At 45.3% G+C, this 64804-nt stretch overlaps 3 protein-coding genes across 5 annotated transcripts; 2 read left to right on the plus strand and 1 right to left on the minus strand.

The window, feature by feature from the left end:
• Positions 1 to 8234: 8234 nt before the first annotated feature.
• Positions 8235 to 23560, plus strand: LOC111858999 (steroidogenic factor 1-like). Its single transcript, XM_023841276.1, has 7 exons — positions 8235 to 8491; positions 9120 to 9238; positions 9353 to 9494; positions 10928 to 11550; positions 19544 to 19663; positions 19752 to 19899; positions 22030 to 23560. The coding sequence occupies exons 1-7, from the start codon at positions 8398 to 8400 to the stop codon at positions 22281 to 22283; spliced, it is 1500 nt and encodes a 499-aa protein (XP_023697044.1). The 5' UTR covers positions 8235 to 8397; the 3' UTR covers positions 22284 to 23560.
• Positions 23561 to 33938: 10378 nt separating this feature from the next.
• On the plus strand, positions 33939 to 39764 carry psmb7 (proteasome 20S subunit beta 7). The gene is made up of 8 exons (XM_023841311.2): positions 33939 to 34081; positions 34694 to 34787; positions 35125 to 35222; positions 35463 to 35603; positions 36417 to 36532; positions 37026 to 37084; positions 38359 to 38510; positions 39558 to 39764. Exons 1-8 carry the CDS (start codon positions 34020 to 34022, stop codon positions 39667 to 39669), a joined length of 834 nt encoding a protein of 277 aa, XP_023697079.1. The 5' UTR covers positions 33939 to 34019; the 3' UTR covers positions 39670 to 39764.
• A 177-nt stretch (positions 39765 to 39941) lies between these two features.
• On the minus strand, positions 39942 to 52440 carry nek6 (NIMA-related kinase 6). Of its 3 annotated transcripts, XM_023841310.2 has the most exons (11): positions 51129 to 51603; positions 47661 to 47806; positions 46423 to 46560; positions 45421 to 45561; positions 45074 to 45136; positions 43965 to 44075; positions 43642 to 43750; positions 43048 to 43155; positions 42258 to 42352; positions 41666 to 41779; positions 39942 to 41234 (listed from the first exon to the last, which is right to left on the minus strand). In XM_023841310.2, exons 3-11 carry the CDS (start codon positions 46501 to 46503, stop codon positions 41124 to 41126), a joined length of 933 nt encoding a protein of 310 aa, XP_023697078.1. In that variant the 5' UTR covers positions 46504 to 46560; positions 47661 to 47806; positions 51129 to 51603; the 3' UTR covers positions 39942 to 41123. The 3 variants fall into 3 exon arrangements, with proteins under 3 accessions (XP_023697078.1, XP_072569979.1, XP_023697077.1); XM_072713878.1 differs by lacking the exons at positions 47661 to 47806; positions 51129 to 51603 and adding an exon at positions 52418 to 52440; XM_023841309.2 differs by lacking the exon at positions 47661 to 47806 and having other exon boundaries at positions 51129 to 51600.
• Positions 52441 to 64804: the final 12364 nt, after the last annotated feature.

Here is a 64804-nt window from a genome sequence, read left to right on the forward strand (position 1 = left end):
ACCTAGCCAATGGCATATTCTGGAGCTAATGCCTGGCCAGCAGTGTGCTCTGGGGCCATTTAGGGCTCTAAAGACCCAGTTTTCACCAGTGAATATTTAGCAGGACCGGGTTTCACAACACGAAAGGCCCTATGCTGCTTGTGTCAAGCTGAATGAACAGAACAGACATTTTCTGTGCTATTGCTCCACCTACTGTTCAATGTGAGAAACACTCAAATGGGAAGCAGATTAGCAGCACCCAGAACGTGGCCCCTGATCAGCACTGCCTTCCAGCTTGAATGGGCTCTAAAATCACAGGCTTGTTTTTTATTAAGCATTTAACTGTATATTGGTATGTTTATCTGTAAAACCCTGCCCTGCTTGCTCAGCTTTCAATGAGTTCATATTTTTAAAACCCACAAAGCCTATGTGCATTACCAATACCGCTATATGACCACTTGGGGGCACTATTGCTATAGCCATTGTGCAGGGCTTTTTAATACCCACACAACCTCTAGATAGTACAATATGCTCAGTTAAAAGGAAAAAAAACCTATTCTGTGGATATAGTGACAATAGTGAAGTGCTATATATCACCAATACTGAATTTTACCACTTGGGGCTGCCATTACTACAGTCACGGTTGTACCATCTCATACAGACAGGTATCCATCCTCACCTAATAGTTAGGGTTGGGGCTCCCATCATCAGAAGGTCGTTAGTTCAAATTCCATGGTCAGCACAGTGATTTCATTGTTGTGCCCTTAACCCCAATTACTCCAGGGATGCTGCACACTGACCGACCTGGAGCTCTGACCTTAAATACATGTATGTACATGTGTGTCTATGTCTCTGATGGAGTTTCCACACAGCAATGAATAAAGTACGTCTATTAAGGCAGACGGGAAGTAGTAACAGAACATAGGCAGCTTAGGCTGATGGGCTCCTCTGTATGTAGACATTAAGCAGGATGGCTTGTCATTGATGGTCCCCTGTCCTTCAAGGGCAGTGATGGTGTGATTAATCCCCCCCTTCAGACCCCCCCCGGTCCACTTCCTTTTTCGGAGTCCTCCTGCTCCTTGTTTCTGAAAGGTTGGAGCGGCATCTGCCTAATAGCTTCTAAAATGCCCTCTAAGCCTCAGATGCCCCCACCCCCCGACAGCCTGCACTCCCAATACCAGTAGCCATTTGGTACTCTCCAATCGCTCCCCCTTTCTGGGGGGAGGAGGGGTATGACTGCTTCTCCCAGCACTGACAGAGTAACGCAGAGGAACTTCACACCACGTCCTGGTCCGCCCCTGTGGACGAGGAGATCCAGCGGATTACGACTGACCAGGAGTTCATGGAAGTTCCACTTTCAGACCCTGCCAGGGAGGCCCATAGTGACAACAAGCTGTCGCCTGGATCCATCTGGTCCTCCTAATAGGTACAGTACTGCTTGGTCTGCTTGGCTAGTGCCAGGAGACTGGCATTCTAGGGATGTGCAAAAGCACAACCGCGTACAGTAGCACTGTGTGACTGTAACACCACTGACAGCAGCTTGGTAACAATGACAGGCATCAGTGTGCAGGTGACTCCACCTCACTGCCCGGTTGTCTCTTGACATGCTGTTAATCAAACCATTTTCTTGCTGTCTGTTGATTTTCTGTCACTTCTTGGATTCCATGGTTCATACAACATGCTTCCAAAGATGCAAAGATGGACAATCTATCCAAACTGTTCAGCTGGATCACCTGGAACAGGAGGTAGAGCCATGTGTGAGCGTACCCAGACCATTGCGGTGCGCTACGCTGTGATGCTGTGGCGCTGTGACTCTGTGACGCTGTGATGTTGTAACTCTGTGACGCTGTGACTCTGTGACGCTGTGACTCTGTGACGCTGCGACTCTGTGACGTTGTAACTCTGTGACGTTGTGACTCTGTGACGTTGTAACTCTGTGATATTGTAACTCTGTGACGCTGTGACGCTGCACTGTGCAGGTCGGCACTTGGAAGAGTAAGTGGCTCCTCAGGCTATACGGGGCTGCTGTTTGATTACATCATAAAGCTGTTCCTGTATATTCAGGTAAGATAATGAATGTTCTACTGGAGTAGCTCCCCCTGCTGTATTGGCACTGCTACTGCTGACATAGTATTAGTATCTGAATGCTAACGGCGGCACTCAGGACCTGCGGTGAAAATAGCTCGCCGTGTCCTTGTTCTTTCTCCTCTTTATCAGATGAATCTGAATTTAGATTCAGTGTCCGGACGTCAGGTCCTCTTGGGCTGGCTTCAGTTTGCCAAGTGCCCCCCCATGGCGATTTTTTGTGGCCGTGACCCTACAATGCCCCCCCCCCCCCCCACAGGCTGCCTGCACATGCTGACACATATGTGCCCATATTTCAGGACAGTTTCTGGGAAAGAAGCAAAGGAAGGCTGTCCCTGCGGACCATTCTATGTGGTGCTCTGAGGTAATTCACCCCCCCACCCCCCAACCTTGAGAGTGCGGGGGGGGGGGGGGGGTTCTCCCCTTGTCAGTGTAAACAATCTATTTAGTGACACAATGCCAGTAACTGTAGCTATATGGCATCCCCCAAATCTAACTCCTAAAATCCTAAAATAATAGGGGGGGCCGGGGGGACACTGTGAGTGATGTTGTTAAAAAGGGGGGTCATGCCCGTGCTTCCTCTACAAAGGAGAGAAGAAGAAGAAAATACAAGACTAACTTTATCTTCTGTGTCTTTGATAGACTTGTAGACAAATTATGAACAGCCGCTGAGAGAATACTATTAAATGAATGTAAATCGAAAGATACTATTAAATGAATGTAAATCGTTAGCCTCAAGGGTAGAGTAAGGTGTTGGCTATCCTACACTACAGCCTAGGGCCGTGGGAAAGGGGGGAAAGGAGAGGAAAAACTTGGCCAATACCCCCGCCCCCCGAATTTTACCGACAACATTCCTGCCCCCACCCTGAGTTTTACCAATGGCACTCTGCACTTTGATTAGCATATTATTAGTTATTAATAGTTTTAATTTCCTCTTGTTTCTCCTTTGGCTCCAAAAAATAGATGAAATTGCCCCTGAAGAGGGTCCCCTACCCATGTCAGCCTAGAGTCCCCAGAGATGTTAGTCAGCTTAGAGGTTTGAGGCTGAGGAGGAGGAAGGACTGTTTGTTCGCCTCCCTCACAAAGGCCATGTTTCCTCTTCCTCTCCCTCGTCAAGTGGCCGAAAGATAGCGGGTATTTCTGTGTGCTCCAATGCCTTCCTGCCTGCACTCTGACTCCTTCCTGGCACCCAATCAAGGTCCTTGGGGGCTGGGGGGTGGGAAACTGAGGCCTGAAGGAAACCCCCCCCCCCCCCCCCAATGGAAGGCAGGGGTCGGGGGGAGAGCAAAAAATGGCAGCCAGACCTTGACTATAGGAGCCCACTAATGCTGCTAACCCATAATGCTGCTAACCCATAATGCCGCTAACCCATAATGCCGCTAACCCATAATACCGCTAACCCATAATGCCGCTAACCCATAATGCCGCTAACCCATAATGCTGCTAACCCATAATGCTGCTAACTCCAACCCTTCAGCAAATCCATGTCATAGGGTTTTTCTGCAGGATGTTGACAAATCAAATATCAAGAAAGAGAAATCTGAGGCCTGTATTATAAAACTTCTTCAACAGCTCCACGCATAGAACAGTCTAGAATGTTTTAGGATTTGGATATTTTTTTTCAATCTAGCTTTTACAACGAGTCCAGAAGCTTTGCTGAATTTGCTCTCTAATTGACAGATAAATTGAACAAACCATCAACAAAAAAGTTGTTACGTAAAGATGTTTGTTTCAGGCACACAAATGGACAGTGAAGCTGGTCGAGTTAATGTGTGCATTTTGACACATTTTTGGTTCTGTGCAATGCATACAGTGCTCCGAAACACTCGCCTGAAACCACCTGTGAGTATGAAGGTCATAGCATTGGTGTCACCCAGTCCCTGTCACTTTCTCAATGGGACCAGCACTTGCTGTTTGAATTGTTTTCTCCTTAATAAGTGAGGTACTAAATGTGACACCCTGACAGTTAAGGGAAAATCATAAACTTTTGGTCGACCTTGGGCTCACCCTTGTGCAGAATCCCGCAGCGATGGTGATGATGAGCGAAGCTTCTTATCACAACGGCAGCACTGTGAAATGTCAGAAATGCACGTATCGCAGTGACCTTAGCAGTGACCTTAGCGCGTTCCTGCCATCACGTAGGTCCCTGCTTTTTTGTCGTCTTACATCTGCTCTCTGAGCAGCAGCTTCTCGCCGCCCACATACAATCATCTCTGATGGGCATTTTCAGGATGACCAGTGATTCATCTTAAACCCAACAGCTTGAACTTACATCATTAAACATTTTGGAAGTGGGGGTTCCCCATACAAGTGGGGGCAATTTGCTGATCCGGATGTGGGGTTCACACCTGGAAACTGACCCATGGAGGGCCGGTGTGGGTGCAGGTTTTTTGGCATGCCCTCTCAAACAGCCAATAATAAAACAGAGGTTCCGAACTCCAGTCCTGGGGACCCACATATTGGCTGATTGATAGGCCATCCCAAAAACGCACACCTACACCGGCCCTCCATAGGTCAAGTTTCCTACCCCTGTTTAAGACCTTCCTTAATTATGGGGGTTTGCGTTGCTGTTAACAACAATATAATTATAGGATGGTAAATAAAAGTGCTAATGAGGCGATTTTGGCATATTCAGTGCATGTGACGGCCTGTGTCTTACCGCTCCCGTCTTCAGCGCGGCGATTACTGCCAGAAGCTTCCAGAATCTCTACAGACGTAACGAGCGAGCAAACGGCAACATACTTCACAAAGAAGCGGCTTTAGGGGAGTGGTGGAGTGAAGATACTGTCGATTTCCATGCGAGAGGCTTCCTTTCACATCCCTACACCCATGCATTTTGGTGGTGGGGGGGTGAGCCAGGGGGGCCGTGGGTGAAGGGACCTCACACAGGCGGGTGGGAACGGCTCCATCTGGGGTCGCTTCTGTGGCTTTGTGTGACACGTGGCCCCCGTGTCCATCAGCCAATCAGGCTTTAATTAGCACTGTGCACCTGACAGTAGGCCAGAGAGTACTTCACACGAAAAGCAAACACAAGGTAATTACTGAACACAAAAAACTTAACGAGAGATTTCGACTGTCCCTCACAAAAACTGTAAAGTTTTAGTGGCTAAATTGCATTTTCTACGCCTTTTCAGACAGGAGGAGATTTGTTTGGCTATGCCTAGAAAACAACGTTGTTACCGGTGTGGAGACCGTCAGAGTTTTACAGTCGTCAGCGGACGTGGAGGTTAGGCAGCCTTTAGATCATACCCATCATGCATTGCAGTTTTTTGCAAATTCCTCAAACGGAAAACCATTAAATACAAAGGGAACAGCTTAGTTTGACTTCAAAACATTACTATGTATTATATTTTAAGTTTGCTTTTGGGATTTTACTGATTTTTTTTTTATTAAAAATTACACCATACACCCACCATAATAAGAATGTACACAAGAAATAACAGATATATAAAATCGCAAGTCACAACTAAAATGCTAGCAATATTGAAAGCCTCAAAAATATTACATCTGTGTAATTTTGTGTGTATTTAGTATATGAGAGGGTCCTCTTTTGGCTGGGGGGAGGACCCTCTGCGATCCAGGGGAGGGCCTGGGCCCAGGGGCGGTGGCCCCGCCTATAGCTCCGCTACTGGCCAGAACCTACAAACGTCCAGCGTCCTTCCTGAATACCAGTGGCCTGTGGTAGATTTAAGGTACCACAGTTTAAATAGACTTCATATTCTTTCACTTACATTTTGCCCAGACTACCTTAAATCTGACAAGTTACCCCGATAAGCCAGTAACCCCGCTTCGTAGTACAAGCCACTGGACACACTGAGGGACCTTTATGGGTTTTATTTAGATCTTCATACTTAACAGATTTTTAATTGTAAAATTAGAATCCATGAGTCAAATGCTCCTGCACAGACTGAGTGGAGTTGAAATCAGCCTGTCAGAGGGACTAAGAAACATGGGGAAAGGCCAGCTTCCAGCTTACAGGGTGTTCCATCGTAGCTGAGCACACATACTGGCCACTGACCTGCACCAATGCAGAGGGCGTGGCCACAGGCTTAAGGCCACACCTGAGCATACTAACAAGAGGAAAAGCGGTGAGGGACTTTTATTCTGAAGGCTGCAGGTTATACCAGGAGTGCCTATAACGTTGTGGCCTCGAGTGAGCTATTTTGCTTGAATTGCTCTAGCAGAAATATATCAGTTCTTCCGAGTGGGAAAACGAAATACCTGCAGTATTATGTGATACCGCTGCCGCAAGGCTGTGATCTTCAGCAAACGCCAACCCAACTGCGGTCGCTGTGGATGCGCATTCGGCTTTGTGATCTAGCGATCCTGCCTTTCGTAGGTTGCGAATATCGCTAAAGCGTAACCTGCTTCACTAAATATGCAGCATTAGTCTGCATAAGGATTCATTAGCAACAACCAACAAGGCCCTTACAGTCACCACTAGCAGAGCTGTCGAAAAGAGCAGTGATAATTTGTACTGGATCTACTAAGTTACCTAATTGTTTTATTCTACTTGCCCATTGCTGAAGGGACTGTTAGTCGCATTCATTTTAGAAAGCCTGTCTGCTTTGAGTCACTAAAGCTGTTTGTGCCCTTTATAAAATTATACAGTATATGGAATTTTTCACCACACTTTAATTTAAATGTTTAGATTTAAAACGCCTCCTTTAAAAAAATAATCCACTTAACATCCCCATTGCGTTTGAATATAGTTGCTATTAAATTACGGTAGAATAAATAGGTTAATTGGAAATTATGGAAATATTAATAGGAATATTGATAATGACATTTTTAATTTCTTATGTTCTTATGTCTTTGTGTATGTTTTGTCCTTTTACTTTAATTTCTGCCTGCATTAAAGCATTTCCTCGTCTTTTGACGATATATTTATTTAATAGCCTCCATTGAAGATTGCTAGTCTGGAAAAAATGTGTTCGTCAAATCAATCGGTGAAATTTTTGTGGAGTAACGACGCTGATGTCAGTATAATTCATGCTTTGACTTGCGTTGTTGTAGATGTCTCGTGTTCAATAACTGATAACAGTTCCGGTCCTTGAAAATGTGCCTTGGGTTGCACGGAATGAAAAACATTTGAATGCACAGCTATGTGTATTTACAAAGGGAATGCCTTTCAGGGAAACAAGAAAACAAACAAACAAGCAATTGGAGAAAGAAATAATTCTTTGATTTTTCATGTAATAACTATAGCCTAGGTCAGTGTGCCCCTTTCAACGCAGATTCACGAGAAAGCGAGTAAAATGCCTACAAAATAAACCAATAAAGTACCATTTGCAAAGAAAAAAATACATAAATACGGGTGAATGCATCACCTCTCGTACACCTAATAATATATTGTTCTACATTGCCCAAGTCTTGGCACCTTTTTAATAAAAACCTGCCGATGCTTCCTGTATAGCTCGTATTTAACAGGAACCCTGAGTAGCCCGCAGTCCCGCTGGGCTTCATGCGTGCATGGTCTAACAGCGAAAATTCCATTAAATAAAGATATTGTAATTCAAGCAAATCATGGATCGATAGGCGTTTAAAATATTAAAACAATTATTGCAATAAGTATAAACAGCCTGTCAAGTGAATAAAATGTATGACATTTAAAAACCATTGATTTTATAATGTCTTAATGTTGATTTCATTTAGAAGTAATTTGATTATTTTTATAACCTTTTATGTGTTTTTTACTGCTTATATTCGTGGTGGTCTTTTAAAAACCTAATACGTCTTAGAGAATTTAATTTTTCCATTTTGTGGCACGTAAATATGACCTATATCCAACGAGCAAGTGAAGTTTCTTTTTGTTATTAAAAACAAAAAGAAAAAAAACTGTAGCCGTATAAATGTAGATTCTGTGCGACACATTTACAGATCGCCTTCATATAAAAGAAAGGCGACGTTCATTCATAGCAAGATATACTGAATATGAACGTGCTGATGTAATTTAGCCATTCAAATCGTTTTTTGAGCTAGATGGATAATAGAAGTTACTTTTGTTTTGCTTGTTTTCAACAGGTACCTAGCACGGTGGGCCATTATGAAAATATAAATCTTTTAGCCAAGTAACAATATTATTATTATTATTATTATTATTATTATTATTATTATTATTATATAGGGGAATTCCGTTTAATTAGGGGTGGTCCCCCGTTGCTCTTGTCCGGCCCCCTTTCGCGGATTTTATATGACACGTGATGAATACCTGGACGCAGATGGGTATCCACCGAATGGCAGGCCTCCACCGTGCAGACAGGAGCGTGCACACGTGCGCTTTGCGGGGTGAAGCGCGCGCCATGCGGGTGTGACAGTAACTGTAACCGTGAGATGCGTCCGTGCTCGCTGCCTACTTCAATGCACGACAGAAGAGTGGAGATCTATCCGCGCTGTGACCGAGAAGCAAGTCTGGCGACAGACACAGGTAACGACTCCGCTGAACATCAGGGCAACGGCTTTGGGACCTTTGCAAATAAACACAAGATTCCCGAAATGTTAAATATATACAGATATCACATGCCTTAGTTCTCATGCATGACAATTAAGATAAAAAATGTATGGATATATGGATTTAAATAATTAATTCATAATTGATGCAGTTTGCTGAAAACCTTGTTTCTATATGCGTATTTTATTATAGGCCTATGTTATTCATGATACAGAAATAAGGTTATATTTGTATAATGATATATCGTTTCTATATAGGCTTATGGATTATTCTATGTATATTCTATGTATGTTCGATTTTTAAGAATTTCTATTATGTCAGTTTCTTTGTTTAATATAATGATTTTTTTTACAGAATCCAATGCCTGACTGTAGACCTGCAGTATTTACTTTGAATGTGTTCATTTCGTTTTTTATCGCTCAGTAATATTTTCTCAAGATATTTTACTGTGGTTTACAGTTTTTACAAATATTTTTATCATCAATTGGATTAATAATGATTTATGTTTTAATGAATAATTTGATAATTATGCAAAAAATTAAATTATTGTTAACAAAAAATAAAAGAGCGAACAAATGTTCAGTGTGAGAGACTTGTGTCCCAGGTGCCACACTGAGGCTGATGGAGTATGTTTACGGCGCCGACCTGGAAGAGCTCTGTCCCGTCTGTGGGGACAAGGTGTCCGGTTATCACTACGGACTGCTCACGTGCGAGAGCTGTAAGGTACTGCGCGATTCCTCACTTAGGCTATTCCTCACCTATATTATTATTATTATTATTATTATTATTATTATTATTATTATTAGGCTGTTTTCTTACTGGTTCCCTCTTATTCAGGGCTTTTTTAAGAGGACTGTTCAAAATAATAAAAGATACACTTGCGCTGAAAACCAGGACTGTAAAATCGACAAGAGCCAACGAAAGAGATGCCCGTTCTGTCGCTTTCAGAAATGCCTCGGCGTCGGCATGAGGCTCGAAGGTAAGATGCCGCCGTGTTTTTCTTGAGTGTCGAAAAATCATACATAAATAGCCTACGTTCAGAGCATGGGCGTAAATTATGGGGGGATGGGGGGGTTGTAGCCCCCCCCCCCCCCAATAAATCAAAACCAGCTAATACAACCCCCCCCAATAATCATGTTTCCCCCGTAATGGGTGGAGACCTCAACCCCCCCAATGTTCCAGCCAAAGTTACGCCCTTGGTTCAGAGGAAAGTTTTAGAGACTGTCAACCGAAAACTAAAACGTTTCTGTAATAGTTGTACATTTATATTTAATAATATGTAAGTGGTTCGGTATTTTATTGTATTATAAATACAAGTATGTTGCATGATAGGTAAAGCCATAGAGGTAGGCCTATATCATGACTAAGTAGGTCTATTTGGTTATTTTGTAACTGGAGAGTCAGTGGAGATTTATGAAGGGGGGTAAGCCTAAGGGGGTGGGGGGGGGTTGATGGAAGTGATCTACATTATTTAACCTACTTAGTGTACTTCGCTACTTAATTTCGGGGGCGAGGGCTAATAAACAGTTAAAAGAGCCGCAGCAGAGCCCTCTCTGTCCATATTTAGATATCAGTATGGCTTACATATAGGCATACGTAATCATTTTGTTTGTTGATCTTTATTTTTGCACATTTTATATCGTTAGACATATATAGCATAGAAACCATTTTGAAGAAATCATCAGGTAACGTTTATTGAAATATTCCTTTGCCGTTTTGTGCTAAACAGAGATATGACTCTAGGCTTGTGTGCACTAGCAGTATTGTGTTTGCTGAAAATCTGAGAGCATCTGACATTTGCCATGTTAACATGATCTACAGTTATTGGCACTACAGGTTCACAGCTGTTTTTTAAATCTCCCTCTTATGTCTAAAGTACTTTGTTATTATGCCGTAAACATCCCCCTACTCACCTACATCTCATAATAAAGCATTATTTCCCTATAAGTATTGAATCTTTTGACAATTAGGATTTGGATAGCTACAGCAAATAACCCCGTTTAAAGATTGTAATTACAATTTTCTCTTCATTTGACTTCATTCATTAAGGAGATTCTTTCAGATTCATTAGGCCTAATTTATTATTTTATTTTCAAGACATCCTGCTTGAATATTTTTCATTAAGGGAGGTGGTCCCTATTATGTTTAATTTTAATTAATTAAATTAAATTAAATTAAATTAAATTAAATTGATAGATAGATAGATAGATAGATATACATAGCGTCAGTACAGTGACTGAGATCTTTTTTTCACTTAAAAGCTTTAAAGTTGTACAAAATATCCAGCTTTTGTTCTGATTGTTAATCGTAAAACCCTCTTAATTAAAATGGCCTTGCCAAAAATAATCTTGAAGGTTTTAAGCTTGCCGATCCTGCTTGCCTCCTGAAGCCTTTATCCTGGTGTGTCACCAGCGGTGCGCGCCGACCGCATGCGGGGCGGCAGGAACAAGTTTGGCCCAATGTACAAGCGTGACCGTGCGCTAAAACAGCAGAAGAAGGCTCTCATCCGAGCCAGCGGGATCAAGCTGGAGCCGGCACTGCCGCTGCTGCGCCCCCTGCAGGCCGACTGCAGCTTCACAGCTAGCCTGCGAGGCCCTCAGACGCCACCCGAAGGGCTCCTGCATGCCGGCTCCTATGGACCACCTGCACCGGGCATGGCCAATCAGGGTTCCCGAGCCGGACCTGTTACTGGCCAGTACCAGCGCACCCCCTTCCCCAGTCGGACCATCAAGTCCGAGTACCCAGACCAGTATGGCGGCGTGTCCGACTCCCAGGTGGGGTACCTGTACCCGGATGTCTGCCCCTCGGGGTCCCCCCAGCCCCGGGTGCCCCCGCTGGTCCTGGAGCTGCTGCGCTGTGAGCCGGATGAGCTGCAGATGCAGCACAAAATCGTGGCATCACTGCAGACAGAGCAGGGGGATGGTGGCAGGCAGGAGAAGCCCGCCACCTTCAGCCTGGTGTGCCGCATGGCTGACCAGACGCTCTTCTCCATTGTGGAGTGGGCACGGAGCTGTGTCTTCTTCAAGGAGCTCAAGGTGGGATCACATGATCGCATACGCACAAAGTCACACTTGCTGAGCAGTACACACTGAGGACAGGGCTGTGGTGTCAGAGTACAGGGTACAGGAGCAAGCTGGAACACTGAATCCTGGGCTACCACTTAGACTGGGTTGGACCTTCAGCCTGTGGCGTCGTTAGGCCTATTTTAGGGTGGCTGAAGCCTCCCTAAAATATTGTTAAGCCCCCCTAATAATTTGGTGTTTTTTTTCAAGTTTTTTTTTTTACTTATTCTATTTTTATTTTATTTTTTTACAAAAATTGCAGACAAATTCAATATAAAGACGCAGGAATATGAGTTTAAATAAATAATAATATAAACCTGTCACACTATTCACTTGAATATGATCATAAACCTGTTGGTTCCTTTCACTTTACAGTGTTAAGGTAGTGTCAGTGCTTCGTTATCCAATCCGTTCCAGTTGTTCACAGGGAACGCCCACATTACTGAAAATCCAGTCCACGTTTTCACTGCTACTTTACACTCCGCTGCATCTACACCTGCGGACACACTAGCGTACATGCTGTACACAGCAAGACAACATGCCTATACGCAAGTTTTTCAAGAAAGTAAGTCTTCATCACTGCAGGTAATGACAATTAGTTAACTCCAGCTAACAGCAGAGAGTCCCATGAAATTAACCCCCTGGGGTCGGCGGTCCCGCCGAACAGAAATTTAGCCAAACCGTTTAAATAACTCTGTAAGTTTTACAAATCTATTGGTGGCCTAAGATGTTTAATCTGTCCAAAAAAGTTGAAAAGCAATTTCTCAGCCTTTGTTTTCTGTTTGTGAAATTTTGTGCTCATGCGCTACGTTTGTTCATATCGTGTGCATTTCTTGGGGGCTAAGCCCCCCCTGTCCTTAAAACCTAGTGACGCCCCTGCCTTCAGCCTGTGTTTAGGACCATACCACAAACTTCAGCCTATGTTCAGGTTCATACGACAAACTTCAGCTTTTGTTCAGGCTCATGCAGTGAGGACCCTATGCGTTTTGTGCTCTAGCTCTTTGAAGAGAGACCTATTAGCTTGCGTGCAGAGCCCTGTTATGCATTAATCTCTGTCGTCCCCTTCTTGCGGGAGTCATGATGCCCTGCTTGTGGTTTCCAGCTGCAGCTTAACATATGAGTGTTTTTTTTAAACTTTGGATTAACAGGGGGCTGATAACTAACTTGGTGTCATTCACTCACTTAAAGTTGTATGGTGAATTGGTGAAGGATCCAGTTAGGGACGATGGTAGCAGCACTGATGTCTGCACATAACTGGCTTGATCCAGATTGACTATTTTCTAAAATGTGACAGTGTGTGTATGACTATTTGTGTGGAAAATGGTGGCCTGCCAGACTGCAAAATGGGTTAGTTTTATCTCTGCAGTATGTTGATCATCTTCATATATACAGTGAAGTTTTGCATCAGTTCATTTTCTCAGCTGATTGACCTGAGGTCACATAGTCATGTGACACCAAAGATGGCCACTTCCACCGAATCTTGAATCAGGTGTAAAAAACTAGGCCTTTCTGCCATATCATGTGGACTTCATAGGGCAGCCATTGATAATGATGTAAGATGGAGGCTAAAGGGAAGAGGGTTAGGTGGGTGGATTAGAGGGCACAGTATGATATCGAGTGAAAAGTACGAACCACTGGCCCAGGAACATGACCACGAGCTGCCTGTGGGAAAGATCGATTTGGGCAACACAGGGATGTAAAACCTCAGAGATGAGCGGTGAGGTTTGGGGGGGGGGGGGGGTGAAATGTTTTTACAATCTGTAGTCCAGCTTCTTAAACATGAGAAGCTAAGCAAGATCAAAACATCTCATATCATCTGTTACATTTGTATCAGTGCTTCCACTGGTCCCAGCAGGATCTGCTTAGTTGTATTTTGCTGACTTCTTCATATCTGCTGTTGTACTTGTATTAAAAAACACTTCACATATCAGGAAGTGTCCCCTTGGGGTCAATGATCCGTCCATCCATGGAAATTTGTTCAGATTCATTAGATAACATTAAACAACATGTAATTACAATGTACAATGTTATTATATCCCATGGAGCAGAAACGGCTGGAATTCCAAGCTGTAAATTCCCAAACATTTAATTGTTTTATTAATATTGGAATATGGTGGGAAGTATGATTGTTTGTCTGAAAACAGCCAGAGATGGCAGGCTGCTCATGAACACAGCCCAAAGTTGCAAAGGATCAAGTCAGAAGAACACAAGTTAGTGGTAGGTCAGGCCAGAATAAACAATTCAGCGGTATGTCAGGCCAGAATAAATGATTCAGCAGTAGATCAGGCCAGAATAAACGTTTCAATGGTAGGTTAAGACAGAATAAACGATTCAGCGGTGGGTCAGGCCTCAATAAACGATTCAGCGGTGGGTCAGGCCAGAATAAAACGATTCAGCAGTAGGTCAGGCCAGAATAAATGATTCAGTGGTGGGTCAGGCCAGAATAAACGATTCAGTGATGGGTCAGGCCAGAATAAACGATTCAGCGGTAGGTAAGACCAGAATAAACGATTCAGCGGTGGGTCAGGCCTCAATAAACGATTCAGTGGTGGGTCAGGCCAGAATAAACGATTCAGTGGTGGGTCAGACCTCAATAAACGATTCAGTGGTGGGTCAGATCAGAATAAACAGTCTGTTGTGTGAATGGAAATGTTTGCCAAACCCTGTGGCTACTAAACAGAAACCTTTACTGAATACACCAGGGGTCACCAACTCCGGTCCTGGAGAGCTACTATCCAGTAAGTTTTCTATCCTACCTGGCTTCTGGTGAGCCACACCTGCTCCTGGTATTTACCTGAGAACTAGTGTGGCTCATCAGAAGCCAGGTAGGATAGAAAACCTACTGGATAGTAGCTCTCCAGGACTGGAGTTGGTGATCCCTGGAATACACGATAATTATAAAATAACATTGTGTCATTCTGGTTAATTAGCTTCAAGAGCATAACACTTAATGCCGTCCTTCAGCTGCTGTTCTTCTGTGTGTGGCCTAAATTAAATTCCATCTGACCTTTGGAGTCGGTTAGGCTCCAGTATGATTTCAGGATTCAGATCAGTGTAGTTAGACATGGTGGGGTGCTGACAGGACCCCCCCCATCCCACCGAGTGCTGTGGGACATGATGGCAAACGCAGACATTGTGTCCTGTAGTTCACCACATGGCTCACCTGACCTGGTGAGTGATCTGTTGTGAGCTGTGGGCTAGGAAGCCACAGACACAGTAGGAATCCATAATGCTGAAGGAGCCTCTCTTAAGCTCCCTAGTTGATTGTCCTGCTGACAGTGACACCCCATCGGAGAGGTTGATGCTTCCTAGCTGAGTCAGTCATCAATCGTCCCACTGACAGTGACAGCCCATCGGAGAGGTCGATGCTTCCTAGCTGCGTCAGTCATCCCGCTGACAGTGACACCCCATCGGAGAGGTCGATGCTTCTTAAGTGCGTCAGTCATCCCGCTGACAGTGACACGCCATCGGAGAGGTCGATGCTTCTTAGGTGCGTCAGTCATCCCGCTGACAGTGACACGCCAGTGGAGAGGTCGATGCTTCTTAGGTGCGTCAGTCATCCCGCTGACAGTGACACCCCATCGGAGAGGTCGATGCTTCTTAAGTGCGTCAGTCATCCCGCTGACAGTGACACGCCATCGGAGAGGTCGATGCTTCTTAGGTGCGTCAGTCATCCCGCTGACAGTGACACCCCATCGGAGAGGTCGATGCTTCTTAGGTGCGTCAGTCATCCCGCTGACAGTGACACGCCATCGGAGAGGTTGATGCTTCTTAGGTGCGTCAGTCATCAATCGTCCCACTGACAGTGACACCCCATCGGAGAGGTCGATGCTTCTTAAGTGCGTCAGTCATCCCACTGACAGTGACACCCCATCGGAGAGGTCGATGCTTCTTAAGTGCGTCAGTCATCCCGCTGACAGTGACACGCCATCGGAGAGGTCGATGCTTCCTAGCTGCGTCAGTCATCCCACTGACAGTGACATGCCATCGGAGAGGTCGATGCTTCCTAGCTGCGTCAGTCATCCCGCTGACAGTGACACCCCATCGGAGAGGTCGATGCTTCTTAGATGCGTCAGTCATCCCGCTGACAGTGACACGCCAGCGGAGAGGTCGATGCTTCTTAGGTGCGTCAGTCATCCCGCTGACAGTGACACGCCATCGGAGAGGTCGATGCTTCTTAGGTGCGTCAGTCATCCCGCTGACAGTGACACGCCATCGGAGAGGTCGATGCTTCTTAGGTGCGTCAGTCATCCCGCTGACAGTGACACGCCATCGGAGAGGTCGATGCTTCTTAGGTGCGTCAGTCATCCCGCTGACAGTGACACGCCATCGGAGAGGTCGATGCTTCCTAGCTGCGTCAGTCATCCCGCTGACAGTGACACGCCATCGGAGAGGTCGATGCTTCCTAGCTGCGTCAGTCATCCCGCTGACAGTGACACGCCATCGGAGAGGTCGATGCTTCTTAAGTGCGTCAGTCATCCCGCTGACAGTGACACGCCATCGGAGAGGTCGATGCTTCTTAGATGCGTCAGTCATCCCGCTGACAGTGACACGCCATCGGAGAGGTTGATGCTTCTTAGGTGCGTCAGTCATCCCGCTGACAGTGACACGCCATCGGAGAGGTCGATGCTTCTTAGGTGCGTCAGTCATCCCGCTGACAGTGACACGCCATCGGAGAGGTCGATGCTTCTTAGGTGCGTCAGTCATCCCGCTGACAGTGACACGCCATCGGAGAGGTCGATGCTTCCTAGCCGTGTCGGTCACCCTACTGACGTTAAAATGCCGTCAGAGAAGTTGGTGCTTCCTAGCCATGTCGGTACGCCCCACTGGTGATGACACACTGTTAACAAAAGCCCTCCTCACCCCTTGTCTTCACACTGCACAGCTGTGTTGATCCCTTGCACCATAGCAGAATAGGATGGTAATCCCAGCTGAGGAAATACACTTCCGGCTTATTAACTCATGGCAGACATATGGAGACTGACTGAAGAACGCCATGATAGGAGCCTGGAGGACACACTCAGGTGTACAGAGATGAAGGGCTTTGTTCAAGCTGGCACACAGGATGGAGGACTCTTACATGATAAAACATGATTTGAAAAACAAGTTCTTTCTGTAAAACATCCAGGTAGTTTATAGAGGGTTTTGCTGTCGAGGCAGCAGGGGCTGTGGTATGGAGATGAAGTGGTCTTGGGATCCGTGTTCTGGTCTACACTGTAGATTAAGGAGCCATCACGTGTGTTCATCACACCAAAGCACCAGCCTGCTGGTTAATGCATTTAAGGAAATACTTAAACAGCTGTAATGAGTTAATGATAAGATCTCAATTCATTGTGCGACAATCTCATAATATTGTAGGTTAATATGTCTGCTGAAGTGACCTAATATTATTATTTATATGAAGTATATCATGTACATAAACCCACAGAGGTTAGGTGTCACGTATCTGGTTATTTCTGAGGTTTCTTTCTTCTGTTCACTGCTGCTGGGACCTTAAACTATTACATTTCATAGATATTGACTGTTCACAATAAAATCTGCAGGTCTGCAGGTTTGAGAAAAGATGCTTCGGTTGCTAGGCAACATTGCAGTAGAGATCGCGTCTGTTTGTACATCAAGACTTTAAATGTGTTCCTTTATCCGTTCGAGTCGTTTGGTTGTTCCGTAATGTGCTTGACGAATGTGCGCATTCTTCAGGGTGAGTGCTTAGCCGATCAAGACGTTTAAGAAGGCTTTCCGATTTTTCACCATACCTTAAATACCCTGGAAAATTGGGAAATATCTGCGGAATAAGAAAGTTTGAAAGTATGAATTGGGGTTACGTCACCTGAGAAAGGTGGCAGCTCTGCCTTAGATATGAGGAGGGACGGGTTCAGATTCGCAGGGTAGCCTACCTGTCACAGAACACCATACCTGTCAAGTTTTGGATTCGAAAATAAGGGAAATTTTCCGGCACCCACCGAGAGCCACCCCACCACCCCAACCAAGCTCCAGTATCCCTTACGTTTTAAGACAGGTGTACAAGAAATCTAAAATAACCACTTGTCATTTACATTTTTTTTCATTACACATTTTCTTTTAATTTCTCATGTTCATTCACTAATGACTTATTATACAGATTTGTTGCCGACAAATTAGCGTTGTTTTTCGCACACAGCATTGCCATTTTAACCTCCGCATTTATGACCTAGTTAATGTTGTAAATGACCTGCAGATTACTGCAGGTGGCAGTTTTCGCGAGGCTACTGACAGTTCAGTTTGGAGAGGCAGAGGATTTAAAAAAAAATTATATTATACGGGAGATTTACGGGAAAATACTAATACGGGAGGACGGCGGGAAAGAGGGGTAAAATACGGTAGTTTCCCGGCCAAAACGGGAGACTTGACAGCTATGCAGAACACGGAGTAACAGAGGGATAGGGTTTGGGCTAGAGCTGTGAAATTAATCGATTTGAATCACTATTACAATTGTGGCTTCCCACGGTTATGAAAAAATGATAATCTAGAAAAACGATATTTGTTTGTATCTCATATTGAAATGATGCCCTACTTTATCTTGCGCAAAAAATTCAGATCGTCGCACTAATGTTTTAGCGGTGCGCTTTGCTCCTCCCTAAATGTCCCTTAGTTAATTCCCTACATCACAGCAGTCAAAACGCGTTCACGGTTGAAATGGCGGGACGGGTACCTTTGGTCGACAAAAGAGGTAAACGCACATCAGTTATTTGGAATCATTTTGGTTTTGGACCAAGAATATGTTTCAAAGTGTCTGCACCACAAGGCAACACGTACAATTTATTTAACCACTTAAAGCTTAATCATAAAGTGGCCTATGATCAAACAATACGTGAACAAAAAACTCAGCAATGTGAGGCAAGCTTGATCAACTCGTACTGCAACGCAGTTATCCGTTAAGGACACCATCTATAATGCATCTATAATGCAGCCGCGTATCCGTCAAGTTCTCAAAAACACCGAGATATAACAGATGCCATCACGTATTATTTAGCAAGAGATAAGGTCTTCAACACAGCTGGAAATATCGTCTCCTGCCATCGTGCATTACTGAAGCCAGATCATGTAAACAGACTAGTTTTTCTTACTAAAAATCTTTAAGTTGCACTTTTTATATCAGTTGACTGAGCAGTTGGGGTAAAAAAAGTTTAGTATTTTTGAACCTCAGAAAACATCTCAGTATATTTTGTCTGTTCATTTAACAAATATATTTGTACAAGTTCAACGTACAGTATGTCATCTTATGTAATTTTATTTTAGTTTCAGTTCAAGTGTATACGTTTCATTATTATGATTCAATAAATACAATGGTACTGCAGTCAAGAGTTATTGTGGTAAATAATCGTGGTAAATAATCATGATCTCAATATTGGTAAAAAAGATAATCGTGATCATGATTTTTGCCATAATCGAGCAGCTCTTGTTTGGGCTGTATAAGGCAGTGAGAGCTGACCTAGCGAGTGTGTATACAGCGTGATCCTCTGAATACTGTGCTTAAGGGACATGAATAAACTGCTGGGTAACTGCATGGTACTTAATCCACAGTAAAAGTATCTTATTTATTTATTTTATATTTTGTTATTCTGTTTTAGTCTACTATACCCCCATCAATTTATTAAAATTAATGTAACCTTTATTGACCTACACTCTCGACATTTTAGTCTCTCTACAGTCACAGGAGCCAGATTTTCATTTCACTGCATGTTGTATCAGTATAACTGAGCATGTGATAAATAAAATCTTGAATCTTGATTGTTGAACACATTCACTGCACCAGGGACACTGGCAGAGATTTTGGGCTGCATAAGAGAGTATCGTATTGGGCCCCCAACCCAAACCAATCCAATTATGTTCCAAATTTCTTAGGGCCCCTGTCAGTCAGGGACCATTGAAATCACCCTAACTGACCCCCCCCCCCCCACCCCGGTCTGTGTGGCTCCCGTTCTGGCAGGTGGGCGACCAGATGAAGCTGCTGCACAGCTGTTGGAGCGAGCTGCTGCTGTTGGACCACGTCTCCCGACAAATGCGTCATGGCAATGCCAACAGCCTCCTGCTTGTCACCGGTCAGGAGGTGAACATCAGGCGATGCTGACAACAGCTTGCACACACTCAGGGTCTCCATACAACCCAATTCAGCCTGCCTCTCTGTTCCTGCCCAGGTGGACATTGCCCCCATCGCTGCTCAGGCAGGTGTTACCCTGGACAACCTTGTCCAGAGGAGCCAGGAGCTGGTGGCCAAGCTGCAGGCTTTGCTGGTGGACCGGAGAGAGATTGCCTGCCTCAAGTTCCTCATACTGTTCAATCCTGGTAAGTGGATCTCACTCAGTGAATCGTCGCATGGATTGTGTGGGTCTGAGGAACAGGGCTGTATGATTGTGAGGAACAGGGCTGTCTGGGTCTGAGGAACAGGGATTTATGTATCTGAGAAACAGGACCGTGTGGGTCTGAGAAACTGGGCTGCGTGGGTCAAAGGAACAGGGCTGTATGAATCTGAGGAATAGGGCTGTAAGTGTCTGAGAAACAGGGTTGTTCTGATGCAGGAAATGCTGAAAGACTCAAAGCTGTGTTCTCACATGCGTGTTTGTGTATGCTCACAGACACTCAAGGACCCAGGGACACTCACAGGCATGTTTGTGTGAGCTCACAGACACTCAAGGACCCAGGGACACTCACAGGCATGTTTGTGTGAGCTCACAGACACTCAAGGACCCAGGGACACTCACAGGCATGTTTGTGTGAGCTCACAGATACTCAAGGACCCAGGGACACTCACAGGCATGTTTGTGTGAGCTCACAGATACTCAAGGACCCAGGGACACTCACAGGCGAGTTTGTGTGTGCTCACAGACACTCAAGGACCCAGGGACACTCACAGGCGTGTTTGTGTGTGCTCACAGACACTCAAGGACCCAGGGACACTCACAGGCATGTCTGTGTGTGCTCACAGACACTCAAGGACCCAGGGACACTGACAGGCGTGTTTGTGTGTGCTCACAGATACTAGAGGACCCATGAAACTCACAGGCATGTTTGTACTCACCCCAATTACATTGGACCAGATTTCCCTGCAATGTAATAAAAACCTATAACTTTTTACCTTGTGGGAATAGCCACAATTTCATAAGAACCTGTGAATGCAATCAAAAAACTAAAAATGCCAAAAGTATTTTGTTTTCTTTGGTTACTTATGGTTAAGATTAGGGCTGGGTAGTGGTTAAGGTTGTCGTTGGGATTAAGGTTATGCCCATAGAAATGATTGGAAAGTCCCCACAAAGATATGAGTATTTGGACTGTGCATGTGTGCATGCAGCATACAGGTTTGGGTATGAGTGTGTCCCTCACAGATTACCTGACATACATTCCACCAGAAACCCTCTGTGGAGATCACTCTGGCTCCCCTAGGAAACAGGGCTGGGGGGGGGGGGGTCGGAGGGGCAAAATACCAAGAGCCATGACCCCCCCCATTACCCCAATGCCTAAATATCTCTTATTATAAATGCAGGAATATTCTCAGCTTTTCCCAATGTCTGTGTCCATTTACCCTCTTTGGATCTGCCAGCAATGTCTGACTATCCCCCCCACCCCACTCCATCTCATTCCACTCTTTTTCTCACTTTAAGTGCCTGAAAGGTCCCATCTGCCCCACATCACATCTGAGTCCCAGCCCCAGACAATCGGGACCCAGGCCAAAAGGCTTCCTGCCCCTATCCCACAGGCATGGAGACTATTTTAGCATTAAAAGCCCTATTTAGGCTTTCGCAAAAGCAACTGTGGCACAGAAAATGAGATTCGGGCATTTCTGTTACACCTTTAAGTGGCCAGTGAAGAGCCATCTTTATGGCCGAGTGCTGCATACAGGCTTTGTTCTCCTACGTTCTAGAAACATTTACGTTTGTCACTGGGATGGCGGAGATGCACAGTGTGCTCCTGACGTGCTTCTGACAGTCTTTGTCTACTTACCGACTGCTGAAGTGCGAGTGTTGATGGTCTTTGTGTTGTAGGTCTTTGTGTGCATCAGTGCTCTTTGTGTGTTTTGATGGTCTTTGTTGCGTATTGTGCCTGCTCTGTGGGCGTAAATATACACATGTGACCTGCGATTAATGACGAGCAGTGGACAGAAAGGCCCATTGCTAATGAGGAGCATTTCATAATGGGGACCGATTTTTAGAGCGTCAGCTTGGGTCTAGGCCGAGGAGCTGTCTGCTGACTGCTTTCCATGAATCATGCAATGGTATGAGAGGGAAAGCAACAGGAGGGCGCTTTAAACCTGGACCTTTTTATCCAGAACAACTTACAGTAGCAATATTACAATTTGCGTTTGCTCTATGGGATTAGAACCCATGACATTTGTGTTGTTAACTCGATGCCCTACAAAGTGTACATGTTTACCTACAGTTTATGGGTTTATGACCTTCTTCTACGTGGCTCTGTTTCCAGACGTGAAGCTGCTGGAGAACCAGCAGTTGGTGGAGAACGTCCAGGAGCAGGTGAGCGCTGCCCTGCAGGAGTACGCAGCACGCAGCTGCCCTCAGTTCCTGGACAAGTACAGGCAGCTGCTGCTGCGTCTGCCCGAGCTGCGTGCCCTCAGCGTGCAGGCCGAGGACTACCTGTGCTACAAGCACCTGGGGGGTGAGGTGCCCTGCAACAACCTGCTGCTAGAGATGCTGCACGCCAAGAGGACCTGTGTGTGAGCCCTGCCCTGGACCCGCCCACCAGCCCCACCCACAAATATGCCCCGCCCCTCTGACCACTGCACAGGGGGGCCTCAGTACTGCTTTGTCAAAACAAACACGGAGCCACTTGTGATGCTGCCGATCCTTCAGACTGTGGTGGCCACAGTCAGTCACTATGCTAAACATTCAATAAGAACTTTCCTTATTTATGGGGATGCTGAAGCAGCATGTTCTGTTAACCAGCTAGCCAGCTGTGATCTTCTGATTGTACTCACTAGCTAACTGTACCATTATACGCAGCCATGTTAGCGGTGCCAGAGAGAAAACCACACACAGGGACAGAAGATTTGCTGAAGCTGACCAGTTTCTTCATCACAAACTTTATAGATACAGGGGTGGAAACAACCAACTTGCTCCTAAACATGATATGAAATAGCAGGTTTTTTAAAGAGCATGTTTTACTTTTTTAGATGCCTTCTGGCGAGTCTGGTAACACACACTCTTGCATTTGCCCATTCTCTTCAAAGAGTCACGGAAGCTGGGAGAGAACTGTTTGGTCCTGTATGTGTAATTTGCTGGGGGGGGGGATGCGCCACAGCTGTGTAATCATGAACCTGGCATCCTGAGTGACGCAGAGTGTCCGTCTGAACAGCAGCTGAACCATGTCTGACCCTAGTCTGGGCCGCAACTGGACCTATGAACATTTAATAGCAACCAGGGCTCCCAGCGTTTCAGGATTACGTATAACAGATATGAATCTTTATTTTCATGTTTTGCATTTTCAGTGCAGTGAAATCCCACCAGTAAGGTGTCTGTTAGGGTGCAGTTCTGATATTGCATTAATGTTGTAAGAGCGTTTGTGGGCAGAGGGGTTTGTGAAAGGTCCCACCCGAGCATCGCCTGCCTTAAATGCTACCCCCATCCCGGCTACCTCGAAGGTTCTCTGTGGGGCAGCTTTTTCAGAAAGACATATCTGTACTATACTGTGAAAATTTATCCAAAAACATATTTATAGTTGACATTAGTGGAAAAGTTTATTTTTATTTTTTTAAGATTCCCTGTGCATTCTCGTCTTCACCCTGTGGATTTTTCCAGAAGGGAGGGTGCACTTGACTACTTCATACCTTCCACATTCTTCCTTGTCAAATCAGTTTTCTAAGTTACCTCTAGACAGTCACGTGACAGGATATACTCTTGGTCACATGATGCACCTGTCCCTCCTTATAGATTTTCTGTTCAGCCAAATCATGTAAACTGTTTCTTTCTTCCATGCCTCTAATTGTTTGGAATCATTAAAAGCCATTATTCAAAGCTTCATTTTTGGGTCAAATTTCCCTCATCGAGATAGGAAGGGGAGCAGTGGGAAGAGTCACACTGAAAGCAGAAGCTCAGCGTGTATCTCTGCCCTGTATTCAAGATTTGACTGCGATTAAAAATAGGCCCTGGTCTTTTGCCCATACAGTACCACTACATATTAGGGGTGTAATGATTCTCCAATTTCTTATTTGTTTGTTTTTGTTGGGGGTGGGGGTTGAATAACAAATAATGGGGAAACATTTCTGACCAACAATATGCACCTCAAACAGAAGAACACTAGAGAACATGTTTAATTTAACTTCACATAAAATAACTACATAAAGTTCTGTACTCTACTGGATAACCAAAATGTTTCTATACCACTGACTAGAAGTTACCTGGGGGCTCTATAATCACAAGGTCATTATCTATCCTGAGAAACTAACCCAGCTCTTACCACAGGCACGATCACTCGATCATGATTGGACCAAAATAGTCACGTGTTACACGCAGTTGGAAGGTGTGATGTGTAACATTTACAAAACATACAGCTTGCCCTAACTTTAGTTAGAATAATAATTGTGTGTGTTATAGTGTTAATTGTAAAATGAAAAAACAGTTGTAACATTAATAAGGTAAGGAGAACTCAATAGGCTGTACCCATGTCAGCAGGTTTGGGGGGGTGTATATCACAGATCCCTCTTCCAGAACTGCGACATGAGATCGTGAACGTTTGTATCATGGATTTGGTCTCAGTTTCAGAATGATGACACAACTACCACACATAGATTCATATGGTAAAATTGATCGAGGGGGGTGGGTTTCTCGTGCCAGTCCACAGGCCCATTCACCCACTGGGAAATGCCCAATATGCCCAATGGCCAGTCCAGCCCTGTCTGTAATTGCATACTGTTGGTTGGTGCATGTTGTGCTGGTTGTACATGGTTAGCTTTGAAAATTAAGTACATTGGGATGCTTTAGTTGTTTCATATCCCATCATGCTCTCCTTTGAGACACATATATACAGGTAAGATTTAAGCTTGGGGACTGAACACCAGGTCAGCCATTTATCTGGCATCTCTGGTGCATTTGCCAGGGGGTTATGGGCCTTATTCAAGTGCCCAGTGGAGATGTGACTGAGCCTGGGATATGAACCAGTGATCTGATCAATGGCACAAAGGCCTAATCCACTGAGCAACACCACCCCCTATTTAGTTACACCACCAAGCATTGCATCTGCACAAAGAGCTCAGCGGGCCCTGCAGAGCCTTCCTGTCCGATGTCATGTGACGCACGCACAGGCCCACACACATGCAGCAGAGTTCCTCCCTCCGCCACCGCAAGGCGGACACCATGGCGTGCGTGAGGGAGCAGGTGCTGGAGTGGCTGTTAATGGCTGTGGGCTGCAGCTCTAAGCACCTCTCTGAAGCCACTGAGCGGCTCCTCAGGCCTGGATAAGCAAATCTGCAGCCCTAAGGATATCAGAGCTGCTTGTCAGCCTGGACAGCAGAGCCACAGTCCTAAAGATAAGCGGTTAGAGGATGTATGGATGGATGGATGGGTAACAATAATACATAAACGACAATATGACTCCTTTATCCTAGAATATATCTAAACTGAGTATCAAAGAGTGAAATGTCAGCAGATACTTCATGAGAAGCCCATCTCTGTAGGTGACACATTCAGAGGTGACTGGCCACTGAGTACCGAACCTGTCCTGTGTCCAGCCAGCTACCCCTTCATAGCCAGATGCCGGCCTGCCGTGGGTGGGGGTCCCTGTGTGTAATTAGACAGTCGCCCTGCTTGTGCTCAAGGCTTGTGTGGCTCAGTAGGTTAGGGTGCTGTGCCTATGATCAGCAGGTAGCCAATTTAAATCCCAGCATCAGCAGAGTGATTTCATCATTAGGTCCTTGAGCAAGGCCCTTAACCCCAATTTTTCGAGGGACTGTCTGACCCTGCTCTACGTTGTCTTGTATAAAATCATCAGCTAATGAAATGTGAATGTGTGACATTTGTAAACCTGCGTATTAGGCAGCCAGAGGTGACAAGGTGGCTGGATAGGACAACCTTAAGCCACACACTTGTAGCTGTTACTGACTACAGAGGGCCCCTGCAGTCAGAGGCAGTGACCACCTCAGGTCCTTCTGCTCCAATCTTACTCCCAGTTCATCTAGTAAGCTTCTGTATACAGTCCAGCACACAGAGAGGGGAGGTGTGCCCCCCCCCCGCCCCCCGATCTTGGTAAAGGGGGAACAGGATAGCCTAAAAGGCATCTCTGTTATATCCCCAGCTTAAGTGTAAAACCCCGGAGCCGAATAAGGTGGGTCATTTTACACCTCCGGAGCTGGGCTGGGCGAGGAGGCTCTGTCCTCCAGCTGGCTCCGGGACGCCAGTCCCCACGGCAACCAGGACCCCATGGCAACCGTGCCGCGTGTTGATGTTGGCTCCATGTCAGGGATCATGCCCGGTGATCTCATAACCCTCGGAACGGTGAAGCCAACCAGAAGAGGCCTGGAGTGACCCGCGTTACCTTGGCTACCCAGGAGAGTGGCGCTCAAATTCAGTGTGCAAATGGCAGGTGCCATGGAGACGTTTTCAGAAATCACAGCCAACCAGGAGCTCTGCAGAGTCTGATGATGGTGCTAATTTACCACCTCCTTGAGGGGTGGTATTTGACTTTATTGAGCAGCATGTCCAGGGCTGCGGGTTCGAATCCCACTCCCACACTGCCTTCAGAGTCTGTGCTCCCTGTGCTGCACAGATAGTCGGCATATTGTGTGTGAGCGAGCAAGTCAGAGGCAATAGTGTTAAAATTCCATAGTAGGAAGAAGCCTTGAGAGGAACCAGACTCACAGGAGGAGCCCATCCTTCAGGGACTGGCAGAGGAAGTCAAATGAACAATAAACATTGTATAAATTTTAAGATTTGAGTCTCAAAGCAGAAGGCAGGCAGGTGATGGCAGGACGAACACGGGGTACAGCAACAGGGCAGGCAGGAGTGACGTTACAGGAACACAGTTATGGGCACTATGGTGTCCTAGAGACATCTCAGAAGACCTCTGAAACCCTCAGGAAGATAGCAGGGACTGTGCATCAGTCAGGGCAGGACTATGAGCCTTCAGCACACCAGCTCACCATAAATCCACAGCTGAAAGCTCAGAGAATCCGCAGTGATCACATCTCGACCATGAGGGGCACGGCGACCCCGACGACGTCACTGCAACTGAGATCCACAGCTGTTCAGGTGCTATGTTTCCCGCTTCAGTGACCCCCCCCCACCACCACCTGCTACTTATATGTCGCACCTGATGCTGGGGGAGGGTATTTCGTACTGCTCTGTGCCTGTATATGGACAGTGTGACAGTAAAGCCCACCTGACTAGACCTGATGTGTTAGTAACAGCCAGATCATGGGCGGAGCCCAGAGTAGATGCAGCAGCCCCTGTGCTAACACATGATTCTGCTGCAGTTGCGGGTCGCTGACAGTATAGTGTCATGCGCTCCCAATTACCTGGCCTCACAGCCTCATCTTGCTCATTGGATGGCAGCAGCTGGTCAACTGCCCATTAACAGAGTGTGCTTATTCTCCGAGCAGAGAATTAATGTATTTATGTGTCTGTTTGTGACTGTGTGTCTGTGATTGCTGTATTTATGTGACTGTGTGTGATTGCTGTAATTATGTGACTGTGTGTGATTGTTGTAATTATGTGACTGTGTGTGATTGCTGTATTTATGTGACTGTGTGTGATTGCTGTAATTATGTGACTGTGTGTGATTGCTGTATTTATGTGACTGTGTGTGATTGCTGTAATTATGTGACTGTGTGTGATTGCTGTAATTATGTGACTGTGTGTGATTGCTGTAATTATGTGACTGTGTGTGATTGCTGTATTTATGTGACTGTGTGTGATTGCTGTAATTATGTGACTGTGTGTGATTGCTGTATTTATGTGACTGTGTGTGATTGCTGTAATTATGTGACTGTGTGTGATTGCTGTAATTATGTGACTGTGTGTGATTGCTGTATTTATGTGACTGTGTGTGATTGCTGTAATTATGTGACTGTGTGTGATTGCTGTATTTATGTGACTGTGTGTGATTGCTGTAATTATGTGACTGTGTGTGATTGCTGTAATTATGTGACTGTGTGTGATTGCTGTAATTATGTGACTGTGTGTGATTGCTGTATACATGCGAATATTAGCTTCTGGTGAAACTGGGCTTGGACACAGTATCTATGACAACCCAGCACAGCAGCGACATAAGAACCTGAGGACAGAGAATCTCAGTCACTGGTCACATAATAGGATTCAGACACACACAACACAGACCAATGACACACTTATACAGGCGAGAGGAATGCTACAGGCATCAGGACACAGATAGTCTCCTGTGGGCTAATTAAGGAACGGTCAGTCTCTCAAAGTCAACACAAGCACCAAACAGCCATATTTGTGCACAGACACTGTAGGTATTAAAATCAAGCCATGCACACACCTCAGTGTTTGTCTCTAGAGCAGGGCTGCCCAACTCCAGTCCTGGGGGGCTGGAGCCCTGTGTAGCTTAGTTCTTTCCCTGTTCCACCATAAATGATTCAGCTCAAGAGCTGTGAGGTAATTAGCACAGGGAGTTGAATCAGGTGTGTTAAATGAGGGGAAACCCAAAAATGTGCAGGGCTCCGGCCCCCCTTGACTGGAGTTGGGCAGCCCTGCTCTAGAGTATGACCCTCTATTCGCAGCTGACAGACTGCATGTAAATGCTGGTCAACATGTACACAGTATTGCCACACACCAAAGCAACACATGTATAACCGTGTGCATGTGTGTGTTGATTCTTTCCACGTTATAGATATTTTTCTCTGCCTTAACGTTCTAGACAGTTGCAAATAGACTAAAGTTATCCGCGGTCCTTACCTGTGAAGTTAACTGATATCGCTCACCTTGGTCTTACCGCCCTCTAGCGACAGAAAGAAACGCCTCTGTATTTTAACTGGACCGCTATAAAAAAATATATTAACAATTTCACATTCTTATACATGTCACCACAAAAAACTGCAAATAATCCATCTATCACACTAGTCCATCACAGGGTGATTACACTATGGGTAATTCAGAGACGTCATTTGCCGTACTTGCATGGCAAAAACAAACAAATAACAAACAAATTTATTTTTGTATAGCGCATATCACAACATTACATCGTCTCAAAGCGCTTTACAGCATCCCCACCCAAAGCCCCCAGTGAATAAGCCAAACTCCCGAGAAGGAAGAAACCTTGGGAGGGACCAGACTCAAAGGGGGAGCCCATCCTCCTGGGGCCGGCAGGGAGAGTCAAAACCGGGTTACCCCGAGGAAAAACACGCTCGACGGAGGAGTGGACATTCACGATCTTGTATTACGGTCGTTGCTGTTATAAAGTAGCTTTTCTCTTCTTATGATTTTTTTACTCGTATTTTCTCCAAAAGACTCATATATTTATAACAAGTGGCGAGAATGATATATTTAGGTATTCTTTATCACTTAGACAGAGATCACGGATATTGAAAATACAATTTTGTATTTTACACGCATTTAATTTTATCATGTCCACTATTAACCAGCAAATGAAAAAACTCTAAATATTCTTTGATTATTCTATAGACTAGGTTAAATTGCCTGTAATCATACAATTATTTTTTTTTACCATTTTCTTCATTTATTGTAGGTCCCTGAAGTCACCTTCGCCCCTGTCGGTATGTACTTTCTCGCCTCCCCCAAAAAAGGCTACAATTCCTTTGAAACAATTTTCATAAAGATTTTCGGCGGGATTTCAAACTGTGCAAACTGAGGTAAGTTTTAACTCTACCTCTTTTTAGTTTTTGCAATGTTATCCTGCTTGTCGCACTCTTTAAGTTCCACTCTACTCTGTTGAGCTATTTTATGGAGAAAGTTCATCCAGTGGAAAAAACAGAAAACATATCTCACATAAAAGTTCTGTTATCTTTAGAAGGTTAGCTAGGTAAATCGTGATCTGGTCACTACCAGAGTTACGGCTAACTTACCTTAAAAATTTCCACCCTGTTAGGATCCACCCCGTAATAATACGGAATGTCAACGTAACAGGATGGAAATTCTAATGAGGACAAACATGAAATGGGTTAAGAAGTGGTTCCACCACGCGTTTATTTGTTATTACTTGTTAATCCTTGTTTGGTGTTCAAGTCTCTTACTGACGTGATGCACGCATGTCTGTTAAAAGTACAAGTATATTTCATGAACAGCAGAACTTTAGTAGGTCCTGTTTTTTTCGCTTTACAAGCCACAGGCTAGGTTCATATATTTCTCACTACCTCTGCCAGATATTCTAACTGATTAATGTATCACTTGTTTTGTACTAAAATGTTGTATTTATTTAAAAAAGTGAATTATAATCACATGATTAATTCGACATCTTTATTTTTAATCAAATATAAACACAATTTCTTCTGTTTGTCTCTCTGATTTATCATTCTCTCTCTAGCCACCTAAGTAGAGAATGTGCCACTTGGCATCATGACTGAGTGTAATAAGGAACCACACACGCGCGCGCGCGCACAGACACAAAACTCCTCCCTCGATTTGCACGTTACAAGGAAGTCTGGAAAAAAATATTGTTTTGAAGCATCATTATATAGATGCAGTTCCGCACATTACAGATGGAAAAACGCAGGAAAATGAGGTAAAAGTCATCCACTTTTACAACCTGTTGATACTGGTGTTCCACCCTGTCATACTCCAGCCTGTTAGACAAGTAATATTTAAATAATAATTTGACAGCAACATAAAATATTTGGCACATTTTCTTGTGTTATTTTGGGAGGTGTGGAGCATTAACTTTTACTCGCTTTTGCGCAAATTTTCGATATTATTTATCATCCTGTCCGTAAAAATAGGTGCAAAAAAGGTAGGGGTTCTTAATAACCAAGGCATATTATATTCATCAATAATTGTTGCTATTGATTCAAGAATAAAAATACTATTATGACATAAGGGACATATAGCCTGCTATCCAAGAAAAGCTCATTATTGTTTGACGTTAACATTTTGTGACAATTATATGTGTCCTTAACAGGAATACTTTCACGGCCAGAGTCTGAATAATGTGCCCAATTAAATTATTATATTTTGAAGCCCTAGACGTGACCAATATGTATCCGTGCTAAAAACGTGAAAAACATGTCGTTTTTCCTTAAGATTTTGAAGCCAAAATGTTACCACACAACAGGAAAGACTCATTAAACACATACAGTTTTCATAGATGAAATGTCTGCATTTTGCAATATTCTTCTTTATACAATGTTCTCTCTTTTAACAGATTTCATGTATGGTAGGAAAAAAGACCGTCAAGGACAAGCGTTATCTGAAGTGCAATATGTTGTAGGCAAGTGTTCGGGGGGGAGAGAAGGGTTATGTTCACTATTTTGTATTTAATGTACAGTTTTCTTTCGATTATATTGACTGCCGCTATAGCTTTCGTGGGTATTTACTGAACAGTTATCTGAGTCGAGTGGCTGCAGAGAGGCGCGCGAAGGGTCGGGGGTGTCATCAATGAATGTGTTAGTCTGCTCTACAGCGATCCAGCAGCAACACTGCTGGGCATTTTCAACAGAGAAAGAAAGAAAAAAAAACACGTCAAACCGTCACGAAGGTGACACTCGAAGGCTTCCATAAAACGTACCTTTATATGAAAATAATATACAATAGAATAGAAATGCGACCAAGGACAGTGGAAATTTTTGTTGACTTATAGTATATAGCCTACTGTAGCTATGCCGGGCCATCAGCAAGGGCTGACTGGGGCACTAGCCCGAGGACCCGAGCTATAGAGAGCCCCAAAATAATCTTAATGGCATTTTTTGTAGGAGCCTATGTAAGTATTTTATATTGTTTGCTGCTCTGTAAGTGCCTTAGCTGATAAAAATTCCAGAGTGCAAGTGAATGTGTTGTCGATTTTTTTTTCTTCATTTGTTTACAGTGCGCAGGGGCGTTTTGAATGTGGGGGCACACACTGGCATAAAACTAATATTTTATGTTAAATGTGTGTGTGTGTGTGTGGGGGGGGGGGGGTCCAAACGAAAAATTATGAAATTTGAGGGAGACACGTCCCCCTCAGATTTAATGGCGGCGACGCCCATGCATGTGCGTCTGTTACACTTGCTTATTTGTTAACTTTCCCCCGCATTATTGCGCCCCTAATTGTTCAATGTAAAACTAGGTATCGTCTATTCCATTACTGTTTTATCGTCATTTATTTGCCAAAAAGTACCGGTTGGCTAGCTACCCAGACACTGTAGGGTGTTTCTATTTTACATGCTCTCTTAAGCACTGCGTTTGTAAACACTCGAACTAAAACGTCCTCTTTCCCATTATTTAATCTCCACTCGACAGAATTACTTAGAATATAATCGAAACAAAGTAAAAACATTAGAAAAAAGCTCATATAGACCTCTTTTTTTTACCACTGCCACTATTTTTGTCCATAAACTGCAAGGTGTGAATGGAACATTGTCAAGTGATAGTTTTTGTTCGCCCAAGTTTTTTGGTTTTGTGAATAAAGAACACTAATTAATTTTAATCACTGGCCGTTTACGGACGTACAAACATCGATGTCAACATATTTTGAGAAGTGAATGATGCTATACGCATATTTCGCCGGGCTGCCACTAGAATAGAATAGAATAGAATAGAATAGAATAGAACCTTTATTGTTATTACACAAATAAAACTGTCACTGCACACGTACAACTCGATTTAGTTTCCGTACTCGATCGATGTTGTTAATAGTATAGCTACTAAACTAAAAGTAACCGCAAAGATGGAAATGGCAGTAATTATGAAACATTATACAAAAAACATTATTTGTAACTCGTTATATCGATCGGAAAATTATTTAAAAATGTATGCTATTTAACATTTTATTATTTTATGTTAATATTTTCAAACGATTTTTCCTTAAAAGCATGCTGAATGTGAAGAGAAAAACTGGAGGACCAGTGCTTGCTAAGTTTATTTTAAAAAGATGTAAAACGTTAATTTTGTTTAGAAACGATTCGTAGTGTTCAACAAAAGTTTGCAGTTACCGATAATGATTTTTATATAGACCTACACACACACATACATGCAGGTTCACGAAAGGTTTGTAATAGTGTTTCCCGAAAGTCTCGTGTATATAAAGATTAATATGCAGTATTGCCTGTGCAGTATTTGGCATTTCTGCTTTTGTAGGCCTGTCATTCTGGCTTTTTTTCTAGCTTGTCAGTATGCTCTTTTCACCTTTGTCTCTCATCTTCGTTTCACTCTCAAAATACATGCTTAATGAAAAACCAGCACAATATGTTTTAGCCTATGTAATGGTTTAAAAGTTCATGGTCACTTGTGGTCCATGCAGCAATGACTAATTAAAGATATAAGCTTTGATACTTTGTCTCTCACAACTTCAGATAATAGACCTATATCTTTGTGCTTTGGCCGTTCATTATAAAGCTGCAACTCTGTAGCAGTCATGTACTTTACTGTGATTGACTCCGAAACTCTGAGGACGATTTGAATAGCACTTAGTATTTCCAAAATATTTTGTGTTGGTGGGGCCCCAAAAATGTCTCAAACTCAGGGCCCCCACCTTGCTTAATTAAATCGGCCATGACTATAGGTCCTAATTAAACAGTTAGCACACAATACAGAATAAAGTCCAAACACAAAATACCTGACATAAATAAATTGTGCAATAATAAATCACATGTAGAAAAAAACAGTCAACACACATTTTGGTTATTTTTAATTTAGTAAATGTCTTTTTAACTGAAGAGGTGCAGTACTCTGAGACAATTTCTGTCTGTGAAGTGTCCTACAGCCCCCTTATCACGTGGTGTCCTCTGAACCCATCCATAACCTGTTCATTATGTATTATTCTCACACTTTCAATATTTATTGATATTAACTTTGTATTTTCCCTTCCATTTGGAAAGCAGCCTTGCACGATGTATGTCATCTGACCGCATTCTCCACGGTTTAAACCATTGCCCCTAGAGTTCAATAGAGTATTACCTTATCTTAAACCCCGTACAGGACAGTATTGTTAATTCATTGACTTCATCCAAAGCAGTGTACAATTGACCACGGAATTATCATGCTGCACCTTATCAAAATATTCATTCTATTCTTATAGTAAAGTTAAGAAGGCTTTATGATCTTACTATCCATTTACAGGTATACAGTAGCACGAAAGCTTTACTCTAGTTGCCTATACAGTACTTTTAAGACACTAGAAGTGTAAGGCAAGCATGAGGACTAGAATCTGGTATTTGTTGGGCGACGAGGCCGGGATCACCATCCTGCAGCCCTGAAATCCCAGATCTCACGCAGGTTCCGCGCAGCCCGGACGACAAGCAGCGTGACACCAGTGCGGCCGAACTTCCGGGAAACAGCACCGCAGCGGACGGAAAAATGGCGACGCTGTCTGTATGCCAGATCCCAAGCAGCGGTTTCAGTTTCGACTACTGCAAGCGGTGAGCGTTAAAAGTGAAAGAAAAAATATCTTCTCTGTCAGCGTGTCCGGGAAGCATTCGGGGCCATTGGCTGGCTGCTCCCGGCTCTCTCCTGGCTCTCTCCCGGCAGTTTTTGAGGCCGGTACTCGGGGGGCCTGTTCCATTGTAGGATGACTCAGGGAATCTGCCGCCTCTCTCATTCAGCCGGCCGGCCGGCGAAGCGCGGAAAGCTTTATCTTTAATGCAGGGACCGGGAACCGCCAGTCTGTTATGGGCATGGTGTTCATTACTTTTGTGTGTTAATCTCCATCTGAGGATTGGCGTATAGATACTCGGCAGAGCATGTAGCCCTCCCAGCTTCCCCCGACTCACGGGATGGCTCTCCATCGCCGTTGATAGCCTGGATCCAGGCTTTGATGGGGTTTAAATCAAGTTCAATGGCTGGTAGATCGTTTTCATACCTGGTGTGGAGGATAGAGGGGATCCGACCCGCAAGCAGGATGGAAACGGGCAGGGAAAATTCATATTCGTTTATTATTTATTTCGTGCCGCTCTTCATTTTATTCACCCTGTACCAGTTGTTCAATGAAATGTCCATGAATGCATATTTTAAAGGATTCGTTCCTGTTTCAGAAATGCCCTTTTAGAAGCGGAAATAACAAAGTTGGGATTCAATGCCCCAGCAGCCCGAAAAACAGGCACCACCATCTGCGGGCTGGTTTTTAAGGTAACTGGGCTCAGGGGGGATTTACTGCCATTGTACCAGGACGAAACTGAGGTTGTTCTTCCTTAAATATCTGTGTAACAGTCCATGATTCCTTTGTTACTATTCTATTCTGTATACTACTGTATACTAATGTAACTTAATTTGTCTGTGTGGGGAAATAGTCTTTTTGCTCATTCCATCTTGCTCTCCTTGAGACTCGCACACAAACATACAGAGCAAGCTTGGAGGATCAGATAAGGGGTGCAGTTCAGTGCTGGAAAGTCTCACACTCACTGTAACGGGACATTCCGCTTGGGTCTAGTCTATGACTTGCCTGGTTCTTGTTCCCCTTTTCTAGGATGGAGTCATTCTTGGGGCAGACACCCGTGCCACGGAGGGGATGGTTGTGGCTGATAAGAACTGTTCCAAGATACACTACATCTCCCCGAACATCTAGTGAGTCTGAGGGTGCTTTCTAAAGGGCATTAAGAGGGACGTCGGAGCCTCTGCCATCTACATGGTGCAGGAGCATGAAGTGAATAAACACCCAGAGTCATCTGGCTTTTCCATATAACTGGGAATCGAACCCACTGAACTCACAACTCGAATCCCTTAGTCTCGTCTCTGTCCTGTTCAGGGACATGGCTTTAGGGGGCTGTGGCAGCAATATCTGACCCATCTATCTCTCCCCCGCAGCTGCTGTGGTGCTGGTACGGCAGCCGACACGGAGATGACCACCCAAATCATCTCGTCCAACCTGGAGCTACACTCCCTGTCCACTGGACGGCTGCCCCGAGTGGCCACAGCCAACCGCATGCTCAAGCAGATGCTCTTCAGGTATGCGACTGTCTCCAGGCTGGTCTGTGGGTGTTCAGATGTCCATGGGATAGGGTTACAGCCCAAGTTGGGCCTGTATCACAGGGTCAGCTATCAGACAGCTTTAACTGGTCTCTCCTGGCGGTGGAAGCAATGTTATCTGCGCATATATGAGCGCATAGCAACATTTATTTTTGTATGTTTTAGGTTAAACATCTCTGTTCTTCAGTATGAGGGTGTAACGAGTAGGGATGCCCTGATTGCATTTTTCCTTGCTTCTGTTTGGTTACTTCAGAACGTTCTGAAGACACCACAGCTAAGGATGATGTGTTCGCATATATACACATAGCCAGACATTCCGTGTATTTGGGGCGCTAACGCTGCAGGTAGTTAAATAGATTGGTTGTGTTTCCACATGCAAAGTTTGCAAATTACAATTAATTGGTCCACGTTGGATTTCATGAATACAAATCCTTTCCACACAATTAAAGTAGATACCTCTGAAATGTGTGCTGTGGATACAGTTACGATAAAAATATCACCATGTAGTCCACAACTAGAAAAGTAATGCTAGTCTGTAAAATACCTGATCAGCTCGTAAACTTGGTCATATTTGGCTGACTGCTGAACAGGGCAAAAATTGGCCATTTGCAGTCGCTGGCCGATCGATCGGTGCGTCCTTAATGAGGAGGTTTCTAAGTGTGAGGCTTCTGGCAGGTTAGGTACTATTATTCAAACTGAAGCTGTATACTATTCTGTTCCTGCGTGTCTGTTTGCGCTGATTACCTCAAGTTGTCACCTAAACGTCTCCCCCATCTCTTCTGTCCCACACAGGTACCAGGGGTACATCGGCGCTGCCCTGGTCTTGGGGGGGGTGGACTGTATGGGACCTCATCTGTACAGTATCTACCCTCACGGGTCCACAGACAAGCTACCTTATGTGACCATGGGTGAGGTTCAGGGTGTCCCGCACGCCCCCGATAGATATACTGTACTGAGGGTAATCCTGCTATCATAGCAAATAGAAACCCAGAACAGGGATGGGATGGATGGGCAGGACTGCAGTCTTATGGCTACTGGGAGGGAGGCATTTTTATCACTGGGGCTTCTTGCTACGTGGCAGCTTGCGGTGCCACACAGATGGCCAGCTAGTAAATGGAACTGGTTACTATAGACTGGGAGTACATCCCCATTCGCCTGCTGTACACACCAAAAAGTTTGTCTTCCCGAAAAGATGATGCTGCATAGCTGCTAAGGCACTGGTGGGGGGGTGGGATCGTCCTTATTTTACTGGATCTGAGAGACTAGAAGTTGTAGCTGGGCTCTTGAAGGATGTGTGCAGTGGTGCTACCTCAGTATTGGCACCAGGGGGTGATATTGGACTTGCTCCCCCCTCTATATTACTATTATACAGGTATGTGTTTTAATGACTGTCTTCCTCAGGCTCTGGGTCCCTGGCTGCCATGGCGGTGTTTGAAGATCGCTACAAGCCGGATATGGAGGTGGGTGTCGTCTAAAGACCAATGTTTCTCCCTTAAAGCCATCCTTACCACTAAGGGCCTTTAATCAAGCCTTATGTAATAGTCTCTCACTTTAATTAGCATTTTCCCACCCCCCCTGTGTAGAGGGGCTGACTTCTGGGGTCTCTCCATCCATCTTGTTACATCTCCAGCCAACCACTTCGCTATCTTTGGCAGTCTTATGCTTGATGTTGAAATCTGTTTCCATCGGCGACCAGTAGGGGGAGCTGTTGCCCTTACATTTAATGTTTCGTATTCATTCAAGGTTAAGGTTACTTTGTCATCAACGGCTTTATACATGTACAAAGTGTGACGAGACAACGTTTCCCCATGGCCCCGGTGCAACATCTAATAACACTGAACATCACATACAACAGGGCAAAAAGGTGCAAACAGGCAACACAATAAAGTGCAAAGGGTGCGATCACATTACAGTGCACAACAAGTTACAATGAATATACGAAACAATAAACACAAACACAAAACAATAAATGGACAGAACAGTACGCAACACTACACAACACTCCAGTATTTTTGAGTGGGGAGCCTTAGTGACTGAAATTGCACATGGTTACATTATATTATATTGCACAGTACTATTGCACTGGTTACTATATTGTACAGAGTAACCATGAAAATGCAGGTATGAGGTAATTCAGAAGAGCTATGATCTAAACTTAAAGTGCGTTCAGAGCCCTGATGACTTGTGTAATGAAGCTGTTACAGTCTCGTGGAGGCAGAATGGAAGCTACGATACCGTTTGCCAGATGGTAAGAGTGAAAAGCGTCCATGTAATGGATGGTAGTGATCCTTCACTATGTTACTGGCTCAGTTGCAGCAGCGGGTCTTGAAAATGTCTTTCAAGTGAGGTAGGGGCACCGATAACCTTCTCAGCTGCTTTCACTATACGCTGCAGATAGTTCCGGTCCAAAGCCTTGCAGTTCCCGTACCAGACCGTGATGCAGCTGGAGAGAAGGCTTTCGATGGTGCTGGTGTAGAATGTCTTGAGGATCTGTGGTGTTAGGGGCAGCCTTTTCAGTCTTAGAAAGTGCAGCCGCTGACGAGCCTCTTAGCTTTAGAGGAGGAGTCGAGGGACCAAGAGAGGTCCTCTGATATGGACGCCCAGGAACTTGGTGTTTTGCACCCTCTTGACAACAGCGCAGTCGATTGTTCATTCATTTACTCAATATGGTTGTGATGCGATTTTGTGTCGCCCCCCCCCCCCCCCCCCCCCCCCCCCCCCCCCCCCCCCCCAGGAAGAGGTAGCAAAGCAGCTGGTTCGGGACGCCATTGCGGCTGGCATCTTTAATGACTTGGGCTCAGGCAGCAACATCGACCTGTGCGTCATCACCAAGTCCAAGGTGGACTACCTGCGGCCCCACGACGAGGCCAACAAGAAGGGAGTCAGGTGAGGGGCGCTGCCGGCTCTGTGTCCTGTGTGCCGCCCTCTCACTGCCCTCGCTCTCAGTGCCGTCCTCTCACTGCCCTCGCTCTCACTGCCCTCGCTCTCAGTGCCGCCCTCTCACTGCCCTCGCTCTCAGTGCCGCCCTCTCACTGCCCTCGCTCTCAGTGCCGCCCTCTCACTGCCCTCGCTCTCAGTGCCGCCCTCTCACTGCCCTCGCTCTCAGTGCCGCCCTCTCACTGCCCTCGCTCTCAGTGCCGCCCTCTCACTGCCCTCGCTCTCAGTGCCGCCCTCTCACTGCCCTCGCTCTCAGTGCCGCCCTCTCACTGCCCTCGCTCTCAGTGCCGCCCTCTCACTGCCCTCGCTCTCAGTGCCGCCCTCTCACTGCCCTCGCTCTCAGTGCCGCCCTCTCACTGCCCTCGCTCTCAGTGCCGCCCTCTCACTGCCCTCGCTCTCAGTGCCGCCCTCTCACTGCCCTCGCTCTCAGTGCCCCCTACTGTCACTACCACCATGTCACTGTCACCTCGCTGCCACTGCCCCCCTCCCCATCACTGCCCTTGCTGTCAGTGTTACTGCTGCCATGTGACTTGCCCCTGTCTCTGCATTACTGTCGCTCAAAGATTCAGTGCTCTCACTAACCAACATGCCCGTTTCATTTGAAGAATCGCTGGATTCTTAGCCCAGCCCGTGTGAGTGAGAAGCCTGTTCTGGTTTGCAGTGCCAGACGCCTTTCGCTATGCTGCTGTGTCTGCCATCCTCTGGTCCACTTAGCCCTCCACCTTACGGGCTGAGCTCAGACCGTAATGGTGCTGAAAGCCTCACAGGCCCAGCACTGTTTGGCCAATTTGCGCTTGCTGTCTGCTATGTGCTGTTTGATTGATTGCTTACTGCTGAACTGATCCAGTAACTCTGGTCAGTGTGTAGCTGACTAAAAGTCGCCAGTTTTAAGCTGTCCTCACACACTGCGTCTGCGTTTGCCGTGCCCTTCTGTGCGATGGCTGCCATTGCTGCTCATGCAGCTGTTCACTCCCGATTTGACATGTTTTCCATCAGGGCTGGAAGTTACCGCTACAAACACGGCACGACTGGCGTTCTCACCAAGACCGTGGTGCCCCTGGACCTGGAGGTGTTGGAGGAGACGGTACAGACCATGGATACGTCCTGAGAGCACCCCCCCCCGCCCCGCCCCATCTCCCTACCCTCCACTGCGCAGGCAGCCTGCTTGTCTCCCTGGTTTACAATAAAATGTATGTAACGGTCTGAGTTGTGTTGTTGGAGTGCTCTCGAAACCAGCTGTAGACACACTTCGGCGTTCCTGACTCTGGCATGTGGAGAGGCTACCCTGTGGCTTGGCTGGGTGTCAGACCCACGTTTGAGTTTGTAATGTGTAAATTATTGCACGGAAGGCAGTGGACCGTGAACCAATGAGAGTAGAGATTACAGTCACAAATTTTATTCAGTTTACAGGCAATGTAACATGAATAGCACACAGTGTAAAGTCATTTACAAAAAGCTTCTGGATTTCTAAATAATAATGGTCAGAGGAACAAGTTAAAGAAGAAATTCAGAAAGTGTTTTCGGTGTATTTTGTGAATATTAGTATATCTGAGTGGACAGTCAATACTGACTTTTGTCCTTGATGAATAAGGCTTAAAATATCGTAATTTACCATCTTTACAAATGTAAGCAAGTTCATTACACACGGGCATTTGGCAATGCCTTATTTCCAGCAGAGGGTACAGTATCACAGATAAGGAAAGTATGATGAAGGAGCAAAGGTCACTGAGGGTTAAGCTAGAGTCAGCAGAGACGGCACAGAGTGCCCTGCATCATGGTCCTCACCGCGACACTCGAGCCAGGAGCACACGATATGAGGTCTGTATCTAGATCGGGCCCAGAGTTTCAACACAAGCCTCCTTTCAAAGCCTTTCATTTCACAGTATAAAAAGTCTTTGGCTCAGCAATGCTGTCTGCATTTTAAGGATGGATGGATGGATGGATGGAGAGAGAGAGAGCAGCCATAACACATCATGACATGCTGGCTGAACAGAGACTAGCACAGTCATAAACGGACAACTGTAAAATGGGGAATCAGTCACACCATCTGACCCCCTCTACAAATGTAAGGAGTGGGTGGATGGGAACAGCGCCTCCATCAGGCTGACATGTCTCAGGTATAGAACATTGGGTGCATGTTGATTTGTAAGAGCTTCTGCCTATAGCTGTTTGCCGAAGTTTGACATGGTGCTGAACCCGGCCTCAGAAACACTGTCCCCTATGCCTGGGGACAAAAACACTTCCACCCCCTGATGTCTTCAGGGATGCCCCAAGCTGATCCTGCCTGCATTCAAACCCAAGCTCAAGGCTCATTCTGCTAGCGCAGCCCCAGTGGAACCCGGGGGGGGGTGGCTACTGATGTCACATGATCATAACCTTCCATCTTCAGCCAGCCAATAAGGACAGACCTCCCAGTCCTCCCAAATATTACGGCATTGGATCTAGTTTTTTTGGTAAAAAATAAGAACTAAAATAAAATTAATAGCTATAGAATACATTGTAAATTATTTTGAAAAAAACCCTCCATCCCTTGCAGACCCCCGGGTGTCCTGTGGGGGGCACTCATGAGGTGGCTGCCCTTAGCTGCATCTGTTTGGCAACCTGCAGTATGAAGATGACATCGGGGCGTTTCTCCGGCGTGGGGGTGATGCACATGCTCACCAGGTCCCGCAGCTGTGGGGGGGAGGTTGCATGGGTAACATACACCTTAATTATCTCGTAAAAATCTGTACTGCAATATCTGCAACTTTTATTTTTTATTATTGTGAAATATAAGTCAAAGCATCTGGGAGTCTTAAAAAGCAAATTTACATGAACATGTTATTAACTGCACATATATTTGTGGCCAGTAGGTGGAGCCACACAATCTTTATTCCTGATGTAAGTTACGCGTGCAGAAGTTAACCTATAGGTTACAGCGAAGGCACAGGGAGCTAATGAGCATGCTGGAACAGGGAGTGAGAGGCACCTCAGGCTGGGGTTTTACTCGCTTTCGAATGTAAGCCACTGCTATGACGTCTGGGCCTGTCCTAATGCAGCCTGGCACCCCGCAAAAACCTGGCCTTTTCAGGGTACGGTGGGGCGGCGAGGGATGGCGGCTCTACCTGGTCGGAGTAGCCTTCGGACGGGAGAGGTGGGTAGTCACATTTCTCAATCTTACAGCACAGAGAGTATAGGTTCATCTTGTCTCCATAGAACGGGTTCTGGAGGGCGGCCATCTTTTTTTGGGGGGGGGGGGGGGCAGAGAGAGACCCAATAAGCTGTAGGCAGAGGGAGCGGGTAGACATGCTGGAACAGTGTCAAATGACCCCAGGTCATCAAACATGCCTGTGGTCCTTAAGGGGTGAGAGGGAATGATGGTCGTGCCGATCTGTCTTTAGTGAGACACGCAGAGCTTTAACCATCTGCTCGTCCCATTAAAACAGTGTCTGTAAGTCACTTCTGCCTATATAAATACGGTATTAATCATAGACACCCCTCACCTGACCAGGATAAGCATTGGGTGGAGGATAACAGAAATAACTGAGTTATGGTGAAACATGCATATTTTCAGGCAGAAACACTTGTAAAATAGTGATGCAACATATTGTGAGATTTTTAATACACGTGAGAACAAAAACACGTTATGAGAGTGTGACAGATCGCCCAAGGTCAGGGTGTGTGTGTGTGTGTGTACGGTGAACGTAAATAGATTACCTCATACAGCAGGCATCCCAGGGACCAGATGTCAGACTTGAAGTTGTAACCGTCCTCATGGATCCTTTCTGGGGACATGTAGTATGGCGTTCCCACTGCAGGTAGAGGTGCAACCAGTTAAACAGGAACGTGGAAACCAGACGTTTCAGGGCCAGAACTCCGGGGCGGGAATCCTGCTACATTCTTGTGCTTAGCGTGGCAGGCTCCCACAGAATGTGTGTTTGGATAACGTACTGTGGCACTGCCTAATCCAGTGAACAGAGCTCAGGAGTATTTCGCAGAACATAGGACTGTTAGCAGGAGAACCCAAAATAGTGAGTGTGGGGGGGGGGGGTTCTACAGCCCCACATGGCCCCCACCTCAAGTCCAACCCACTAATACATCTGAGATGTTATTCATATGGAGGGTCGGCTCCCATAGCCCAGACACAGCTAGCCGTAATCGCAGTATATCAGCATTTCCCGAACATTCGATTAAAATCCTAGGCTCACCTACGTGAGGAGTACACTGCAGTTGGTAACAGTTTGGGATCACCCACCTAAGGAGTGCGCTGCCATGGTAACGGCCCAGGCTCACCCACCTAAGGAGTGCGCTGCCATGGTAAAGGCCCAGGCTCACCCACCTAAGGAGTGCGCTGCCATGGTAACGGCCCAGGCTCACCCACCTAAGGAGTGAGCTGCCATGGTAACGGCCCAGGCTCACTCACCTAAGGAGTGCGCTGCCATGGTAAAGGTCCAGGCTCACTCACCTAAGGAGTGCGCTGCCATGGTAAAGGTCCAGGCTCACCCACCTAAGGAGTGCGCTGCCGTGGTCTTGGAGCTGAAGAAGCGGCCCAGGCCCAGGTCCCCCAGTTTGAGCACCCCCGTGGCTGTGATGAACACGTTAGCCGGCTTGATGTCTGTGGGGGAGGGAAGGGTGTCCCATTACTCTGCCTTCAGGCTGTCCCACTCCGCAGGGATGTCCCAGTACATCTATGCCCCACCCTCATCTCATCTCCTTAACGTTCTTAAATAACACAAGTGAAAGGTCAGTACACGTGATTGTATTTTATCAAACATTTCTCTGCCCGGGGGTTGTCTGGCACTTCAATGGGCAGTATTGTTGTCTGATACGTCTAAGGTTGGAGGTTCGATTCGAATCACATCTTTGTACTATGAAGCTTGTGAAATGCTGAGCCAAGTCAGGTGAGCTTATGATTCCAAATTCTGAGACCAGCTTTTCCGTGATGACACGCTGGAGCCATTGTTTTTTGTGGTGGAAACGCGTACATCCAGTTTCAGACTGGGAAAAAGCCCGGCACCGGCTCCAGTATGGGACATCAGTGACCATACTGGGGGAGGGGCTATATGTATTTCAATGTGGGTGGAGGGGAAATGAAACGAACCTCTATGCATGACCCTGCGTGAGTGCATGTGCTCCACGGCACTGCAGAGCTGTCCAAAGTACTTCCAGATTGTTCTCTCAGGGATGAGGCGTCGGTTCTTCTTAAAGAACTGTGGGATGGGGGTGTGGGGTAAAAGATAAGCACAATGGACTCCTGCTTCCATCCCCTGCCCATCACTAAAATAGAGATCCCTTTACTTCAGAGTCAGCCTCGAACCCTGGATGTTTTGTCATTAGGAGATACTGCCCAGGAAGCTGTACCCACAGCCCACCCATCTTGTGATGGTCCCACCCACCAAACACAGGCACTGCTCATTGCCACACCTTGATCATCTGTGACAGATCTCCTGCGTCAGCCAGCTCCAGCACGATGTTTAGCTGGTTCTCCTCGATGAAGGAGTCCAGGTACTTGATCACGTTGGGGTGGTTCAGTTGCTGCATCACACACACACACACACAGTAATTCTTACACCTGTGCTATTAAGCAGTCGCAACTGCTGGGTCTGGACAAGTGGAGACACAGGCATGTGTGTCTAGCCAATCATCTGCCTAGCTAAAGAGCCACAACTGCATGTGGGCGGGGCCGTAGGCATGGTCCCATTGCTGTATAACAGACACAGGAATGACTGAGCATAAGTTTGTTAGATCTTTTGCATTTGGCCTTTCAGAAGAAGCCAGGTCATGTGTTGAGGTATGCCAAGCTGTGCTGAGAGATGCAGCCTGTGTTGAGTGATCGGGCCTGAGTTGAGTGAACCGGCCTGACTTGAGTGAACCGGCCTGTGTTGAGTGATCGGGCCTGAGTTGAGTGAACCGGCCTGTGTTGAGTGAACCGGCCTGAGTTGATGGAAGCCAGGCAGTGCTGAGGAATCCCTATGTGTAGAGATGCTGGCTGCATTTAAACCCTCTAGCCTGGCTGTAGGGATATGGTGTGCAGTGGGTTACGGGTTTGGTGTGGGCAGCCCCTGGTCCCCATAAGGGAAAAGTATTTTGTTTGGTTACTTATGGTTATGGTTAGAGCTGGGTAGGTGTTAAGGTTGTCATAGTTAGCGTTAGCATTTTCCCCATAGAAATGAATGAGTGGTCCCCATAAAGATATGTTTACCCGACATATGTGAGTGTGTGTGTGTGTCTGTGTGTGTGTCTGTGTGCATTCATGAGCTCCTGTATTTGTGTCTGCAGGCATTTTTATGAATCCAATGCGGTAAATGCCATCCACTGCAGCTGCAGCTGACAGACGGGAAGGTTGTGTGTTTCAAAGGCTCGTCAAACCAACCCTGACAAGCAAAAACAGCACCTTCAGGAACCCAGTCACCTAGCCAGGGGAAGGACCCTACTCTGCACCTCCACAGCCCATGTCATATAGCCTCTACATCTATGGATCCCAAAAGATCCAGTCAGAGCAAGGACCCTCCTCTGCACCCCCTGATCCCTACCTTTAACAGGTCAATTTCATTAATACAGTCCTGCCTTGCCTTGGCATCCATCATTTCAAAAATCTGCAGAAAGAGATTGAGGAGAATGTGCAATCAAGTAATTAAGATGCAACTCATATTACACAATTATTGTGTCATTTTAGGCTTAACACTCCTACAGACACACACAAAAATAAACTTCACCCCATCTTACTCAGCCAATGAGTCACCTTCCCATTACGCTTTACTGGTTTTGTACGTTTGATGAAGGGCAACTGTCCAAATCCAATGATTTGGCAGAAAGCAGCTTGTCCTGCCCTCATGCCCCGCCCATCTACCCGCCGCCCCCCTCTTTGTCTTGCACTTACCTGTACTTTCTTCAGTGCCACCTGCTGTCCATTCTGGAGGTAAGTTGCTTTGTAGACTTCACTGAAGTGACCCCTGCCGATCTTCTTCTCAATGCGGAAGTTTGCCAGTGTGCAGTGGTACTGATATGTGGGATTCTTCCTCTGTGTGGGACACAGAACATCCCCAAAACGTCTCAACACAGCACACTCAACACAGCAGGTTTAACAGCAAACTATCTGCTCAGATACAAACAGCAAAGTCCAGGGCCTGTTACTGCACATAATTCTGCCTCCTGTTGGTGACATGAACTCAGAAAGTGCACTTTTAAAGCAGAGGAACCGTAGTGTGGAGACATGGCTTGGGTCCGGCGTGAACAGCTGTCACTAAGCCCTCAGCCTGCTGCATGTCATGCAAGATCAGACCCTCAGCAGGGGGAGTCAAGGGACCAGGTTGAGCAGCCCCCCCTTCACATATCACACGTCTGCTGCACTGCTGACAGACACACTGGGCACTGCTTATGGGTCTAAGGGATGCTTTACATATTGACAGCTTACTTTATGTGATTCAGCAATGTCTCCCACACACACACACACACACACACATACATAAGTGCACACACACACAGGTTTGTAGTTATTCCTTTGTGGGGACTCTATTCATTTCTATGGGGAAAACTCTAGTCACAACATGAGGACCTTAACCCCTACCCAGCCCTAACCTTAACCATAAGTAACCAAACAAAATGCAAGACTTTTGGCATTATTACGTTTTTCACTGCATTCAGAGATCATTGTGAGAACCTGAAAAATGGTCCCCACAACATCAAAATAAAAGCAAAAATACCGTCAAAAAAATGTGGTCCCCACAATTTAATATAAACCATACACACACACACACACACACACACTATGTGTATATAATCATACACTCTGCTGAGAAAACTGAAGTGTAACCCTGACTCACTAACCCAATGGCTTAACAGGACTGGGTCTCAGTGGTTCTGGTGCCATAGCGGTTCTTACCTGGTCCTCGTGCCTCTGCATCTTACACGACTTGTTCTGCTCTGCGGTTTGCTGCTGCCCATAGCTTTTCTGTCCCTCCATTTTGACATCACAGGTTTGTAACTATATCTTTGTGGGGACTCTTTGCTTTTTGCTCTCCTTGGGACAGGCAGAGAAAAACAGTTCAGGTGACCAAATGTTAATCATATGACCAAATATGCATCATGCACCTTACCTGATAAAACACACATCCAAGTCAAATAAAGTGTATGGTGATATGCCTTTTATATGTAATCAGGATAATGGAGGCGGGGCTTATGTGCCTCCTTGCATAACAGGATGTCTGACCCCACGAAACAGGGGCGACGCTATGAGTCCTGGACTCCCTGACAAAAGCCCACCCTGGGTCTCTGCTGGCACATTTCAGGGCCCCTGAATCATTCTGGCTTTATACTCCACCACTGTCACATTACTACTGTACCCTAGAACAGTGTTTCCCCATCCGGTCCTCGGGGATCAGCAAACAGATGTGTGGGAGGGAGCTGGGACACAGCAAAAACGTGGACTGTCTGTGGGCCCTCAAGGACCGGGTTGGGAATCACTGCCCTAGTATAACATGTTAGCTTCAACTGGCACCTCGCAGTACACAGTCTATTCTAAAACTTTAGTAACTTAAGAGTAATAATTACAATGATAACACTAATGCTATCTCAAGACACTCAGGAAGATTTGTTCCATACTGGACAATACATCACACCCCCTGCCTCACACCCCCTGCCTCACACCCCCTGCATCACACCCCCTGCCTCACACCCCTTGCATCACACCCCCTGCCTCACACCCCCTGCCTCACACCCCCTGCTTCACACCCCCTGCATCACACCCCCTGCCTCACACCCCCTGCCTCACACCCCCTGCCTCACACCCCCTGCCTCACACCCCCTGCTTCACACCCCCTGCCTCACACCCCCTGCATCACACCCCCTGCATCACACCCCCTGCCTCACACCCCCTGCCTCACACCCCCTGCTTCACACCCCCTGCCTCACACCCCCGTGCCTCACACCCCCTGCTTCATACCCTGGTGAAACAGAGAAGCTCATTCAGCAACAGACTCACTCAACTGTGCCACTCCAGAGAGTGTGTTTTTTTAACTGGGAGATTGGCTGACTACTCTGTCCAAACTGGGGGGAGTCAGTGGTGAGTAACTGGGAAATCGGCATCTGTAAATGGAGCAGGGTAGCGAACGCCTGTCCTACCCCCACTGGCAGGCTGGAGGTGCAGCAGAGCCTGGGCACAGGCTCACACCCTGCCAGTGCTGATCTCAGTGGCTCATTCAACAGCCCACAGCATTCTGGGGGGGGGGACAATTCCACCTCAAACTGGCTGGATCATGGAGCTGCTCCTGAGGGCCACAGTTGAACAATGATGGTGACGCTGAACATTTGACAAGTGACAGGCAGGAATGTGGACTGGGCGGGGGGGGGGGGGTGGTATAGCACGTGTTTGGCAGCGGTGGCCCGTGTAAATAGAATCTTCTATTCCCAGGAAAGCAAAAACCATGCCAGTGAGACGCCTCCAGCCTCACATCAGACCGGTTTCAGCCTGTTTGCATGCACACACAACGCATAACAACCCACCTCCACGCAGAACCTGCAGTAAATCCACTGGGGGCAGAGTCAGAAAGTCCCAAAGTGGCCCCCCGCCCCGGGCAGGTGAGCTGAGGAAGCTATCAGACCAGCTGAGCTACTCTATCCGGGAATGGTTCAGCTTTTTATCAACAGAAACATGATGTTGTATGAAGAAGCCACGGGAACCAGGAAGCATCTCAGCAAGCAAATAAAAATGTGAAAAGGGGAATCTAGGGAAAAGGTCTCTGTGTTTCAGGGGTGACAACAATTAAATTTACAAAGCATGGAAAAACCTGTGATCACACCCAGCTGGGCCTACTCTCTGCTAAACATGCTGGTCACTGCATCAGCTTCCTGTGATCACACCCAGCTGGGTCTACTCTCTGCCAAACATGCTGGTCACTGCATCAGCTTCCTGTGATCACACCCAGCTGGGCCTACTCTCTGCCAAACCTGCAGGTCACTGCATCAGCTTCCTGTGATCACACCCAGCTGGGCCTACTCTCTGCCAAACTTGCTGGTCACTGCATCAGCTTCCTGTGATCACACACCCCAGGGGAATGTCACGCACACAGACACACACAAGTTGATTCCTGTCCTGGCCACTCCACCTGTATGCCCACAAACACAGGGCGTGGCCAACCTGCTTGAATAGAGAACATGTTGGGGGGCGCTTCTGGTCTGCATATGCTATCATCGGATTCTGAGTGTCCACTTCTGGAATGTGCCGGAAGCACCTTTCTTGTCACGCCAATTTCATGCAGGTTCTGTTACGACACAATAAACCTGGTGAACTGTCTGCTGATGCCACTCCTACTTTGTCTGACCAAATGGGAGCCAACCAGTGGTTAACAGGAGTGCCTTTTCTTGGGAAGTCATGAGTAGTGACCTTTGACTCCAAGCACAGGCTCTTGACCTTTCTGACAAAAAGACTTAGCAGTGTTTGACAGATTCCTATTTTGACAGTGTTTTGTAAGCTCAGAAGTCACATTCTGAGCAAACTGCTCATTTACATACAGAGGCATGATGCTCACGTCAGAAGGATGATGCCCACTCATCACCTGCTAGCTACTCAACATCACCTGCTAGCTACTCAACATCACCTGCTAGCTACTCAACATCACCTGCTACCTACTCAACATCATCTGCTAGCCACTCAACATCATCTGCTAGCCCCTCAACATCATCTGCTAGCCACTCAACATCATCTGCTAGCTACTCAACATCATCTGCTAGCTACTCAACATCATCTGCTACCTGCTCAACATCACCTGCTAGCCCCTCAACATCATCTGCTAGCTACTCAACATCATCTGCTAGCTACTCAACATCACCTGCTAGCCCCTCAACATCACCTGCTAGCTACTCAACATCACCTGCTAACCCCTCAACTTCATCTGCTAGCTACTCAACATCATCTGCTAGCTACTCAACATCATCTGCTAGCTACTCAACATCACCTGCTAGCCCCTCAACATCATCTGCTAGCTACTCAACATCACCTGCTAGCTACTCAACATCACCTGCTAGCCCCTCAACATCACCTGCTAGCCCCTCAACATCATCTGCTAGCTACTCAACATCATCTGTTATCCTGCTCAACATCAACGAGGACCTAAATCCCCTTCTACATCTGGACCAAGGGGCTCCCTCTCATGTATTCCTAGGGTAACATGTTTTCCTACACCAATGCCCTGCTACAGGTAAACCAAATGCACAGTTGTGGTGGTCAGGCCAACAGTTGCAGGTTCGAACTGGAGGGCCTGGTTGTTGTACCTTTGTGTCAAGCCTGAGCTCCTTCAGTTAAACCTTGATGAACAGTGGAATGTGGGTAAATGAACAGGTGCTCCACATAAGCAGTGGTGTTCTGATGTTAGGATGAGAGGCAGCAGCGTCTATGTGTGTGTATGGTGGTGAGAATGAGTGCAGGCAACCACCCCCAACCCAGGTATCACATAAATAATGTTAGAGGGCACCCATCTCTGAATGTCCCAACCATGCGGACCAACTACCCCCACCCCCAATCAGTGACAATCAGACAGAACGCGGGTTTGTCACACAGCATGGGGACGCAGAGGCTTTATGCTGATGTCATTTCTTCATACGAAGTGTGGAAGCTGTAACATCAGAAAAACACATTCTGTCTGATGCTATAGCTATCTTACTGAGCCCAGTTTACAGCCTAGTTATGAGCCTGAAGACCTGAGCACAGTTTACAGCCTGAGCAGGAACATGTAGACCTGAGCACGGTTTACAGCATGAGCATGAAGACCTGAGCACAGTTTATAGCCTGAGCCTGAAGACCTGAGGATAGTTTACAGCCTGAGCAGGAACATGCAGACCTGAGCACAATTTACAGCCTGAGCTTGAGCATGTAGACTGGAGCACAGCATACAGTCTGAGCATGTAGACCTGAGCACAGTTTACAGTCTGAACATGTAAACCTGAGCACAATTTACAGCCTGAGCTTGAGCATGTAGACTGGAGCACAGCATACAGTCTGAGCATGTAGACCTGAGCACAGTTTACAGCCTGAGCTTGAGCATGTAGATCTGAGCCCGATTTACAGTTTTAATATGAGAAAGACTGCTAGTACAAGGGGTGAATTCAACTCTTAACTGCTTCTTTAGGCGGAGTGTAGTGTTATAACTATGATATAATTAAGGCGTTTAAGGGCGTTTTAAAACGTTTTTATCTATCTTTATTAAAGATTATATAGGCCTACATGTTGTACAACAGAAAAACTGTATATTATGTAAATAAAATTCAAAGCTCGGTTTTTTATATACAGTAAAAATTATATTAATAAATGTAACATTTCTGCATACTGACAGTGGAACATATACCGTCCTACTGCTGTTGACCAGTAAGGTCTGAAAGCGTGTTTCTCTAAACTACCGATTTAAGACCGGAGCTGACCCTCTTCACTAGCGACAGCTTTCGGATTAGTATAGAGTAAACAGCGGCCATATAAAACAGTTTCTTTATACATATTTATATACAGTATAGCGCAGGGCTGCCCCAAAGTGTAGTTCCGAAGCCGTAAACAAACCGGGTAAGAGACAAAGCGATCAGAGCAAACCTGGTTAATCTTACCTGAAAAAGCGACGGGCTGTACAGCCGGCCTGATTAAGGAAAAGGTAAAAATGGAAACTGCATGAAGCCGCGTTGTGCAACTTCTTTGTACACGGAAGCCCATTAATAGGTACGCGCGCCCTCTCTCTATGCTGTCACTCACTTAAACATTGTCATTGCTATACTGGCACGTCCCACCTGTATTTTTCCCCAAAATTTAAGCACATAAATGAATCAGTAACAAGAGAGAATTGTATAAATTTATAAAATAATCTAGACTCTCGAGATACTGGAAGTGTAGCAAATATATTGATTGAAGGTTGCATTTCATACATGCACGTTCACGATAATTACTGAAATACTTTATTAATAAATGAAAGAATGTTATCCGCTTACTGAACCCTTATTAAAACGCGCGAATGGAGGCAAAATTGGTCAGCAGTCCGTGCGAACAGCTCCGCTCCCTCTCATTACGTAGGGTGTCAAACTGATCTACTGTGTATCGCACGGTGGATTACATATAAATCGGCTTGGACTACAGAATACGATGGACTACCTAGCTGCCGCCATATTAGCGATCATAAGCAATGTAACATATTATTAGTGGGTGATTTTTCACGAATCGTGGTTTGATGGTTAATTTTTCCTCATCGCTTTGAAAGGCTCCCTTTTAAACTGGTATTGCAATCTGAATGCTTCTGCATAGATATAATTAATTCATTTTATTAATATCAGTTGAATTAAGGCACATACGTGCGTCTCCTTTCGTGATGGACAAAGTAAGATAATCAATTTTCATACTTAAGTAGAAGTACAGATGTCATACCAAATAATCGATAGCCCTAACCATCCCCAAAAAAAACCCCAAAAAATCCTTACCCTAACCCTAACCACCCCAAAACAAAACCATAATCCTAAAACGGTGGAACTGCACATGCGCAGAAAGGCTCGATATCACGTCTCGGTAGGTAGCTCGACTCGTCAGAAGTCAGAACACCGGCACAGATTACCGACATGATTTTCTAATTCAGATCTACAGGCAAGATGTAATAATTGTATTATAAAAATTGTATAAACTGGTACTTTGCGCTATTTTGTATCTGGTGAATGAGCCGATTCGCCCTCTACTAAGGAAAACGGCTGATCGTCCAAAGTAACTCTTATTTCAGTTGGAGGCCTAGGCTAGCTCTAGTACTGCTAACTTTGAATATTAATAAAAAATAAAATATCGGACGTTTTCGGTATGTAACTGATATAGTGTGCATATCTATTTATTCTGAGTGTAAATTAAATCGTGATTCATATTTTACCCAGAATCATGCAGCCATTCTCAGGCGCGTTGGGTGACTTACGATGGTCGTGCAAAATGTATCGGAGTAAAAAGTCGTTATTTGGTTAAAAAATGCAGTAAGTGAAAGTAAAAGTTGCAGCAACTCAAGTGAAATACTCAAGTAATGCTCAAGTAAAGTACAAATCCGGAAAAGCTGCTTAAGTAGCCGCCAGTAACAAAGTATTTGTACTTAGTTACTTTACACCTCTAATTTCCTTCCATATTGACACCCCACAATATTTTCCGTTCTTACTAGGTTTGGCGCCTTGATGGTATCTCATTTTGGGAGAAAGGCAACGTGGTACTGCTTGTGAGAAACTGTGTGAATTTTTAAGTCACTTGTTTTCGCATCCCCGCCCACGTAAATCTTATTACTCCAGGTTCACCTCACCCTCGTACTGCAGCGGTGAAATTGTTGTGAAACATTCCTGTAAAAATATTAGTGAAGCGCCTAAATGCTTCCCTGGCCGAAGGAGCGCAAAGGAGAACTGGCAGGCTTCACTTAGATCAGGCGTGTAGGTGCATGCATGCTCTCCAGTGCGCCCTGATCAGAATTGTGTGGTGAACCGGAGACCCTCACGAAAGCGGCAAACTCTCTAGCCTGTTGTGGCTGATGACGATCCTTCTCCAGACAAGAAGGAAGACCTGCTGGAGACTGCATCCGCATTGCACTCTGTCATTACGCACATACAAGCGGAAATAAAAACACACCTCTCCTTCCAGGGAATAACTCCAGTATTACAAAATCCCTTTTACGACGTCATACTTGTAATCAGGACATTATGTCCTTTGTACGTAGCACCGAACAAACCGTAATGAAAAATCATTGTATTTGTGTAATAATTGGTGAGTTAAGTTACAACCGGCTATTTGCTGCAGTAGTCGGAATTTTGTAAATTACATTTTTCATAACTCCATTTCTCATTAGTGTGCATTTCTGTACCAATTAAGTTAACCAATCATACATCTGTCAACATCATTATTTTGGAAACAGCAGCAGAGCCCCCAATCCTGTGCATCTGGCACCCCCAGCGCAGCAGCGTCTAAAGCCTCGTGCATGCCTCGGTTCCGCAAGCGGCAACACGTCGTTGAAAGGGGTGGTGGGTATTAAGTACCAATGGCTTCCTCGGAACCGAAAATAAAAGTCATCCTTGGCCACCAGTGTGCACTTTCCTTCTGATATGCAGATTTCCCTGGATGCTTTTCCAAAGATTAAGATTTTGTTTTTCCCAAAGTTGCTTATACTTAACTTTCCCATAGGATTTTTCACGTGCAGTAGTTCAGTTAAGACCCAAACTGATCAACCCGGAGGGGATGAACCTGCGCATGAACATGTCAGAACAGCACGTAGTAGATTAAAGAATCAGCAAATGTTACATACTTGCAACCAGTTTAAACCAGATGCACATTTTATTTTATAATTACTTTAAATTATAACTATAGGCCTATATAGGTATATACAGATAGGCCTATTGTCCTTTAGACGATATTCTTCCTATTAAAAGTTTTTTAATGACATGTTTAATCTGCTGCATGGCACATTCTTTAACTTTAATTAATGGGTGTGTAAAGAATAGGATACAGTTGAGACACCAGCGCTGCTCTGTCGCCTCACATCATCCGAGGTTCAGGGTTAAACCCGACCAAAGATCAGTGTCCAGCGGTCGACTCCTGAACTTCGGTGCTCCCATATATGCTCGTGGAATGAGAACTGAGTGAGCAACGGGCAACTTTTTCCATCCTCCAGAGGCTGGTTATTGACAGCTGACTGCTGAAATCCAGCCTGGTACACTGTGAAGAACAAAAAGTTCAGACAGCCTAAAATTTCAACTTACTGCACTAGATTTTTGAGGACTCAAACTTTTAAGTTTTGAAGAAAACCGCCTATTGTTGTGACAACTAATTTTTTTTTATTCAGGTAATCTATCTTTTATATCTATAAAAACTCATTTCTAGTTTTACATACTAAGAATTCGGCCTGCCCAGGGTGTACCCTGCCTCTCGCCCGGAGATGCTGGGATTGGCTCCAGCTTCCCCGTGACCCAGATGGGTAAAGTAGCATAGATAATGGATGGATGGACATACTAAGAATTACAAACGTCAAAAGTTGTGCCAACTTATTCTTTTTTGTTCAGATTTATCTTTCATATGTGTAAGAACTTCAAAATTTGCTCTCATAAATGTCTGTCTGGGCTGGGCCAAGCTTGTGATTGGCTGGAGCCTCTCTACACCCTGCTGTCATGAAAGTCTGTCTGGGCTGGGCCAAGCTTGTGATTGGCTGGAGCCTCTCTACACCCTGCTGTCATGAAAGTCTGTCTGGGCTGGGCCAAGCTTGTGATTGGCTGGAGCCTCTCTACACCCTGCTGTCATGAAAGTCTGTCTGGGCTGGGCCAAGCTTGTGATTGGCTGGAGCCTCTCTACACCCTGCTGTCATGAAAGTCTGTCTGGGCTGGGCCAAGCTTGTGATTGGCTGGAGGCTGGCTGCACCCTGCTGTCATATAGACGCATGTGAAATGTGTGTGTGTGTACACTGACAGTGACATGCTTGATCACTGTGACGGAATGGCCACTCTCGCACAAACCACACCAGTGGGTGTGTGGTCACTCCCCTGTCAGAACTGGGGCCAAAAGTCTCTGAACCCCCCAAATCCCAGCATGCCCTGTGCTCCGTGACTGAGGATTGTGGGATTGAGAATGGTGCTGCAGACCTGCGTGTCAATGTGGCTTTTTTATCCCCTGACAGCAAGCCTCGTCCCACAGCCCCCGTCAGCCCTGACAGCGTACTGGGGGGCTAACACCCCTCTGTGATGGTTGCCATGGCGCTGCTGCCCCGGGGGCCCCTCTGCTTCTAAGGGATGGGGGTGCTGTATCCCACCCCTTGCCCACTCTGCTCAGTGACGCACTCTCATATCATCAGTCAGGCGCCTCCTACAACCTGAAATCCACTAAGAATTACACTGACAAACAGTCAGCTTCAGGTTCTACATGGAGCCTGAGACTGATCATCATCACTGGGGCTCCTTAGAAAGACACAGACTCCTAAGTTCACATTTTACTTTCACACACCATTCATTTATTCATACACAACCCACTGTGCGATATTAGTTATTTCTATATATGTACTATGCAATTCCCTTGTGACTCTATCTGTCAGAGAGAATAAGCCAGTGATGTGTCCCCTTTAACACACTGGTTTTATACTCACTCGTTGAAGATTATTAGCTCTGATTTTTAAGCCTGTTAACATAGCTGGATGTCATATCGCACTAGTTCAGATACAACAGCACGTCCTTAATCCCTGAGCCCCCTGCTGGCTGATATCTGTAAAGCTTCATCATGACACTTTATATACTTGGACATTGTTTCATGGTGGTTCAGTGTGGGCAACATTGGAAGCCGCTCAGGGTGGCATCTTTCTGGGGGCGGCACGGGGTGCCTGCACCAAAATAATGGTGACATTTGTGCAATCCTTTTTTTATTTCATATTTGCTGATCAAGTTAATGATGTCATCACACTGAGTTGACCTCAGGTCGCCTCACTGGAAGCCTGGGTAGGGGGAGTGGGGGAATCTATCAAATAGCGCACCTCTAACTTTGCACAATATTAATGCAATTAGTAAAATTAGACAGACTATGAAATGATACAAAACGACAATTCATTCATAATCTGGGATTATATATTTCCACAAACATATTGTTGCATATTTTTCTGGTTTGTGTGAAATAGCTAAGAATAACAGAAAGCCAGTCTGCAAACCAACAAGGTGAATTTGTTTAGTTCTGACTCTTGATTGTCAATGTTGGGGGTGGGTAATGTACTGATGCTCGAGTGCCAAATTAACACAAATGGGTAAGAAAAGATTTTAACCATCAGGTAGTTTAGAAAATGGAAAGAAGAGGTGGATAAACATGCAAAAAGTAAAGGTATGTTGCTGTTTCACCTAGGGCTGTCAAAATTAACGGATTAACGCGGATTAATCCATCATCATGATTAATCTGATTAAAAATTTTAACGCAATTAACCCATCTGCAGCGCAGAATGACTCAAAATGCCTGAAATGTCTCTGTCAACCCATTTCAGGCAGTATTGGTGCGTTCCATTTGCCCTGGGAACTCGTATTCCGAGTCGTATTCCGGAGTTTTGAAAGCGGAAGTGAGAACATGCCCGCTCCAGTTTCTCGGAGATCCGAGAAATATCTTGGAGCAGCACAGAGGATCCCGAGTTCAGAATCTGAGATGACTGCGCCTCTTATCAACAGAAGGGAAAGTTGTAGTTTTATATTGTTTAAGCACTACTTCTCATTTGTGACTCATTAAATCAGTCGCACACACTATACCGTCCAACTTATCTGTGGACGTGTTGCTACGGAGTTTTATATGTAAAGCACCGCGCGTAATGTGTGATCAACTGATATTGCTAACAATGGCAATTAACCGGGTAGAATTGGATTTCATGATTAGTCGGATTATTTGTCGGATTTACGGTAGTTCAGGCTAATTGTAAGTGAACGAAGATAAAGACCATTTAAACTGAGGTATCTTAAATACGACAAGTTGTCCGGCTAAGCAAAAAATCTTGCTTTTTGATATGGGTCCATGGTATTGCACTTCTGTGGCAGATGTAATGCATCCGAGTCGTGTTGAAGATGTTCAATAAACATCTTAAGTGCATTTATATTCCCTTTTTTCTTGAGTCTGTTTGCTCATGCAAAATGAATTGTGATTAATATAGATTAAAAATGAATCATATTTAATCGTGATTAATCTAAATTAATCCACAGCAACCCTGTGATTAATCTGATTAAAAATTTTAATCGTTTGACAGCCCTAGTTTCACCCCTTTCTGAGTACAATATTATGCAGGTCATTAAATAGGTTAGTGTTATACTAGCCTGCTGGTGGTAGCACTGTCGCCTCACACCTCTGGGACCTGGGTTCAAGTCACCTTCAGGATTCTTTTTGTGGAGTTTGTATGTTCTCCCCATGTCATCATGGGGTTTCCTCCAGGTAGTCTGGTTGTTCCCTGCCTTGTGCCTATAGGCTCTGGACCCCCTGTAACCCTGAAGAGGATAAGTGGTTACAGAAGATGGTTGGATGGTAGTGGGACATGCAGAACAGTGACATCATGAGGTAGGACCCCTGTACCCCTAAGGACTCTCCACATGTTTTCCTGTTCCTGTCATTATATCTCCTAGAGAGTACTAACAGCACACTCCCTCCTCAAAATCCATGCCTTTAACCACTACCAGTCTACCGTGGACCTTGAGTTTAGTTTCACCCAGAAGTCCCATCTGGCTCCGTGTCCATGAGGCGCACGTGTTTGATGCAGCAGCCAGACTGTCTGAAGTGCTCCCTCTGCTGGCCATTCAAGCAAGCGGCAAGGCAGTCAACAGTAGGGTTGGGTATCCTTTGCATTTTTTCCTGATATAGATATCGGTGCCAAAACATTGCCTGTTAACAGTTAAGACAAAAAACACAAAACGAAGGTTGGCAGCATTAAAAAATAGCTTTTTTATTTCTAAGGCAAATTTGAACTTACAAATTAACAATAGGCTGTGACAGACATGGGGCAGGTCGAGAAAGGAAGGTGCCGATGATCTGACACATAAGGGGGTTTATTACAGAAACTAAATACACTGGGTAAAACTACATAGAAAAGAACCACAAAGAATCAGAACTGAAAAGGGGTAAGATGCTACTAACAGAACCATAAGATAAAGGAACCAAGCAGGGTCCAAAGACCATAACAACAAAACACAGGGGAACATACTAATAAAGAGCAGGGCAATGTGGAACAGAACCATGGGAAAAAATAACTACACTAAACACAAGAATCCAATATACACAGAAATGAAGCACAGGGCAAACTGTGTGATACAATGCCAGACTGCCAGAACTGAACACAGACAGGCACTAAAATACAGAGATAATGGGGACTAACATAAGAACTCAAAACAATCAACCAATCAGAACAGACACTGGAAACAGGACACAAGTGGAATTAACTAACAATTAATAAACACAGAACTGAGGAGCTATGAACCTGGGACCAGAGAAAACACTATACTAAGAAAATGAACATGAAACAAAAGAACAATGCAAAACCTGAACAGAACATGAGGAGAGTAACCAGAGACAAGGAAACTCAATACCTGCTGGCCAACAGGGGGGGAGACATGAAAGGTTGAGGAGGATGTGACCCTGACATAGGCCTATATTAACTTAACTCAAATATATAAATAACAATATAAAACACTTAGCAATGTTACATAATAAAGAAAACTTAACCCAACTACAATAATTTAACACTAAATAACTTAATACCTTAAATATAGAAATATAAATAAATACAAAAGTTAACAAATTTACATAACAAGCTAGTGTTGGGTGATTTTGAGTGAAATACAGGCATATATTAGGCAGTTAAGATATAGGCATAACCGTGTTTAATTGAGGTAGCTACCAGCTAACGGCAGGCGTCTGCTGACATCAGGGCGAGTGTGACGTTAACCAGCGATGGCACCTGAGGGGCGGTGATGCTTCTGCTGCCTGAGCACCAGAGGGCAAATATTTCAATCGACAGCTCTATGGAACCAAATCTGTCTCGTCACAATTTGAATTTTATATGCCACTGAAATTCTAACATTGAATATTTATGCATTGGAAATATGCATCAGATTTTTTTTGCCTCTGAATTACAGTCTTCAAATTTACTATAATGCAGTTTCACTGCTATTCACAAATTCACAATAAAACAAATTCAGGGTTTAAAGATACAAATTACAAAAAACTCAAGTTTCAAAAATTCAAAGAGAACATTTCAAAGTTGCTCCAATTCGTTGGTCCGAATTCACATGCAAAAATACGAGGTTAAAAATATGAGTTATACATCTGGGATACCAAGGCTGAGCAATAGAATCTGTGGGTGCAGCTGCTTGCAGTGCTGGCTTAAAGCAATGCATTCTGGTCCTGACACAATGCATCATGGTTAGATTTTTTTTTAATTCGGACCATCGAATTGGAGCAACTTGAGTTTTTTGTAATTTCTATCTTTAAACCCTGAATTTGTTTTATCATGAATTTGTGAACATGGAAAAATAGCAGTGAAACTGCATTATAGAAAATTTGAAGACTGTAATTCAGAGGCAATAAAAAATCTGATGCATATTTCCAATGCATAAATATTCAATGTTAGAATTTCAGTGGCATATAAAATTCAAATTGTGATGAGACAGATTTGCTTCCATTCAGCTCAGAGATTTAAGTGGCACTGAAATCTGTATTGCAGTACACTCTGGTACAGTGGCGTGCACAGACATTTTGGGGGGCAAGTGCTCCAGGGGGAAAAAAGGGCACTTTTTGCATATGTGGAAAACCTTTTCTTTTTATAATAAAAAAATCGCACAGGTTAAATGCAATTTGACTTTTATTTCAAAACATTCTCTAAAAATCAAAAATCACACCTACTAAAGACAGTCAAAGACATTAATTTCAATCTTACCAAAGTAGGACAGTAGTTGACGTTAGTTATGGAAAGGCTAATCCACAAAAACGGAGAAACGTCCATAATTCTATTATTCATAATCATGTCAAGGTTTTAGGTTTTTCTGCAGTTCCATCTCTAAAAAGTGTGATGTCTTCCCGTCACTGACTTCAGTTTGAAAACTTTGTATTTATTCACAGATTTCCGTGAGATCATCCTAAAATTTGTAACGAAAAATGGGCTCAAAAGAGCCCTCTGCCTAACGGCATGTAGCCTATAGCATAACGTGATATTTTCAATAGTGTATGCAAAAAGGTCGGAATTGATGGAGAGTGGGGTTGCCTAAATGGTTTAGGTTACATTTTAAATGTGTCGTTTTTTTGTTTATCCATATGGATGGATGGAGGGGGCAAGCTGGCAAAGTTTGTCATGTGCAGTTTCTGACAGGCTACTTCACAACAAAACAATTGCAGGTTGGTCTTAGAGGGCAAACAGAATAATTTCACTCGATTCATGGGTTACCTGACTGGTTGGGAAGGGAAAGAGCTGCCGTGTTGTCCGCCGTGGCTCCCAGTCGCTATAGTTAGCCTACTATGCCTACTCCAAGTAGTCCTATGTCATGCCGCTGCTACACGCCTCACAACAAATGAACTGCAAGCGTGTTCACGTGACACGGTGACAGTGAAAAAGCGACAGGGTTCGGGTGTCTTTGAAGAAGGGGCACAAATCAAGCCATTATTTTCACACCTTTTTAAATCGCGCAGCTTTAAAAAAAAATAAAAAATCACGTCTTTCAAAAGGGCACTTTTTTGGACTGAGGGCAAAAGGGCAAGTGCTTCAGCACCACCTCGTCTCTATCTGTGCACGCCAGTGCTCTGGTACATGCTAATCATATAGAAATATTGGCACCAATCATATTGCCAGTGATCAGTGCAGCCGGGACTGTGTAACCGTGTATGTAAGATGGGGATTCATTATCACCCTGTCATTGAAACACTTCAGAAAATGTAAAAGCTGTGTTTGTGGGGGGGTGTCCTGCTTTGAGGATTGATTATCCCCACAAACACCCCCTCTGACAGCTTCATCATTCAACGACTTTGATCTGATACCATCAGAGACTGAGGGAATGTGGAAGCAAGGAATTGTGGGATAAAAGCAACCCTGCAGGGGGCTCCCAGGACCCATAAAACTGAGAGGAAAGACTGGGTGGGAGCACATGCGGGGAGGGAAGGTGGCGGGGCAGGTCGGGGGGGTTATGATGTGGTTGGGGGAGCGTTGTGTCTGGGTAACAAGTCTTGTGATTATAGCTCACGCTAGCCTCATAAAAACCCTCTCACTGTCGTAAAAGGGAGGAAGGGCGCCTCTCCCAGGCTGCCGGGGACGGAAGTAGACCTTTCCAAGCTGGAATGTTGTTCATGGGTGCTGCATGGTGGAATGTGGCAAATACGGGCAGAGAGGTGGGTGCGAGGCGCAGATGGTGGGGGGTGTGCGTTTAGGCTGGCGCTGGGCCAAGCAGAAGGCTTTTATTTTGTGGGCCCAGGAATCCTGCGTTCGTTAGCTCTGCCCATTAAGGCTCTCCTTGTGCATCGAGAGTGCCAGCTGCACCACATGGGCCACACATGTGGGTCCACAGGGCAGCGGGCTAGGCTGCAAGGGGGGCTCTCTCTCTCTCTGTGCCTGGCAACTTCTGGGGCCACATGGGGACCCAATCCTGACTCATGGGGACCACCAGCTGCGCTATTGGTTTTTCAGCTCATTTTACACCACAAACAACATCAAGATGGCAAAACTGATTCGGTTGGGAAATGGATGGTTCACAGCAATGATGGACTTGAAGGGCACCTAGTGCATGATGTGTGCACCCCCCAACCCCCTAGTAGAATGGTACCCTATGTATGGTGTCTTCACCCCCAATTAAGATTATTCAAATAATGTTTTTTTTTACTACAGAAGTAACGTAGATATCCCATTTTATTACACATAGAAACACCTAGAGGGTACATTATTTCATCTGCTTTTATTGTATGTACAGGAAACTGCATCTCATAGTGGGCATCACATATAATTTCAGGGCACCCATCAGAGATATTTCTCTCTCCCTTACACAGGCACTTCATCATGTTTTCTCACTTGGAAGGGCACTCCCATGGGCACTCCAAAGGGCACTTCATCATGTTTTCTCACTTGGAAGGGCACTCCCAAGGGCACTTCATTATGTTTTCTCACTTGGAAGGGCACTCCCAAGAGCACTTCATCATATTTTCTCATTTGGAAGGGCACTCCAAAGGGCACTTCATCATGTTTTCTCACTTGGAAGGGCACTCCCAAGGGCACTTCATTATTTTTTCTCACTTGGAAGGGCACTCCAAAGGGCACTTCATCATGTTTTCTCACTTGGAAGGGCACTCCCATGGGCACTCCAAAGGGCACTTCATCATGTTTTCTCACTTGGAAGGGCACTCCCAAGGGCACTTCATTATGTTTTCTCACTTGGAAGGGCACTCCCAAGAGCACTTCATCATATTTTCTCACTTGGAAGGGCACTCCAAAGGGCACTTCATCATGTTTTCTCACTTGGAAGGGCACTCCCAAGGGCACTTCATTATTTTTTCTCACTTGGAAGGGCACTCCAAAGGGCACTTCATCATGTTTTCTCACTTGGAAGGGCACTCCCAAGGGCACTTCATCATATTTTCTCACTTGGAAGGGCACTCCCAAGGGCACTTCATCATATTTTCTCACTTGGAAGGGCACTCCAAAGGGCACTTCATTATGTTTTCTCACTTGGAAGGGCACTTCAAGTTAAAGCACAAGCAGCCTGCTGTAACTGGCCAACTTAGCTGACGATTAGCATGATTTTTAGCAAATCAAGTAAATGCACAGATGAAATGTGCGAACTCAACTGAAACTACAGGACTATTAGAAATTTTATAACAATTAGAGAATGAGATGAGAAAGGAGGAAGAATTAAAGTTAAAATTTGATTAAAGAAGGCTGCCAACAGGTTCAAACTTAACTGGGCGCCAAGTGAACTGTGTGTGCACGTGGTGCTTTCCTAGTTGAGTGGAGGAGGCACTAACTGACATCCCCCTACTCAAATGGGCCAATTGGAAAGCAGTTTTGAGAATTGCTCTGTAACCTGAAAAAGAATATACGGAGCCCCTGAAGAGTAAGGTTCGAAAAAAATAAAAGCCATGTGTAAACTTTGCAGATAGATGGTTTTTATTATTCCCAACTGAGTCTTGAGGGGCTCCGTGAGAATACAAGACAACACCGGAGTAGTGATAGGTCAGTTGCGTCTTGAATGTGTCCCTGCAGACAGTGAACATAGACAAGACAACAACAAAAAACAATAAATAAGTGAATGTAATGATGAAGTGAATATAAATAAGTAAATAAATAAGCCCAGAATCCTAGGGATAAACAGAGATATTGGCAGAAGTGTATGTGCGGGTAGCAGTGGAGGTGATACAAGGTTACTGACTGTTCATGAGTCTGATTGCAGTTGGATAGAAACTGTTCCTGAATGAAGTGAACAATTGGAGGCTGCCTGGGAGCCGGAGCCACTTTGTTTTTTTCCTCTAATTTTTTCTGTTCAATCAGCACGTGATTGGTCAACTACATGATGTGTGGTGGCGTCTGTGTGTCCGCACTGAGCAGGAGGGGGAGAGGCAGGGGCAACAGACACAGCACACACACGCTGAAAGAGAGAGAGAGAGCTCATACTGTAAATAGCGACAAGCTAAATATATTATTCTTTCTCCAGTTTTCATTGGACAAACAGAGCATTTCTCAGGGTGGGCAGGGCTTGTCCCTGGCGGGGGCACTGCCCACCCCATCCCCCCCTAGTCATGCCCTCGCTCATAGGGCACCTTAAGTTACACACAAACTATGTGGACAAAAGTATTGGGAAGTACAGGAATTGGCCACATAAGCCACACGCATTGCTGACATACTGGTATATAAGAACATAAGAACTATACAAACGGGGGGGGGTGCTGTCTGGGTGCTGTTTGGGTATTAGGGGCCACCTTGGGGGTGCTGTCTGGGTGCTGTCTGGGTATTAGGGGCCACCTTGGGGGGTTGGTGCTGTCTGGGTGCTGTTTGGGTATTAGGGGCCACCTTGGTGTATAATTCACCTGCACTACATGCACTCAGCCATGTAATGTCCAGCATCAAACAAGGGCAGCAGAATGGGTGGTCATACAGAAGAGGTTAGTCAACTTGGCACCGTCATTGGACACCTGGTGAACCACACACCAGCCAGAAATCTCCTTTGACATCTCACACATATCTGAAATCTCACCATGTACATGAGATATAACCACATTTTTGATATCTCACCACATAAAGCCTCGCTATTCCCCCTTCATTAAAGTTTTGGAATGATGTCACTACAGGAAAGACCCCAGACCTCATGGATCTGGTCTTCATTTGCCAGGTCACCTATCAGAGCTGAGTCACATTTCTTACATGTTTCCCCAGTACCTGGCCAATTAGACCAGGGGTCTCCAACTCCGGTCCTGGAGAGCTACTATCCAGTATGTATTCTGTCCCACTTGGCTTCCTGGTATTTACCTGAGAACAGGTGTGGCTCATCAGAAGCTGGGTGGGATAGAAAACCTACTGGACGGTAGCTCTCCAGGACCGGAGTTGGAGACCCCTGAATTAGACATATGTGTGGTCCAGAGGAACTGCAGCACCACACTCTGTCCAGAGAGGAAAGATAGGACTCCATGGGGACTCCCCATCCAGAACATGTGAAAAATGGGCCAGATCAGTGCAGCGACTTTAAAAAAGCAGGGCTAGCTTTACACCTAACCTGGAGGAACATAACATGAGCAACTTGGGGAGACATGGAGAGTTCCATGTGTCTCGGTTGGT

This window comes from Paramormyrops kingsleyae, chromosome 7 (genome assembly GCF_048594095.1).
Source record: "Paramormyrops kingsleyae isolate MSU_618 chromosome 7, PKINGS_0.4, whole genome shotgun sequence".
In the NCBI taxonomy this organism is placed as follows: domain Eukaryota; kingdom Metazoa; phylum Chordata; class Actinopteri; order Osteoglossiformes; family Mormyridae; genus Paramormyrops; species Paramormyrops kingsleyae.

Bases quoted from the DNA above. Each gene is read 5' to 3' on its own strand.
- LOC111858999 (XM_023841276.1), top strand. From the start codon at position 8,398: ATGCGTCCGTGCTCGCTGCCTACTTCAATGCACGACAGAAGAGTGGAG. The intron at 9,239-9,352 runs GTACTGCGCGAT...CCTCTTATTCAG, and splicing joins TCACGTGCGAGAGCTGTAAG to GGCTTTTTTAAGAGGACTGT. The intron at 11,551-19,543 runs GTGGGATCACAT...CCGTTCTGGCAG, and splicing joins TCTTCTTCAAGGAGCTCAAG to GTGGGCGACCAGATGAAGCT.
- psmb7 (XM_023841311.2), top strand. From the start codon at position 34,020: ATGGCGACGCTGTCTGTATGCCAGATCCCAAGCAGCGGTTTCAGTTTC. The intron at 34,788-35,124 runs GTAACTGGGCTC...CCCCTTTTCTAG, and splicing joins TCTGCGGGCTGGTTTTTAAG to GATGGAGTCATTCTTGGGGC. The intron at 36,533-37,025 runs GTGAGGTTCAGG...TGTCTTCCTCAG, and splicing joins GCTACCTTATGTGACCATGG to GCTCTGGGTCCCTGGCTGCC.
- nek6 (XM_072713878.1), bottom strand. From the start codon at position 46,503: ATGGAGGGACAGAAAAGCTATGGGCAGCAGCAAACCGCAGAGCAGAAC. The intron at 45,562-46,422 runs GTAAGAACCGCT...TGTCCCACACAG, and splicing joins TGCAGAGGCACGAGGACCAG to AGGAAGAATCCCACATATCA. The intron at 43,751-43,964 runs GTGTGGCAATGA...CCCATCCCACAG, and splicing joins ATCTGTCACAGATGATCAAG to TTCTTTAAGAAGAACCGACG.